At 33.0% G+C, this 62,191-nt stretch overlaps 4 protein-coding genes and 1 long non-coding RNA gene across 5 annotated transcripts; 1 reads left to right on the forward strand and 4 right to left on the reverse strand.

Moving 5' to 3' along the window:
* Window positions 1-24,018: 24,018 nt before the first annotated feature.
* LOC148937721 (uncharacterized) lies at window positions 24,019-42,645 on the forward strand. Its single transcript, XR_016137979.1, has 7 exons — window positions 24,019-24,394; window positions 37,022-37,169; window positions 37,273-37,474; window positions 39,613-40,238; window positions 41,506-41,615; window positions 42,031-42,170; window positions 42,400-42,645. It is a non-coding gene; the product is annotated as an uncharacterized LOC148937721 (long non-coding RNA).
* Window positions 28,795-32,482, reverse strand: LOC105422319 (luciferin 4-monooxygenase-like). Its single transcript, XM_011631656.3, has 8 exons — window positions 32,357-32,482; window positions 31,967-32,104; window positions 31,658-31,865; window positions 30,838-31,331; window positions 30,546-30,723; window positions 29,968-30,189; window positions 29,632-29,861; window positions 28,795-29,385 (listed from the first exon to the last, which is right to left on the reverse strand). Exons 1-8 carry the CDS (start codon window positions 32,390-32,392, stop codon window positions 29,236-29,238), a joined length of 1,656 nt encoding a protein of 551 aa, XP_011629958.2. The 5' UTR covers window positions 32,393-32,482; the 3' UTR covers window positions 28,795-29,235.
* On the reverse strand, window positions 36,602-40,162 carry LOC105422336 (luciferin 4-monooxygenase-like). Its single transcript, XM_011631676.3, has 8 exons — window positions 40,032-40,162; window positions 39,629-39,775; window positions 39,278-39,485; window positions 38,504-38,997; window positions 38,199-38,376; window positions 37,613-37,834; window positions 37,258-37,487; window positions 36,602-37,147 (listed from the first exon to the last, which is right to left on the reverse strand). Exons 1-8 carry the CDS (start codon window positions 40,065-40,067, stop codon window positions 36,998-37,000), a joined length of 1,665 nt encoding a protein of 554 aa, XP_011629978.2. The 5' UTR covers window positions 40,068-40,162; the 3' UTR covers window positions 36,602-36,997.
* LOC148937722 (luciferin 4-monooxygenase-like) lies at window positions 41,202-44,732 on the reverse strand. The gene is made up of 9 exons (XM_089070966.1): window positions 44,468-44,732; window positions 44,239-44,364; window positions 43,716-43,923; window positions 43,070-43,560; window positions 42,669-42,846; window positions 42,304-42,525; window positions 41,954-42,183; window positions 41,432-41,608; window positions 41,202-41,263 (listed from the first exon to the last, which is right to left on the reverse strand). Exons 1-8 carry the CDS (start codon window positions 44,495-44,497, stop codon window positions 41,450-41,452), a joined length of 1,644 nt encoding a protein of 547 aa, XP_088927092.1. The 5' UTR covers window positions 44,498-44,732; the 3' UTR covers window positions 41,202-41,263; window positions 41,432-41,449.
* A 5,205-nt stretch (window positions 44,733-49,937) lies between these two features.
* Window positions 49,938-54,292, reverse strand: LOC105422320 (luciferin 4-monooxygenase-like). Its single transcript, XM_011631657.3, has 8 exons — window positions 54,134-54,292; window positions 53,712-53,840; window positions 53,372-53,579; window positions 52,521-53,008; window positions 51,714-51,891; window positions 51,317-51,538; window positions 50,823-51,052; window positions 49,938-50,332 (listed from the first exon to the last, which is right to left on the reverse strand). The coding sequence occupies exons 1-8, from the start codon at window positions 54,164-54,166 to the stop codon at window positions 50,171-50,173; spliced, it is 1,650 nt and encodes a 549-aa protein (XP_011629959.2). The 5' UTR covers window positions 54,167-54,292; the 3' UTR covers window positions 49,938-50,170.
* Between the last annotated feature and the right edge of the window lie 7,899 nt (window positions 54,293-62,191).

Below are 62,191 nucleotides of genomic sequence, written 5' to 3' on the forward strand. Positions count from 1 at the left end.
AGATGTCAATTTTAGTTATCGTTACGCGCGCTCAAAAAATCAGAAAACGGGCATTAAAAATTAATGTTAACAAAACGCAACAGTTATCATTGTATTTTGACATCAAATATAACTTTCGCAAATTTAATTTCGGTTTCCTCGAAATATTAAATTTAAACACCGAGCGGGACAATCATTTTTGACATCATCTGTATAGATTTAACATACCGTTAACTTGTTACCCACACGAAGCATTGTGTGAGTATAATTAATGCATCGAAAATATCGCAAATGTAATTAGAAATTAATAAATTATATAACTTTGATATTATTTAAACAAAAAATTAAAAAAATTAATAATCCCTTTGTGTCAAAGTCATGAATGTTAACTAGCATAAATCAATCAATTTTAATTAATGCCATAAATGTATGTATTTATTTACAAAGAACAGTCGTTTGTCGCGTTAAAATTAAATATCTAGAGTAAAGTAAATATATACAATACAACTATATAATCAAATCAACGGGATCAAAACTTTCAATATATTGTCAAATTTTATTTACTCAAACGGATAACCTCGTTTTTATTTCAAAAGAATCAACATTTAAGAATTTAGAGTTTTATCATTTAGCTTCAAAAATATCACATCGGAATTTCGATTTATTTTGTCCTCGGGAACGGAAGTGGTAAAGCAAGCGACACGAGCAAAGTTTTCATGTAGCAACGTCAGACAGCCTATTGTAATCTCCATCGATTCCGCGACACGAAACTTGGAAGCTACGCGTCTCGTAAGTCCCGTAACCGGAAAGTTCAAAAGTCGATTGGTTCCGCCACGCATTCGATTGCCGCTCTGGAATCGGGTTTACATAACTTCCTCGATTTCCGGTACGACATCTAACCGTTGAAACTTGATCGGATTCTTAAAAAGAGACGTTGTATATTTATACCAATGTTCCGGGAAAAAAGTATCTACCGTAATTCTCTTTTCGTCGAAAGAAAACAGGTTTTTGCAACGTATAACAATAACAATACAAATAAAATTCTTTATTATTTTTCATGTTGTACACTTGTTAAAAAATGTAAAAATCAGCTATTTGAATTTAAGTGACTTAATAATAATGAGAAATCGAACAAATATTAAATGATTAAATTATTAACGAGTTAAATCGCACAATTTCACATTTATCTTATAATTAATTTGAGCAATTTAAAAAGATTGCTTTCACATAAAAAAACTTCACTTCCCAGATATTACAGAAAGATCAGAAAAACTATTCAAAACGTTTCGAAACTTATTCGAACATTGTGATTTTTCATTTATCCTCGGTAAATTCCATGTCATTACCAATATTTACTTTATCAAACGGTTCTCAATCTCTTTTGTGCCGCAAAACGGCCGCTATACGCTCTAAGGTCTAGCGAGAGAACAATGTACAAAAGGGAAGAATGGCGAACGATTAAAATAGGGGTGGCGGAGTGCGCACAAAAGAGAACGTAGGTTTCCCGATCGAGGAGAGAGAATCCAATATTAAATCAGGATCGTGCCCTGGCCGAAACGCCTCAAACTCGGCTATCGCTCTCCACGTGTTATTGCATAAACATTCCGTTACCGTTTCGCTACTCGAATTTCAATTATCATCGACGCGCCACTACTCGCGTCTCCTTGGTCCCTCACGTCAACCCTCGCGTTTCTCCCTGTGGCCCAGGGGGAGTCGCAATAAATCGATAACCATTCCAATAACGATTGACAACGTGACCACGGCCGCGTGACACGCATCGGCCTCGATTTAAATGACAAAGGGGTTTAATCGTCTGGCTCTCTCTCGTCCAAGTTTTCATCGCATCTCCTCGATAAAACCCGGCCCGTACCCTCGCGTTTGCAGTTTGCTCGACTACCGTCGCTTCGTCAGGCCGACACCTTTTTCATTTTCACCCTTTCGTCCTCTGATTTTCACAGTTCCCTTTCGCAGCGACGCGCTTTCGCGCGTTGTTTTTTCGGACTCTCCTTCGCCGTCCGACAGACGCGCCTTCGTTGTTTTTCGCCGTGTTCCCGCGTTCTTTTTTCGCGTCCCGCTTTTGACGAACCCCTCGTAAACAGCCCGTCATCGTCGGTGCCGTCGTGGCCAATCGATCGCGGCTTCGAGTGACAAACGTGTCCGGCCCTATCGATGTCGGTTCGCTGCTTTTTCGCGATCGATCACTCCCGCTGACTGTCGTGAAGTTTGATGGGAAACAATGTATATACACGATGACCGTGAACGATATTCTCGGATAGGTATCGATGTAGTATTTTTTTTTTTTTAACATTTTTTAACATTTTTCTTTAAACATAACGCTTACGTTTCTTTAGAAAATGATATTATCATATTGCAATACTCGGTACATGATCAAAATATAAAAATTATTTATGAGTACAAGCATTTTCTTTTATTTTTTTATAACAACTTTATACAAAAATAATTAATTTCCGTGGTTATTATTCAATAATCTTTCTTATTTTTGTAATATATTTATGTTAAGAAAGATTGCACAAATTGTGCAGTGTATTTTGAAATCCTTTCAGAATTCTTTGTTTAGATAAATTCGATAAATTTCTTACAATAAAGTTTTCTACAACGGAAATAAATACAACAAACGCATATTATTGTATTACAAATTCTGTTGCTATTATCGGCCAAACATCTGAAACATCGTAGCAATTTGTTAAACTTCGCAAGTACACGTACGCTAGAAATGTTCTCAACTCCACCCTTTCCGTGTATAAGAATTCCATCTCGTTAATTGTTTCTCCGTGATTCCTAATCTTTTCATTGTTGTAGTTACCAAAAAAAAAAAAAAAAAAAAAAACAACAACAAAGTATTAATGTATATGTATACGTATTGTACTATTAGTAGCAGTGCTGTGTCATAATAACGTCAACTTTAGAATTTCGTATACACACAGCGGAACTTCAACTGTATAAGAAACAGTTTCCCGACAAGAAGTATACGTTTGGGATTAAAGAGCGGAATCACAATCGGAAGGCGTTGTCGTATCGCATTCCACTTGGAGATTCGTAGCAGTCTTTGCGGGCGGAAATCTCGAAACATTATCACAGACGTACGTACAAGAGCGAATTTCTCAAACACGGCGATCGACTCGAGTTGCTTCCGCTCGGCAAGTAGTTTTGCTCCGGCGGTTCTCTCTCCGTAAGAGAGGACGAAGTTACTTCCTGGTGTGCGCAGCGGTTCTACCGACGGGCTTCTTCCGCACGAAAAGTTCATTCGAATCGAGTCGGGCGTTATTCAGACGGATAGAGTTTCGTCGAACCGCGAATATTCCGCCGGCGCGCGGAATATTTAGGTCCTCTCTCCTTTGGATTTCATTCTCGCTCGAGCTCGCGGTGCGTCGGGCTTTTATTTTCCTTTCCCATTGACGAATTCCCGACGTGGGCGCGTTTACTTTACCGTGAATTAACGCGGCCGTTATTCGCGGCATTAACACGTTAAGTGAGTCACGGGTATTTTACATAAATGCGAATTTTAAATTCCGCCGTGCAAAAACGAACGGCGGAATGGAGTCCTACCGTAAAATCGTAATACCGTTACGTCATTGATAAAATCGCGGCGAAAGAATAAATAGTAGAAATATTGTTCCTTTTCTTTCTTTTGTCACCTCTTTCCAGGGTGAATAAATGATTTGGAAAAACTTTTTTTTTTATTACACAGCGCGAAGTTAGCTGCAGTAATTAATAAATTCTCTTTCTTCTCTTTTTGCGAATACTATATTATATATTATAAATTAATTACCAAGCAGATATCATAGTCACAAAGTCACACAAAGTTAGTAGGAAATTTACGTTTAAACTGACGTTGCCGCAATTTGGACTGCAAAGTTGAGTCCTTAAAATATATAGTCGGCTTCTCGACTAACGCTCTACGGTCACTTTGAGGCGTTTCGAGGGTCTCTGCGGAGCGGAGCGGAGAAACCTGAAATTCCCGGTGGAACCGCGAACCTCGAGGAGGAAGTGCTGTGGTGTACCACGGGTTCGATCCTGGGATACAGTTCGGCCTCAACGAGCTACTCGTGTTGTAACCAAAACAGTTTGACATTGACCGTCGCGAGCGCGATCAATGAACTATTGTGACGAAATACTTAATCGCGAGGTACGAAGGGCCTTTAGTGTCACTATAACTTGAAGTTATTTTGCAATAGCTTTTATTTAATAATGCAAATTAAATTGCACATTGCAAATTGCAAAGCGAGAAATATTGAATATAATATGAATATATGACTCACTTATTTATTAGTCAATGTTGAATATGTCTCATATTACGTACAGAGAGATATTTTAGAACTTATGAAAAATAAAAGTCTCTTCTTTTGTGCATACATTAAGAGAGTGTGGATTTTAAATAATGGAATTTATACCAACAAAAGCGAGATGAAAGAATATTTCTTTGCCCGAATATATTAATCGTCTCTCGCAAACCGCGGCTTATTAGGCGACCAAGGCGCAAGATGCCGGCATCGCAGCTCATTCCAGACAGAATGAACCGCAATATTACATCGCAGGACGAAGAGTCGGGAAGGATTAAAATTCTAACGCACCGCGACAGCAAATTAGAATCTTATTGTCGGGGACGGGGACGAGTCGGTAGTCCGCAGTTAGAAAAATTCCAGCAAAGCACAACCCTAATCAATCTCTTTACGATCTTAAATTTAAAACATCATGAATAAACTAAAACAAAAAAAAAATTAATTGCCATGATATTTGTTAAGTTGCATACGATTGCGATTGACTTTACTTCTCGCGGTAAGCTGATTTTTCGATTGATCTCGACAAAGAGACGAGGCTCGTTGCCGGGGTGCGTTTTTTTCGCATCGACTTGCAAATTGCATTAGGACGTCGATGCGCTCATGAGGAGAGTAATCCACCGTACTACTTTCCGTGCCGTGCATCCCTTAAACGGTGGCGGGTTACATTGGCCGCGAACGAATCGATTTTCCGCTTCCGCTCGCTATCAGTGTCACCCAGGCCCAGGAGCTGAGTGCATCCATGGACGATATTAACCCTAGCCGCGTTCTATCGGAAAGTATCGACGCCCGCCAGCCGTTCCTGGTAATAGGAACTGATACCGATGTAATTAATCGCCGCCGGTAACTGCTCCACGTACCGAGAAACACCAAAAATCAGTCTCGCATTTCATCGCAGCAATGTCCTCGAAACGTATTGAATATTATCTTGACAGCTTTATTTGTCTTTCTCTTTAGAACATCGTTCTATATCTATTTACATTTCTCGCACCCTAAAACATATTAATTAATCTTTCGCAAAGAGAAAAAGCAAAGATTTGACATTGCTATTCTAAACTTATTTTTTTATATTTAATATTAATAAATGATTTATATTTTATTGTGAAAAATCTTTGTAATAACTGTTTATCGCGATATTTAATTACTTTTTGATTGTTAGTAAATTTCCATTTTCTTGATTAGAAATTGGCATTCTAGCTGGATCACATTCTGCTTTAATTATTCCCTGTTAATTGACGTTTTTCCGTTTTCGCGAGCTCAACGCTCAACTTATTATCAGTCTTATCACAGACAAGATCGACATTATTACTACCGCTTAACGATCGCGTCTTACTGCCGTTGCAACACAACGGCAGCATTAAATCTCATTTGAGCCGTTTGCTCCTCTCTTAGGATTTCATAACTACGTTTCTCTTCTCATCTGAGCGCATCTTGCATCGCGCTCAGATGAGAAGAATTAATAATTTTCAATGTTTAAGTGTTAAATGAGTTTAAGCAGCCCCGCTGTGAGGTCAAGTTGATAAATTCAGATATACAAAATGCTCGGAAGAAAATATGGAAAAATAATAAAGTGCCTATTACAATATTAATTACAAGTAATCCTCCACATATACGTATAATTCCTCGCGAGAGATTTACAACTATTGTTTTCTCTTTCATTACAGCCATTTCCGGTATTATTCTCGCCTATCATCGCTTCGAAGGTATTTATGGGTCTTAATATTGATGCAATAATTCAGTTGCATCCCATGAAAACTGCGGAAATTAAATAACTCGCGTACATACTCCGCGTTTTCTACGAGAGTGTGTGTTATGAATAGCATATCACGCACGTGACTTATCTTATCTTTCTCTTTAAAAAAAGATTATGAAAGAAATGACGCATAAACGCATTCCCTTGACTATGCATTTCTCTTGAAACTTGATAATGTTGCTTACATAATATCTTTTCTTAAGTAATCTTATATTGTTACGGCTAATTATAATAATAAAATTAATTTAAAATTAATTTAGTAAAATTTTATAATTTCTTTATGTTGATTAAAAATTTACAAGAATAGCGTATTACTGTATAATATTCAATCCATGTTTCATCGAATTTCTATGTTTGTATAGTAACATCTCAATTGGCGTGAAATAACAGACTAGTAAATTAACTAGTTATTATGGAAACATATATCTGTAACAAACGGTTTTGTCGAGTCTATCGATTCTAACATTATTAGGTTCGAAGTACATATATATTTGCATCACATTTATGTTGACAACTGTACGTGTAGCATTCCCCGAGGCGCCTGCAGCTATGAAATGCAATATTAAGATTAATTTAACAAAAATGGATTGTGATACGATATCTATCAGTACCATATGGATAAAAATATAAAATATCAATTAATAATTAATCAGTTTATTATTAAATAAATTTATTATAATATGCTTTATAATTAAAAAAAAAATTAATTATTATAATTAAAAAAAAAAATATTTTGTTCTTTTATTTACATTTATAGCATATGCATATGATAAAATATTGAATATTATATTCTCTTATATGATTTTACATTATGTTTAATCGTGAAAATATATAAAATATACATATAGACTTTCAATGCTTTTAAAGTAAAAATAATAATAATTAAAAAAGGGAAAAAATAAAATATATGTGAAACGTTATAGTATATATTTTTATAAATCTAATTATGAGTAATAAATTTTAATATAAAATACGAATGTTGTTAATAATAATTAGGAACATTAATTCTTGTATTTTTTTCACTTTTTGAAATATCTTTATTTAGAGATTTTATGCAATACTAATAGCATCAATTGTAAATTGCAACGTACTGTAAATTATATGAAACCAAAACACAACCAAATATACTAAATTCTCTAGAGTGAAATTAACTTGATAAATATTTATTTTAAAGTTCTTGTTTTAAAATTATTTGGAAAAATAGTTCATTGTTTATATAAAAGATTGTATATAAAAGATACATTTACAAAGTTTTATCGGGTAAAATTTTAGTACAAACATATACAGTTGATAATATAATTCAAAACTAAAAAAATAACTAAAAAAATAACTAAAAAAATAAGGTTAAATTTAGCCTACTTAGTTTAATAGTTTAGAGTTTAGTATATTTCTAAATGCATACTTTAGTTGCAAAATAACTTCAGAATACAAATATTTGAAAATGTAATAGGGCGATATAACGTTATGCCAAGCGTTATGCGGCACGATATCTCACGTGACCTAACATGATGTTATATTAAAATTACGCTGTCGTGATGCAACAATATGCATAAAAGCTATATAATAAATTGAGTCTGCTATGTGAAACATAAATATAGAATGCAAGCTTTTATAAATGTAGCATGTGTAATAATAAGTTTAGTTTTGTTGTCTTGTTTCCGAAATTTAACTATCATTGCTTTTTATTTTTACGTATATCGATTTACTTGTTAAAGACGTTGAAATTACACTCTTTTACTTATTGTTAATTCTTTTTCCACAGCCTGAATTAAATTATTAATTCTCCAATACCAATAAATATTAATTCTTAATTTTATACTGTCAAGTAAACCAACTAACGCTTTTGATCATATTGATTGAATGTGTTTGGCATCGCTGTTGAAATTTCTGATTCGTGAAAGGACTGATATTAATTTGAACTAGCAGAACTTGCCTCAATCAGGCACGTTGAAATTTGCTCCAGCTAAACAGGCCTCCGTTTGCTGCGCTGTTTGAACCACATTATTTATCTTGAGGTCATATTGTAATATTCCCAAACCAATGTAACTGCGCATTTTAGGCCCGTTGTACACACGTGGTAAACACGCGAACGTAAGCCTGCAGGATAGAAATATCAATCATCAATCAGCGACCCGGCATAAGTCGACATTTTATTCTTGCGAAGCTTACACCAGGAGATTCCATTGATCGAGTTGATCACGCTTGCGGTTTATGTAAATTTGTATGCCGTGGTCTCCATCCGTCACACCAGAAACTGGACAGTCAGAACAAGTTTACACGCGTCGGGCCATTGATACGAGCTGCCATATTGCTCTCTACGAAGCTGATACCAGCCCGATATCCATTGGTCCACGCGCCACCCTTTACCTGTGTGTTATGTAAATTCGCGCGCAGTGGACTTTACCCGTCGTCCATGCGCGCTGGATAGCCGAAGCGAGTTTACACGCGTTGCGTTGTATTGCGAGTTAGTATGTAAAGTTAAGGCACGAGATGCATTACGGGGTTAATCCGCGGTCACACGCCGAAGCTCACCGGGGAGTTTCGCTGTCCAATCGCTTTCGAAGCACCGCCACTCCGATTTGAAGTTTTGGAGAGCGGACCCTCTCGCTCGGTAACCCCCGAGGCGATGCATGAGGATTGCTATTTCAGCGCTTCCGCGCTAAAGCGATTGTACATCTTCGAGCCAAACTTTTCGTGCGGTCATGTACAATCCGGTCCAATCCGATCGCATTTGCTTCGAATATGCGCGCGTTATTAAAACAATACGATGCACAACGCCAACCACCGAACAACTAGGGCTCAAATCCGAAAAAAGAATTCTCCCAAAATTTTCCGATTTTTCAAGACAATTTATTAAGGTTCTTAATTAACTTTCCATTTATAAAAGTTTTAAAAAAAATGAGATTAACAATTACTCGAGTTTCAAATAATTGATTTTGAAGAATTTTGAATAAAATTATAAGGACTTTAAAAAAAAAATGAATATTTTTTTTATACTACATATAATTTTCAAAAGCTACAAATAAAAAATTATATAATTTATAACAGGTACAAAGTTCAACTTTTATATTATTATTAAAATAAATATCCGTCTTCGTTAAATAAAACTGCATCTGCACGAAATCGTTATCTTCAATATTGAATATTGAATTGGTTCTAAAATTAGTGTGCTTTGATATTTGAGTCGATAAATCTACTGTTATCATTTCCAATTCAGTCGTTAAATTTTCGATTATAATAAAGAGATAAAACATTAGGAAAAGCATCTTTAAAAAATTTCTTAATTTTCAATAAAATTTCTTTAAAAGCCTAGATTTCTTAAAGCATGAATAAATTCTCTGAGAATTCCAGATTTCCCCCCCCCCCCAGGTTTTTCCAAGTAATGAACACCTTCACAACTTAATACCAACGCTTAATCTCGTCAATTGACTTTTATAACACATAAACATTTTTTTTTATTAAATTTAAATATAAAAGTTAAACTTGAAAACTAAAATTGAAAATAAAAGCTAGCTATTAAATATTAAATATAAATAATTTAAATGTATTACGCACGCGTCAATAATAAATAAAAGAAGTAATATATGTAATCAAATACTGAAGGATATCTGGTATCTTAAAAGACGCTTTTCAATCTCTACATTTTCCTCAGGAAATAACGAGCTTTGCGTAAGACGACTCGAATATCGATACAATCATCCACATTATTCGCACCTCGAACTTATTTGCCTTTTGCCGAGATGGCTGACGTACGAATGCTTCACATTCGAGGCTCCTCCATCCATATTCAACGATCAAACGATACAAACGTGAAAAGACGAAGATATCTCTAAGCCGCGCAAAAACGAATAAAGTCGTCTGAGATTTTGCCAGCATTCTCAAAGCAGACGCGATCTACCTATATCCTTTCGGTTTCACATTCGACGAAGTTTTCCTCTGCGTCCCTCCTTGTCCCTTCCGCATATCACAGATTTTTCTTTTTTATCCGTGTATTATCGGCACGCTTCTATACAAGTCTCGCTATTATTGGAAAATGATGCTCATTGACGGACTTCAAGTTGGAGCTTTTCAAGCGCACAAATTTAAAGGAGCTGAATTGTGCGATCAGATATTTGCGATATCAGCAATTAAAAGTTTAGGAAATTAGAAAAAAAATAACGCGGTTCACAATGTTGTAAATTAGAGGTTCCATATGAGCATTTAAAATCAGTAAACGTAACATAATGAATTAATCTCTCATATATTATGAAAAAGAAATAAACTATAGTGAATATGCGAGGAACGCATATTTCAGAAACAAATATTTGCCTCCGGCTTGTTCGTTTTAATTTCAGACTACCGGCTGCAAGCTTGTACTACAGAATAATTATACTCGGAATTGTCTGATACAGTCTTCCTCTTATTATTACAATTTCGAGAATAATCGTGAAATAAACCTTTAGCAACAATAAAGGCTATTAATAGCAGCAATTAAAGCAAAACGTGTGAGCACTATAAAAATATCGAATAAGAAAGGAAGAAATTTTGCGTCGAAAGAAAAGCCAGGAATGGAAAATAGATCGCATTCATTCCGGGGATACTTGAGATGTCCATTTCTGTCGTCTGAAGACAAATCTGAGTTATAATAGCCCATAAATTCCCGATCGGCTCGGAGTTTTCTTGCTGCAACAATCTCGAGTGTTAAATTGTTTTCTCCCAAAGATATTTTGACGTGAAAATTTGAAAAATTGACATCACTTTTTCTCGCGAATATTACACATTACAACATTTATTACGTATATATGATATAGTTTCATGCGTAAGCACATTGTTTTAATATCTCTCCGAGAAAGATATATCTGTATGACGAATCGAAATTTATATTAATTATTATATTTATATTAATCGAATAACGATCGAATAACGATCGAATTTTAATTCTTCGACCGTTCGCTTAACAAATGACAATATAAGGACAGCAGTTGCAAATTAAGGTATATGTAATAGCCCTCGTCTTTGCGTGGTTTACCGGAAAAAAGAAATCTCTGGTCGGCTACGTAGAAATATGTGCATTGAAAGAAATCGAGAGAAAAGAGAGAGAGAGAGAGAGAGAGAGAGAGAGAGAGAGAGAGAGATTCGGTGAGTAGAGACGAATAAGAGGAAAAGGAAAGAGAACGCAGACGGCATTTCGAATGGGTCGCGGAATGGAATATAGATCATACGCGCTTTGAGGAGCATATCGCGAACGAGTAGTTCGTCTCCTCCACTCTTCTCCGCCATAGCATCCGTTCTCTACATTCGTTTCCTCAGCGATCACTGAATATGGATGAAGCAGAGTCGCACTCGTCGGCGGGTGGATGCGAGCTTAAAGTATATCTCGCGACGCGGATACTCTTCCTGCCTCTTTTTCCTTCTCTCTCTCTCTCTCTCTCTCTCTCTCTCTCTCTCTCTCTCTCTCTCTCTCTCTCTCTCTCTCTCTCTCTCTCGCGCGCGCACGCACACACACACACACACACACACACACACACACACACACACACACACACACACACACACACACACACACACACACACACACACACACCCTCTCACTCTCTCTTTCTCTTTTTTTCTATCTCACTGAAGTCGCGGTTCTACATTTTGTCATTCGTTTTTGTGGAAGAAGGACTTGAAAAAAGTTGAATTACAAAAAAGGTTAAAAATTCTTAGAATTATGAATATTAAAATGGAGCACCACTGAAATGTTGTTATATATCTTTATCTCTCTAGGATATAGAGTAATCTCCATAGAATATATTTGTATTAATATTTTTATTTGCACATCATGAATAAGCTATGAAATCTGTAACTTTTCTCTTACCGGACAGTGTGGCAAATTAGAAATTTACAATAATAAATTGGTAAGCTATCATGATATCAAAAAGATTTCTCTTGAAGAAAAACAGGCTGGTTATCAATGCTATTAATTATTAGCAACTATTTCACACTGCTTTTCAATATGTTTTTAATATTTCGTTGAAAAATCAGTTCTCAATTCAAGAAGCAACAGGTGTTTGGAGTCCTAAAGGTTCCCGTTGAATGTATTATTTGTTAAAACAGATAATTTTCGTTGTGCTCAAGCGTTCTTTTACTAATCTCTTATTTTTCGTATGGTTTCATCGTGACACGCGGAATTATGTAAAAAATACGGAAATTGCTTAGAATTTAATATAAGACATGGATAATTTTATGTTTTGTATTTTGAACAATTGTTTCCCTTAATATTCTAATCAGGAGAATCATCGAATCATCAGAATCAGACATTCCATATCGTTCAGAACGAATATGCGACGTGACGCTTGTGACGTTCGACACCGAACAAAGTTACAGCGTCGATACTCTATTAAATTTAATCATTTTTATTCGGAATTGATCCTCACCGCGTTGTCGTGACAATTCCAATCGGACCGCCATAACGTACGAGTCTCTCGTCGATCATGTTTGACGTTCACGTTCATGTCCACGGCGTCATTCTCATTTCGGAGCGATGTCCAACGAGACCAGGAAATTTTTATCGGCAGTCCGAGCAGTTCGTTTCTGGTCTTCGCGACGCGGTATTCATTTCGAAGCTGTGTTGTAAACAAGGGAATATTTATCCGCGATCGTTTATTTTGTGATGGAATTCGAGAGCAAAAAGTTCGCAACGAATTCATGGCGAATATCGAATCGATTCGACGTAACTGGAAACATCAATCATCCAATGATGTCACAGGACGTCTGCGCAATCACGCAATTTCCTACAAAGGAGTAAAATATCTTTATAACAAACGCGAGATTAGAAATATTATCTTAATGACAAGCGTCTAGGATTTAAATTTCCATTTAATGTTAGTTCATATAATATTCTTTTGATTTTGTGTATTGCAAAAACAATATCAATAAATAAGAGAAACTCATAGAATATTTGACTGCAAGAATTTATTAATTTAACAATAAATTTCAAATTGGCATTCTGTGATTAAACTGAAAATTCATTATTAGACATATTCACAATTTTTTATAAAAAAATATCAAGATACAAAACATAATTTTTCAATATAGATTTTTTAGTTTATTTTTATTTTTTTTAATTTTATTTAAGTGTAGACATATTCTTTCAAAATTAATGCAACAATTCAACAACGTTTATTATTAATCATCTTGAACAATGAACAATTACTGAAAATCATGAAGATAAAAGTATTTAAATTTTAATGCTTTTAATAAAAAAGAAACTACAAATAATACATACATACATTTAGAATACATTTCAACAGAACTAATGAAGTTAAAAGTAAAATATATATTAATTCTTCATAATCACTAAGTAGATTATTTTGAAAATATTCCTGAAAATCATACGCGTTGTTGAAAGTTCTTTTTCGCATATTCTAATGTAACTTAAAGTATAATATATCATATTACTAAGTTTTTGTGTTCACAAACACAGCTAGTGATCGAATTGGATATCATGGGATTTCGGGACTAGAGTAACTCAATCGGGAGCTAGGCATTAGAATCCAAAATGGAACATTCAGTAAATCGAGAGTAATCGAAATCTCGCGAAAGAGATATGTTTCTCTGTAAAGCACGTCATGCTCTTCAAATTGCATTCTCTTTACCTTTGCTATTCGATTACTTGATAATGAATCGTCATACAAAATGAATTGCGATGCTAACAGCTTCATTTTTATTAAAAAAATTCAATTTATATGTATTTGCAAATGTAACAGAGTTTTTAATTTGACAAATCTTAGAAAATGTTGAATTTTTAATATTTCATTTAATATTTCATTATATTACGTCGAATTTATTACGTGGGAGAATTGCAAAAAGATTAAAACTGTTTCTTTTTCGATTTTGCTCGAAGAAAAAAGAGATAGAAAATGAACGAATAATGTTTATTAGCTTTTTTAGCTATTTGTAATTCAAAATATATCTTATAAGCTAGTTACATCAATACATACTCTTCCGTTATTCTTTTAAACGACTTACTTCTTTTACACCGTTTTATCTCTAACCGGCAAAGCGTTATATATTCTTACTTCTCTTTGCAAAACATGCTTTTTTGTGCACTTTTAGGTCTACGAAATAGGATTAGAAGATTCTGAACCTGTCTCGTCTCAGTTTTACCTACATGTCCTGCTATCTCTGTTCTGTTTTTTAATTATTCAGGTAACATATCGTTTATTATTTTAAAAGTTTTAAAGAAACAAGAAGAGAGAGAGAGAGAGAGAGAGAGAGAGAGAGAGAGAGAGAGAGTCCAATCCGAACCGAGCAGTATATTCGAGCACAAGCTCGCAGTTAAGCTCGCTGTTGGATATACATGTGTCTCTGCGCGAAACGCGCTGTTCTGCCCGATTAAGCCGAATGTATTGTTGCAAAGTCGCTTCACGTTAGCGAGTTGCCGCTCCGCTGTTTGCCGGAAGTGCTGTCTAGATCCTCTACTAACGTTCCACGTAAGCGTGCGCACGTTTCCGCCGGCGTTCCTATTAATGACGTTGAAATTGATATCATCCGTGCGACTTTCCGTAAAAAAAGAATCATCAGCTAAATATCGAGACTAATTGTAAAAAAAAGTAAACATTTGTCGATTATCTTGACTTCATTGTCAATTTTTATATTTACGAAGGTCTTCCAAGATGCCCCGTTGTTTTACAATACTTGCTCAGTTTGATTTCCATCGATAAAACAAGAATTCAAAGAAGTTAATAACATTTACTGAGTATCATCTGTATCACATGTATTGTTAAATATAATAATGACTATTATAATAAATTATCGTAAATGTATTAATTTAAAAAAAGAAACCGTGGAAGGCTCAAAAGTAAAATACGAATTATTCCCCGTTTTGTTGTGTAAACGTATGATCGCCTAAACGGTGATTTATCGAGATTTATTACGAGTCCGTGACAGTTAATTTATATAGGATAGATGGGTTGATGAGGGACGGTATTGATAACCGCAAGTGACATGATCCAAGCCGGCATGTGAGCTTGGTTACGTCGTGTACCAATGAAGTGCTCTACAACATATGCCTAGTTTCCATTAGGCTGTCCAATGGATGGCTTTGACAGCTGTCGAATGATGCGCATTGCTAGTATCAATCTGACACAACAGTGTTTCGAGATTTTCCTAAAATTTATATTACCTTTACAGAGAGAGAGAGAGAACTTTTTCAAGTTTACATAAATCAAATCACTCTAATATACATATACATATATATGTATATATATATGTATATATATATATATATATATATATATATATATATATAATTTATATATATTATAAGTAAAGTTAATTTGGAAAAGATTCACATAAAATTTATTCATAAAAAAAGGGCCTTGTAAGATTTCAATTATTGAAAGTCTTTTCTACGATATTGATTAGTTTGGAAAAAGCAATTTTAATTTGTAAAATAATTATTTAATAATCCAAAACATTTTATACAATTTTACTTCTGGTATGCTTATTTAACGAAGATATACATCTCGGTATTTTAAAAGAAGAGAAAGCCTTACCCTTATCACATATGACGCTCTATTCATTCTATTCGTACAATGATTTTGTTTCGTGAGAAAATAAAGGAACGCAATTAACACGGGCGACAATGCCGTCATCATCAACTTGCCCGCTATTACGTAAAGAGCAGCCGCGATATGGAAGCGTCAGGAGATAATCACGAAGACGCGGACGCGACAAAAGGAGCGAGAAAGAGAGAACGAAGTGCGATTGCCGTGAGTTGTCGGGGATGATTTTTTTGCTGCAGAATGCGATTTTTGGTCGTATCGCCGCTGCGGGCGTTCCGGGACCTCTCGGAAAAGTGCCGTTCCGTGTTTTCCGGAGCACATTTTAACGGCGAAATTCTGAGCGCCAGTAATTCGCTGTAGAGGTACTAATTAGAACCGCTAGCGGCCGGCATTGCTGGTCGTTTCGACGGGTCTCCGTGGTTAATAAAGGCGTAATTGTTACGAGCAGTGAACGCTGGAGACCTTCGACTGTATGGGAACGCAAACGCAAGTCGCATGTATCTCGAAATCGGCTTCATTGGGAAACTCCGCGAACAGATGATCTCGACAATCACGTTGCACTTATTTCTTCCTGAGAAAGAGAGTGGAAGTTGCAGTTTTGTCCGATTAAAAATTTTTGTTGAAACATTAAGTAGAAAAAAAATATATTCATATATATGTAATAAGTAGACTAATATGTATGTAATAAGTAGAAATAAGATATGTTAATTAATATTTTTTTCTTATTTATTTGATAATAGTTCCAAATTTAAATCATCATTATAGGTTTTTGTAATTTAAAAAATTAGATATTTTAAATATATAACAAATTTTTATATTGGATATATACATAAATACTTTTCTAATAATAATAATATCTCATTGAAATTGGAATGGAGTTGATTGAAATGTCTAATAAATTGCATTCGTAGGAAGCGAAACACGTAGATGACAGTTGACATTTCTGCGAATAAGCTTGTCGATATTTGAAGCAACCTTGATGCTTATGAATGTAACGTGATACAATGATAGTGTCTTCATTATCGTGGCTTCTCGTTAGAGATCCAGAACCATGGCACGGAGAGTCATAAATCCCGTTTAACGTAATACACGTAGACGATAATTTCTCCTCGGGTCGAAATTTGAATCACGAGAGGCGCTCGAGAATCGATCGCCGATGCTTTTCTCCAGACACGCGATACGACGATATCTTTATCCAAGATGCTTGTTCTTCCTTTTCTTTACCTCATCTTTCTTCATCTTTCTTTTTTAGTATTCACAATCGACCAAGGATTTCCGACATTCGTGCAGTTAAAAGCGAATCAAATAAATATATTATTATATTGACTTTAAATGAGAATGCGCAATTAAATCAAATTAATCAAATGTTGAATATAATTTATTTTTAATTACATTTTATGGCATAAAGAACTAAAAAACTTTTAAATCTTGTAGATAAAATAACATACTCCGTTGTTTAGAAAAATTCAAAAAGATAAGACGAAACGAATGATCGGCTTTTTAAGATTGATTTAGAAATAACATCGAAAATAATATATACGCAATCTTTATCGTAAAATGTTTAACAATCTTATCTAAATTTATGAGGTTTCATGGAGATTTGATCATAAATTTTACAGAATTTTACAGAAGATAAATTTTGAGGTGTTATTTATTGATGAGAAATTAACCATAAAATTTATATTTATAATATTTGAAAGGGCTATTATTCATGAGCTGCTTTTCTTTATCGTGTCTCTGTTTAATGAAGAAAATTATACCATTTAATTAACGATTATAGTATCCAGAAAATGAGATCACTTGATAGTCTTCTATGTAAGTCAGAACGATGAGATCTCGTTCGTTAATCGACTTGCGCGGCTTTCCGCCAATATCAAATATCTATGGGATAATTTCCATTTAGTTTCTATATCTGAACTATTTCGTAGTTGAGAGAAGTAGACAGGCAATAAATAATGGTTACTGTATATAGTTTATTTGCGGACTATTGGTATTTCTATTAAATATAATGCCGTGATATTTGTTAACATAATAAATTATTTATTAAATATATATAATCAATATTTTGTAATAGCTACAATATTAATAATAATTTTGAAAGATAATAAATATTGGACATAATTTATCAAACTTACGTTGTTTCTTTTACTTAATTTTTAAGCATATTACTTAATTTGTGTGGATCAAAAATGCTGTGAAATTACTTAGTTCTTCCTAATCTGTATTTTATTTTTAAATTCAGAATATTTATGATTATAATTTATTTCTTTATTTTTTTTAATTATAATTTTAGTATTTTTGTTTAACATATTCTTTCTCTAGCTAAAAGACTTTTGAAGACATATACATGCACACATATTGACATAACTTTTACGACGAAAATATGACAGAAATATATGTCGGAATGATTTCTCGTTCGAGATACGACGATCGTTTCTCAGCCTCAGTTAAAATCGAGAAACTTCGTGATTACATGTACGATGCGCGCATACATACATGCATACATATATACGTACATGCGACTTACACAGCGAACTTATTACGGACTGTTAGGCGCTTTAACGTTTCACTACCCCACCGCCGAATTAACGTCGCCACCATTTTTACGGGGTCGTAGTCTATGTGTCGTAAAATTTATCTTCTGTCACAAATGACGTTTCTCTACGTCTCTCCACACTCCATCCATGTTCTTGTTCCATCATCAACGCCGGCCCTTCGTCTTTTAGAGGCTCACCGAAAACCTTCACGTCGCTGTCGTTATTGCCTGACACTTTTATCGGGTCCTATCAAGGACCTCTCTCCGACTCTTGTCCTCATTCCTCGTTGCATTCTTTCGTTCATGGTTTCCCTATGTGCGCTTGATTACAAAAAGCACTCGAGAGAGATTTATACTGTAAATTAGATTGTTCGAAACGTTCTAAAAAGAATTAAGGTCGTGTTCTTACTTTTGCTTTCACTTAAGTATTTTATGGTTGTCTAAATACTCTTTTATTCTTTTTTTTTTTTCTCATTTAATAAAAAATTATGATTTTTCAAATTTGAATGTTAAAAATTTATATGATTTCAAATACACTTCCGTTACTGAAAACGCTTTCAAGTTTGCAACTACAAAACCTTGGTGACATTAAAACAACTATGTTTTCAATTGCTCATGACGCGGGCTTCTTTCCGCGTTTCTGTTTATTCCAGGCCAAGAGAGTACGGAAGTTCAAAAACCGCAAGATCGTGTTTCTTGTTCTCGAATGTCGTGCGTCTCTGATTTTGATGAAAGCGTCGCTTCTGCGGAGTTTCCGCTTCGCTTGACGACATTTTAGTGGGATTTTAGCTTAACGGAGCAATGTCTCCGCCATGTAAAATCAACCAAAAGTGTCGGCGACTTTGCCCGTGAGGTCGACTTATGAGAAAACTGATTTTCGTAACAAAATTTTCATATAATTGGGTTGTCCGAACTTACACTGATGGCTGTCGTTTGTTTTCGCGGTGGCGCATTGCTGCTAACTTTCGATGTTCGGAAAACATACAGTGACATAGTGAAACTGTCTGACTCGAGTTACTTACATCGATATTTCTCTCGGTAATTACTCACTCGCGCTAATTAACAATGTAAGAACATATTCTAATTCAAGTCTCTAAAATTATTTTGCAAGAATACGCATAAAGCCAATCAAAGCAAATCCATGAATTTGATTTCAATATAAAAATATATGTTACATATTTTTACACATTATTTTCATGTTCATACACATTTTTTTTTATTTGTAATTAAAAGAGAAAGTAATTTCAAAATAGGAAAAGATTAACGTGAAATAATCGTAAATAAATTCTTGTAAAGAATTTTATATTTCATTATTTCTTTTTTTTTCCGAGATTGCCACCATATCTAATGACTCTTAATGGACTTTTAAACCGGACTATGTGGCCAGAACCAGTTAAAACAGTACAAAGGCTTTTCGTGGAATTTATGGAAATTGGCCTTTGTAATGCGATTTGAATTGCAACGATAATTGTCGGGGCTTTCTTCCGAGGTTTACATGTGATCCGAATTTTAATTGTCTATTTATCTAACAATAAACTTTTCGCATACAAGTTAATAAATTTTATGATAAAAAAATTTCGATTATATGAAATATTGTAACATTAACTCAATATTTATATTTATTAAAATTTTTAAAATTTATAAAATTTTTTATTTTTTATAAAAGATATTTTTGTATCTTGTTTAACTTAAGAGTTGAATATCAATAATTTCTTAATGTAATGTAGCGATCAATGCGTTGCTCTCATATGCAAAACATTTTTGCAAATAAGTTCTTATTGCGCAAAACAATCCGTTAACCACATCGGGTAAGTTTATTTCCATGTTCTGTATAGCGAGCGGCTTGTAATTAATTTTACCAGGACCGCTGCCCCTGACGTAACATCCACGTATCCTTTTCGAAGAAGCGAAATAAAAAGTTACCGCCCAGCAACTCCGGTTAATGCAGTTACAAACGATAACGGCCTGGGGCATCGTTGCAAGAGATTAAAATTTGCAGACTTTTAGGTTTATCAATATTAACTTCTGTGTATCTTAAATTTTTATGATCTTTCCGTTGTTTATCTCTAAGAGATGTGAAAGCACACCCGTACACTTTCTCACCTTCGTGAGCTTATATAAAATGTTCACCCATCCTCTCGCCTCTCGTTCTGATTACGAGGCGAAGCAATTATCGCGAGAATGGGAACGCAATTATGGGAAAAATCGGTCCATCCGGGTGTTTCGGGCAGCCGAAGTTTACGCCGCAATTTACATCACGCGGTCGGGACAGAGACAGAGACGCACGGCGGAAAATGCGTGCGGAGAAAAAGCCGCGAGGAAGTCTACCAGCCGTGCGAGTGATTTATTTGATTGGTGCAACGAGCGCTTTTTCCTCGCCCGGTCCGGCGCATTTTCTCGCCCTGTTTTCTCCTTCGGCTACACGGCTCGTTGACCCATTCGTCCATTCGCCATATATACCTTCGGCCCTTTTACACTCCATTAGACTTACCAGCGTCCGCGGCGGATAAACATGCGCTACGTTCTCCGGTGCTACTTCGGGAGTGCGATCCAATCATAAATTTCGCTCCCCGACAAGGACGCTCGCGGGAACGTCCATTACCTTGTTACATGAGGAATCAAGGAAGAAAATACCGAGAGAAATATATTACGATTACAACCGCGCACAGCTTTCCAAAGTATTGCGCGCTGTATGGTTGAAATAAAATATAATTTATAGTTTTTCCAATTACATGTATCAGATTTTCCGTGCAGCGTACCTCGACAGTTGATATTTCAGAGAATTGCGATTTCTCGTCGCGACGCCAAATTTTTTCTTAGAGTTTATATTGGAAAATGTATTATTTGTCCATCATCTATTAATATAATATAATATATAATATATCATATAATTTTAAGATTTTCGGAAAGTGAGACAATTATAATACAGAAATTAGGTTTTTAAAAAAAACATTAAAATATATAAAATAATATAATAATGGTCGACATTAATAATGTTGAATATCAGAACTTTAAAACAAATGACATAAATTTATAAATTATATTTGTTTCATGTAATTTTTTGTCATCCTATATATATATATATATATATATATATATATATATATATATATATATATTTCGTATCGCGTTATTTCTACCGTGCAAACTCGATGATGCATTCGCCGGTCGCTTCAACTCTCCGTAGCGGAGAAACGAGATTTATTAGTAGAGGCCGTTAAACGGCGATGTAGCACGAGACGCGCCTTGTGATGCTGAACGGAAGCACGTATTTCCGATTAATATTCCGTTTGTCTGGCACGTCTAACGAAATCCACCTGTGCGGCATGGTAATATATCTGGCCCTGTAAAATCGTAATTAGCCACAATTCCATGAAACTGAATTGGCTACCGGCATTAGTCACAAGAGGCGCGAATTCGCAATGAGAGATTAGGCAATCCGTGATGCGCAAGTGCTTCGTGTACCAAAGGACCAGGATGTAATACAGTCATCGATCAAGGTTATAGCGTAGGCTGTACCACTCGTATTGCCTCATTTCCTTCCTAGCTTCGTGACGTCGAATCGGTTCCACTTGCGCCGAGACATTTACATAATTATCTCTTGCTATTGAATCATCTGCTAATACGATATAAACTACACATTACCTACATTTCTTCGACGTCTTGCGCGTTTATTACTTCTATGACGTATAATTGTAGATTTGAACGACTTATGTGACCATTTCTATCAACGTAGATTAACTTCGATCTCGAGTTCTTCTTTTTCTGATTTGAAAAATAGATTTAAACCGAGATTAAAATTAATCTATATTGATAGAAATAAATATTAGTGAGGAAACTTTATTCTTTAGTTAATTTTACTCGGCGGTTTTATTCTCGTGGAAATAGAGAAGTATCAAAATATTTATTACCGCGAATTAACAATTCAACGATGAATTACGAATTTCTAGTACAGTTCTTGCTATGGAAACATCAGCTTTAAACTTCGGATCGAGAATGTCTAGGTTACAAACTACAAATCGGGTAGGTCTGGCATAACCTATATAAACGCCCCCTAAAGTACTGTAAATGCGAGAGTTTGATCCTGATCATAGTCGAGGCTTAACCGTGCAAAGGGATACGAGTTAACATTCATAATCCGTTGGAGTTGCATTCAGCCAGTTTCATTAGCCCAAATGCATCAGCGATGCAGAGAGCCGCTCTTCGTAGAGCTCGTGCGGCCCTTTGCGAACTTTGCGTGGCTCGTTCTTTGTCTTTAATACAGTGCTTTAAATCTAATTAAACGTTCGCATTACATGCGATAGCGCATACGAACCTTGTGAGACGGTTATTTTTCAGAACGCGTTTTTCATCCGCGATTCTAAGCCGCTTATCAAAGCTATACTTAGCTGCGACCTTATTAATGATGCACAGCTGGTAATAGGTCAGTTGCAATATAGATTACCAGTCATCGAGTTCTCAGCGATCTTTGTAAAATTTACGTAAATTAAATTTGCAATTTTGAACATAGATATTATGAAGAGAAGCTATATCAAATTATGTAAAGATAACTTAATATGAGAAAGAAAGAAGAAAGAGCAAATAAAATAGAAAGAATTTAGCAAAGAATTTATTGATTGCAATGTAATATAACAAACAAAAAAAAAACAATAAAAAATTTAAGAGTTATTAACAATTTTTATGATTAATATCATAATTTTACAATTGAAATCTTATATCTTAGAGCAATAAATTTTTCATCATTATTATTATCTTTTTTTATATCAAGAATTTGAGAATTCTTTGGAAAAGAAGATTTTTATCAATTATCGAATTAAAGATAAGGTACTCTCTTTATATAAGTTATATAAACGTAAGATTAAATCTACATATATATATGTCAGATAATCACGGGCGGAAATTTTGCTTCGTAATTTCACAGTGTCACCAAAATATACTTCCACGTTATTACGAGAGTCTCATCGAAGATTTAAGTCCGTAATATCACCAGGCCAAGAGTACTTTCGTAACTTTGGCTGACGTCGTGCTTGTTAATTTCACATGGGCGAGTTGCGACGAGCGAGATGGATTAATTAAAACAACAAAATATTCGGATTATATGCCCGCGATTAAGCGTTTGTTCCTCTTTTTTTTTTCCAATTTGCCGATGTAGATGCGATAGAAACGTCTCGCGTCTCTCCCAGTCTTTGGAGTTGTAATAGTCGGCGAAGTCATCTTGGTTCGTTGAGCCGGAATTACTTCGAACTGGTTCCTGGCGATAACGAGCTGAATTAGCTAAGGCTATATTATAATGGCATCGTAGACGGGGTCCGTATGAATATTTAACAGCCAACGCTTAGTTTGTTGGCGACCTATACGTATACTTTGAAACCAAGAACCTCGCAGTTGCGACGTTTGTTACGATATGTATAATCTGGTTTATATCTCAAGTAACCGTAAGCGACATTTGATAAATATCTTATCGACAATTAGATGGATAAAAAATTGACAAATTAAGACATTCGTACAATAATGTAGATGAAGCAGTTTTGATATAAGATTCAATTGTTTCGATAAGATATAAATAAAATTAATATCTATTAATTAATAAAATATTCTTTAATAAGAGCATTTTGGGAAAATTCTTTCAGTATTAATTATTAATAAAATTGCGTCACTGCGTTACTATTAATTGCAAATATAAAACTATGACTGAACAATTGTATAGATAACAATCTATACAAATCTATTTTTACTGAAACTTTTGACGTTATATAATCAAATTTTTTTATTTATTTATTTTGTATTTGTTTTTTGATTGTTTAATTACAATTGATTTTTATTAATTATTTTATCTAGCCGTGTAACTATCATGTATGTATATATGTGAATGTGTGTGAATGTGTGTGTGTGTGTGTGTGTGTGTGTGTGTGTGTGCATATATGTTGAAAATTGCATATATGTTGAAGTTGGAAAATTCATATGCATGTAATTTCAAATCAGGTGTAATTTCAAAGGGCAGTTAAATTTAAATAAATCAGCGCACTACTATTTGCACTGACTGACTTTCAGCTTTTTTTTGTATTTATTATAAAAATTGATTTGTATAATTTTATCACCGAGAAAAACGACGGTATGGTTCCAGATAAAACTTACATGGCAGTCACGAGCGTGGAAAGTACTAAAGCGTTTATAGGCTGAGACTATGGGAAGTGATATCACGGATTTTTTTATAGCACTGCCTTACGTACCTTTTCGGTCTTGTGTACTGTGGAATACGGATACCGCCGGGAAGTAGTTTACGGCTCCAGAGATTTTGGTAAGCGAATAATCCAATTTAATGCCGCGAGGGTTTCCGCCCAAGTTCGATGGAATTGCCGTTTTGGCGCGTGCGAATGGAAGACTAGCAACCAAGCTCAACTTTGATTTATTGCACATACACTTGTGGATTTTCTATAAGAGCCCTAACAATAATGTGGTGTTTTACGATTTCTATATTCCAATATTTATATATATATTTTTAGTTTTCCCAACTTTTTTATCTGCTTATCTGTAATGAAATTTGTAATGAAACGGGCTTTGTACAAGCATAAATTAATAGAAAATTGTAATTTATATGGGATATATCAAAGAAAATTTTTTCTTTTTATTATAGATTATAAATAGATTTTTCTGTATGGAATTTTTATTGAATATACTACTTGTATTTTTTAATACATTATAAATAGATTAATCATAAACAAGTTTTTCTGCATTGAATAAACTTTATTGAAACATATTGCTCGTGTAACATATATAAATATATATTCTAGGTAAAATCTATCTAAAATATAATCTATTTAGATTACCTAAATATTGTTGATTACAGATTTTGTATATTTAATATTATAATTCTTGAAGGACAGTTTATTGTTATGCTCATAATATTTTTAAAACGGACAAAAATATAAAATTACACTTTTAATTAACATGTCACTTCATATTTTTTCTGTTTTATTATGAAACCTAGAAGCTTTTTTTAATTTCATTTTCAAAGCAGCTATTGTTCGACATTGAAAGTAATCTAAAAGCTTTAACAGTTGAAAAACCGGAAATTAAACATTGAATGTCGAGATTTTTTATGAAGTATATCGAAAGTATTATGTATTTTTATGAAATCATGCGTGAAACAAAGCATTTATTCTCGAGCTTTATTTTCATTCATTGCATCATTCAACTCGATATACTATTCGAATTACCTGTGAATATATCTGTTAAAAAAGAAGGCATATTTGAAAATAATGTATAGATTTTATTTGTACATCGAATGTCTTATAAAATATATAATATAATAAATTTTTTTATATACTTTTTATAACAGTCAAAGAATAAAATTTGTTAAAATTTTTAAAATTTTTAACTATCAATTATAAAAAATGTAAGGAAGAACTAAAGTAAAATATATTTAATATAAAATATATAATATAAAAATGTTCTGTTGATTTAACTTATAAAATATAAAATATTTCGTGCAACTTATAAACAATTATTAACAATTCAAACCCAATGTGAGTTCAAAATGCGGTTGTATGCGTGCAACAAATTTAATATTTGTTTGAAAAACTCTGAAAAAATTATTTCAACGGATTTTAAAAAAAAGATTTGTATTTGCTTTCAATTATTAATTATACTTATCTATTAACGAAACAAAAAAGTATTGATTTATTTATTCTGTCGCATTTGCAGTATGCTTGCTTCGAAATATGCTACATGTATGTTTGAGCAAAAGAAAAATAGAAAAGAGAAACAGAAATTGAAGCTCGTGGTTGATTCGTTTGCGTATCAATAAAAGAGCGAAAATGTGCTTTGGGATGTGCGGCAAAGATACGCTGGGTACATGCTAACATGTGCAGATTTACTGGAAAACATTTTACGCATGCAATTGTTGGCTCTCTTCTAATCCCTTTCTTCCTCCCTTTTTCTGTCCCTTTTTTTATTTCTCTCCGCCTCTTTCGTTCTGTTTAGTAATTGCACATGCATATAAAAATTTACATTAAAACGCTTGAAAAGCCTTGGGATAAACTGCAAATCGTTGAATTTTGAATAAATATTTTCTTATGGTATACCAAAATGATATACGTGGCTTTTCTATGATTTAATTTTTGTTCGACGTGATGCTAAATTTACTTTTGATTAAACTTGCAATTAAATAGCAATAAATTTCTCGAGTAGACAGTATTAAAAATATACCCGCAAAATTAAATTAAGACACTGAACGCATTGTTATCTTCCATTTCCTATTTCTTGAAATATTGATTTCTTGCCCCGGCCATTCTCCACGGGCTTGCAGCTGTACAGGATCTTAATGGCTCGATTTTATGGAAATCGCTGTAAGCTTCTGCCAGCTGTTTCCATTACGTCTCCGTTATGTTCTGTAAAACCTTCGCGCCTTCAACTCACAGTTCTTACAACGCGCTCACTCGCGCTGCAAGAATGTCATAAAAGAATTTAATCGAAAAAGATAATTCAACAGAGAGCAAGGGCCCACCTTGATATCTATAATACGTGTGTATGTGTGTGTCAGATAAAAACTATATTAAACAAACGATAATTCAGTTTGTCTGGAAATGAGCTCTCCTCTCTTTTTCTTTCGTCACAGATACGAAAGATATTGCCTCTCTCTGCGTATTTGTAAAAGGAACACCTGCGAATTAAAAATCAATCGCGGCTGCTCCCATTCGAATTACATCCGGTCCATATATGAAACTCGCTGCGAGCGAGTCTTTTCATAAAAGATCGAATGCGTCATGTAAGTTTAATATAAATCTTCGATACGCTAAAAGTTAAGTGAAAAGGGATATAATTGCGTACGCTATATCGAACGGGAGAAAGGCTAAAATTTGAGATACGGCGAATCTTCATCTCTTGGGTTCTCGAATAATAAATGTGTATGCCGCCGAGGGGCATTAGCGGGAAGTAACTCTTTCCTTCGGAAAAATGCAAAAACACGCGCGGCGCATTTAACCGGGAAAGTATTGTTGCTCCGCTTTTATATTCGCTCTTGTAAGATGCCCCGTTTAGACTCTTAAGATAAATGGAAAAAGGTACATGCTTTTAACGATAATGAATGATATGAGGAAAGCCATTTGGAGTGATATTATATATCGATTTTAACAGTTCGCTGATAATTTAATCTTAACGGCAATGCTTGCGACATGATTTGGGGTATTTCCCAGAGAGATACCACTATTGATACATAAAAATTTTCGAATTTTGTACTTTTATGCAAAGTAATACGAGACAAAAATATGATCTTGCGAAAATATATCGCTACATCAATCCCATTTAACAATATGGATAATCCGGTCGCATTATATATTGTGAAGAAAAATAAAAGGAATAAGTAAACGAAATAAGAAAAGATAAAAAAAATAAGATAGTGAGAGAAGAGAATAGATAAAAAGAAATTGTGTTAAATGAAATATCACAGGTTAGATATTTTCAATCTTGATTATTATGGATTATGAAATACGTATCATGATCTTAAATATTGATCTTGCAAATGACTGGTAAATGAAATATAAATGAAATATAAAAGATATATATATATATATATATATATAAGATAAAAAAATAGTAGATAAATAAAAGTTTTTTAATATTCAATTTAAAAAAGTTTTTCAGTATTCAATTTTTTAGAATTATTTTCCTGATTAATTTAGTTATTTAAACAAATTACATCAGAATAATGTATAATTTAATAAACAATTATATCAGAAAATAAATTATTATTTAAACAAACGCAACTAAAAACTTACATATTTTATTATACAATGGCATTAAAATCTGTATCAATAGAAATAGATAATAATAAGTATCAAGATAAGTATCAAGATAATAATAAGTATCTGTATCAATAGAAATAGATAATAATCTTGTTGTTTTGCGATGTGATCTTATTGTTTCATTCAATGTGATCATGAAACAACTTGTTAGACTTTGTTTCACAGATTTATGTTTTTCTCTTGAAATTATTTTCTTTAAAAATATATTATGATGTCGCGACATAAAAAAAAATTTAAATCAATGATTTAGTTTTAAATGAAACTATAAATAAAACTACTTCTAATAATAATATCTAATAATTAATTCTAGGTGCATAATCGTAAAAAAGATGAAACAAATTCTATTTATATGGATATTGAATTTTAATTTAAGGTAATAACATTTCAAATAAATGTGTATCACTAAACATACGCTTATCTAGTTTCAAAATTATTGCGACTAGATAATACAATGTGACAACAATTTTAGTACGATAACAATTGAATGAAATTGTAAATTTTAGTTATATAAAGTGATTTATAATGATTCTAAAAATAAAATTTCAAATTCATAATTATTTGCGGATTTATATATTAAAAAAATGTATATGAAGATGAAAAATTATTATTCTTTGTTTAAGTATAAAATCTCAAAGGATTAAAACAATTTTTTGGTTTCTTTTTCGGTAGAAACGCAAAATAAGTCTTAGAGTTGAAAAAAGAAAACTACATAGAGTATTACTTTTAATAGACAAGAAAAAAAGGGTCAGGATTAACAAATTTTGGCTAGCTTTATGGGTTATGTTCAATGAAACTTCACAAAAAATTACAAGAAAGCGACCAACAAAAATAAAATATTATATCACATAAGGATTTTCAGGGTTGTAAATTTTTTTTATATAAAACTTATATAATGTAATGTGCATAATGTAATCACTGAATTTTATTCATTTCATAAATATTTTGATGTAATTCACAATTATTCTCACTGTACATTGGAATTATTTAAATTGTCGGATTGTTATATCAAGCTTTATGGATTGAACATAACAAAAATTTAATAATTAAATTCGCTATTTAACTAAATTAATTTTTACAACAATCCAGATATAAAGAATTAATACACTTATCAATATTTAAAACAATTAAAATTTATTGCTAATTTTTGATTGAATTAATTTTTATTATTAATAATTTTTATTGAAAACTTTATTTATATTAATTTGTATTTTTAATAATTCTGAATATTTATTTCATGCGTATTAAAATTATTATGTTAAGAATTTTTCGATAAAAAAATAATATATGTATATTTACGTTTACGATTTTCTATAATTCCTTTATAGTTTAGCATAATTTAACTTGCAAATCTATTTCGTAACTCTTTCTTCGAGACTTTGCCTGTAACTGTATGCGGGAGTTCGTCAATAAACTTAACACCACCTCGAAGTCGACAATAATCCGGCAAATTCTTTTCCACTAAGGTGATAATTTCTTGTTCCGTTACCTATAAACAGTATACTTTCTTTATCAATGCTGTGTGTGTGTGTGTGTGTGTGTGTGTGTGTGTGTGTGTGTGTGTGTGTGTGTGTGTGTGTGTGTGTGTGTGTGTGTGTGTGTGTGTGTGTGTGTGTGTGTGTGTGTATTTGAACTCTCTATTGGAGCGAACTCTACTATTTAGCGTAAATTTTAAAAAACATTATTTTTTCTCTTTCTGATTTGATATAATTGAGAATGCAAGCGAGATATTTACCGTTTTTCCCGGTATTACAGAGACGATAGCCATTGGATGCTGTTCATCGATTTCGTGAGGCTTTCCTATCACCGCCACTTCGAATACCGCAGGATGAGTCAGTATAACAGTTTCGATTTCCGCGGGTGAAACATTAATTGCTCTGAAAAGAATAAAATCCGATATTCTACCAACGATGAAGAGTTCTCCATCATCGTCGTAATATCCTAAATCGCCAGTGCGTAACCAACCTGAAACGTTTTATGTTTTGCTTATTTTTGTATTTTATCATAAGACAGTGGTCTGAAAATTTCTATAAAATATAAAATTTCTATGTGGGAACATAGAAATACATACCATCAGAATCAAAAGCTTTTTTGGTTGCTTCAGGATTTTTATGATATCCAGTCATTACAAACGGCACCTTTACACGTACTTCTCCCACTTTATTAGCCCCCAGAATTTCTTCAGTTTCTGTATTTGTTATTTTTATTTGAACATTAGGTATCAAGAAACCAACCGATCCCGCCTTACTGTCTTTAGTTTGCGCAGTGAGTTCACCTGCTGCATCGGTAGAGCCTGAGACAAAGCATTAACATTTACATTGTAGTAGTTAGAAAATAACGCAACAGTGATATTTTACATCTTCTTAGAAAGAAGAAAGAAGAAATTAACGAATATTTATTTAAATTTTTATTAAAATTTTAATTTTTTTTTCTTAAATTATTAAAATGAATAGTATTTTTTAAGAATTTAACATTTTGTTATTGTTCTTTATGACAGTTTTAAATTTGTATAATGAAGATAATTAAGGAATATAAGCGAAATCGGTGATAAACAATTTTTAACTCAATAAAAAAATCAATTAAATATAATAATTAGTCAGAAACAAACTAATTTTAGAAGAAAAATTTTAAATGAATTTAGTAACTTACCGTAGCCATTATTTATCAAAACATGTGGTAATTTTTTTGCCAATGCTTCTTGATGTTGCTTTGGCAAAATAGAACCACTAGTAATAATAAATTTCAATGTCGATAATCGATATTTATCCAACGTATCCGTTTTAACAAAATAAATTATCATAAATGGATCTGTAGCAAACCATGTTATCTGAAAGTTACGTTAAAATATTATGCTATTAAAAGATCATTCTAGAACTGCTCTTTTATGTCTTAAGTAAGCGTTAAATTTGATTCGAATTTTAAAAGTCACTTTTATACTCACTCGATATTTTTCGATATATTCGCAAATCGTAGTTGCTGCTACATCATCTGCCACGACGTCTGGAGCAACAATTCTGGTTGCACCTGCCAAGATAGCTTTGAACGCTAGCATGACGCCGTACTGCCAACGTATTGTCGGCGTGAACATGCACACGTGACCTTTCAGTCCGGTGATTAAGACATGATTTAGACGATTGTGCATAGAAGAGTGCGAGATCTCAGTAGCCTTTGGCATACCCGTAGTACCCGAAGAAAGAACAATGAGACCAACCTCGTCCGGATTGCTGATCGGAGTGCATTTGAATTCGGCAATCTCACGACTATCATGGCCCTTCAAAATATCATCTACTGATTCGTATCCATCTAATTTGCCAAGGACCACTATTTTCACATTCATATTTAATTCCTTTGCTGCTTCTGTTAAACTCGCGGCCGATTGCGGTACCGTGAAGATAATGGTTGGCGATGTCAATGAAAGGAAGTATCGTGCCGTCACTGAAATAGAAATAAATAATTAAGGATCATTAAATAATATTAAAATGATTATATTATATTAATCTATCTTTAATAATACTTTAATCTTAATTTTTAATAATACTTCATATCAATTAAACTTTTTATAAAGTATCAATTTTTACTGCAGTTATTTCCTGAACCTAAGCGATTTTTATAAACTTATATTTAATTTTTAATTATACCTATAGTGTATAAAATATACACCAAATGTATACATTTTTAACATATAATATGGTATTTTATTAAGAAGAATATAATAAGAAGTTGTAATAAGAAGAATAATAATAGCAAGCACAATTACATACTTAAAGTGAGCTCATGATCCCATGTATTACATTTAGCATTTAAATATATAATCCCCAACAACACTATCATTGCATCTAGATTATTATCAGTACAAAGACCAATTATATCACCCGGCTTTACCCCTTGTTTCTTTAGCCAAAGTGAACATTTAATACTGCGCTCACTCATTTCGGCATAAGTATTTTGTTTGTCAGTAAGGACGTCTATCTGTATAATAATAGAACACATATTGATTATTTTTAACAAGAAATTATTAAATTTAATTAAACGATACTAAATTAAGTAGAAGACATTGTTTATTGACCTACCTGACCGATACAATTAGGGTTGCTTTTCAAAGCTTTTAGTATAGTTTCAGCGATATTGACAGATTCTCTATGTATTGGAATTTCTGGTCCCATTAAAATGTTATCTTTGATTCTGCCTTTAAATTTTGAATTTTGCACCTTTAAAATACATTTTGTTAGAAAATTGTTATAATCAAAATGTATTGTCATAATTGATAAAAATATAAGATAGAAAATACACGTAAAAGGTAAATATTAAAATTAAAAGATGTTTACAAATTTACAAGTTCAAAAGATAATAGATCTCCAACTAATAAATATTATAATAATAAAATAAAGCAAAGCAAGATATATGTATATTATGATAAGAGAAAACATTTTTAAATACAAGATTATAAGAGAATTTCATACCTCATTTTCATTAATTGTCGCGTTTTGGTCACACATTTTTATAAATTTTTATAAATTTTTATTGTGTCCTTTATTGTTGTGTATAACCACAACAGCTAGAAGTGAACGTTTAAGATGCACGTTCGAGACTGTAAGATTTAAATCGGAATCATCGTTTTATACTCCCCACTTCAAATGTATGGAATGTAAACAATTTTAGATTATACTCATAAGCTTCGGAATATTTTGAATAGAAAAGCAAGATTGTAATTTATCATTTCAGTTTATCATCACGAAGTGAGAGATAGCATAGAGCCGGAAAAGAAAAAAATGTTATATACAGTATTATCGAGTATCTTTGTGCAAAGAAAGATTACGGTGAAATTCGTGGAGAGGGGATATCTTTCTCGGTGGAAATAAGTTTCTAGGGGGAGTAAAGTGTATTTGAATGCTTTATAGTACTTGAAATATGGGAATGAAGAGGAATTATATTATCAATATTTTTTTGTTTCTACAGTTCTCGTATTAATTGTTTTTAGAAATATTTCTCTAAGATATTTCTTAACTTTATATTTTTACTCTATTCATCTTATCAACGAGAGTTAATTTGCAAATTATGAGATACCTTTACATTGCATAAAGTTATTCAAAAAACCGAAGATAAATCAATCAGGGAAAGTCAACGATCCAATGATCTTAGTTTTGATATATATATATATATATATATATATATATATATATATATATATGTATAAATGTATTACATATTTAAAAACGAAAGAGAGCTTCTTCCCCACTTAATATTTATGACTGTTTAGTGTAAAAAAATAATAAATTTTAGATTTATAGATATGTTTTATTCAACGTAATATTATTAATAATAAGGTAATTGCCTCGTAAGCGGAGGGCGGTGTAGGGTGGATCGCATTTCGCATGAGAAATCAAAACCTATGCGAAACAGTACAATATATATATATATATATATATATATATATATATATATATATATATTATTGCGAAAGTAACCCCGATCTCGCAGCATCGCCAAACTAGTCAGAATCCCAAGAATGCTGACTAACCCGAGAATTATGAAATTAAAATATAGAATAAAAAATGATAAAGAATAATGCGCGAACGCGCCGATTGCAACCGATGTGCAAGGATGCTGATTCCGATAACACGTGTCAAAACGTTGACGCACCAAACGGAGGACGCGCCGAGATCGCGTAACAGAGGACCGATAAAAGAGCGACGAGAATATCAGGTGCGAGCTTAGAATCAGAGGCACGGACGTACGAGTATCGACGCGTAGGATCGTAAGGAAGTGTGATACGATAGTGGTGGGTGACTCGAAATTAGCGAACACCCAAGTCGGTTAAATAAAGTGTTTTATTTAATAATCAACGTGCAGTTGTGGCCTCCTTCCCTTCTTCCGACACGCACTCCCGAGTTGCGCCCGGAGCGGCACAGCAAATTGGTGGCAGCGTGGGATTGCTGAGTATCGAAAATTGGAAGAAGACGCTGCCACCAATTATTTAAATAGGAGTAACTTTAAAAATACATTTTAGAAAATGGACCTCAAGAGGATGGCATCAGAAAAAGGAAACATATATATATATATATATATATATATATATATATTGATTTTAACATACGAGTCATTCAAAGAACGAAATTAAAAGTATTTCGGTTCAATTTACAAATAACTTTCGCTCTTTCTAAAGATAGCCTTGGTAAAAGATGATAAGTTTTAAAGCAATATTTATATTATATAGTGACATAAAAATAACAAAAAAATATTTAACTGTAAGATTAAAATAAAAATTAAGTTAATTACACACTTTATTATTTAGTTTTAGTATTTTGTTTACATATTTTTATAAATTATACAATAATTTTCTTGTTTGTATTTCTTCCGCGTCATTTGAATTTTTCTTCCACATTTTTCTGTGTAGATCGATGAGTACTCCCAATTTATACTGCATTTATTTTTTTTTTGGAACATATAGAAAGGTAGTGATTTTAAATTACCACTAATTTGTATTATAATTAATAATGTATAAATAGAAGCAAATTTTTATAAAGGAAAATTATCGAAGTATTCGTAAAAAAATAACATTGTTTATTGAGAAAATAATCTTCTAAAGAGAATTACAATGCAATACTTAAATATTCAAATACTACAGATAGAGTTGCGATATTGATATTTTATTTTGCTATTTTATTTTGTTATTTTCTTTATTATTATTTTTCGTAAATACGTTTTTAAATATTTTTGAGAATTTTTAATAAAAGTTTTGTAGGACATAATTGCGAAAGAGTAAATATACTTTATACCACAAGATCTTATAAGCTGAATGATATCAAAATATATGTAAAAAAATAGCGTGTTCGAATAGAAACAGGTAATTATTGTTACAGATAATTATTGTTTAAACAGAACTTTTAGTCACTATTTTTCTTTTAATTTTTTTTAAATTTATTTAATAAATTATTATGAAATTTATGGAATTCTATGATAAATTATTATGGAATTTATTATGGAATTTATATTTAATAAATTCCAAAAAGAAATTAAAAAGAATGAACGTTAAAAATCCTGCTTGATCGAATAATGCCTGAATTATCTGAATACATATTTCCTATAAGAAATATATATTGTTGTTAATATGAATTATTTGTAGAAAAAGATTGTATTAAGGAGATATTCTGTTGAAATATGGATAAAAACAAAAAATAGCAAATTTTATAAAAGTGTTGAAGTAGTTGGTATAAATTTTGAAGAAATTGATTATTAGCAAAAATAATTATTAAAATTGTTTTGTAGAAAAATCATATTCGTGTGTTTTATATTTTAATTTACAATAAGTTTTAGGAGGGAGATGGGAGCAATATAAAAGCAAGCTAATTTTCCGACGATTCCTGTTGCTTATGACATTGCAAATAAAGGATCATGGTGAAGCATGAGACTTGCCGAGTTTGATCGCTATATTCCACAACCATGAAACGCATTCCTTTCTGGATTCTTGCTCTTTCGTGCAATCAGTGTCCGAGCGAAAATCCAAAGAATTTAGGGCACAAGTTTTTAAATCTGAGTAGAAATAGAACAAATCTGCAGCTTTGTATGAAGATGCCTGCGTGTCAGTGAGATTATTCTTTTAAATTTTGTGAAAATGGATCTTTAGTAAATCTATTTTGTAATTTTTAACGAAAAAATTGTTAAAAATTATTATTTTTTAAACGTTACAAAATAGTCCCTTGAGATCATGTTCCTCTGGAATTGGAAACGTCATGCATTGTGTTACGGTATATCTTGTTATAATATGTGAGCGGTGGTTTAATAATGAAATGATAAAATTATTCTTACTTTAATCCTTTTTAGTATTTTGATGGTTGACCAATCATTTTTATTAATATTGTTTATTATTTTACCAGATTTGATAATTTTATACATTAAATTTTGTAAATATGCTGACATAATTTACTTTGTTTTATATATTTCATGTTTGATTAATTTCTAATTTTTATTATCTATATGTATAGTTATTAATTAAAACAAGTATTAGATGCATTTTTCTTGATAAAGAATGAAGGAGATAACAGCGCTATTTACTTTCTATTTTTACTTTATATTTTAAAAAATTTATTAGTCAATCCAATATATTATCTTTTGATTAGAAGTTTTAATTTTGAGAAAGTTTTGGAAATTTGTGTTTTGTAGTTAAATTATAATTGCATTTATCAGTTTGATATGGCTAGTTTCTGATAAATTGCTAATTAGTTTTGTTATCAAGATTTTCTGGCTATTCAGTAAATCTCAAATAACAAACACTAGCTTGTTTTTAACTATGTTTTTCATATATTTTTTTACTTGAAATAATGAATATTAGAATGCAGCCTCAATTATTAGATAGACACTAGATAGATTTTTATGAAATAACAATATGGATTTCCTGACCAGTTCCTGAAGCTAGTTCAAATTTGCTAATGGCTGGATAGTAGCTAGATTATATATTTTAGATAAAGTAACACTCTCTGCTACTATATTTTTAATGCAGTCACTGGACAGCAATTACACTTCAAAATTTGATTATGAATATGCAACCAATAATCCGATAACGAGTTAGAAAATTTATTTAATGATTACTACCGAACTACTAAGTTCTGAATCAGATTAATTAGATTCATTTCTACTCGAGTACATCTCAAAAGCTGAATTTATGAATATGCAGCCAGTAACTACTCAGTGACACATTAGAAAATTTGTCTAATCAATACTACTCCGCTACTAAGTTTTGAATTAAATCAACAAGATTTATTTCTACTCTGATAAATGACATATGTTTACATTTATATCCATTTTAATTTTTAACAATTTTTAACAAAGCGGGAAACATTTTTAATTGTGTACACATTTTTATATGTTTTATTATTTTTATTTATTTTTATAATATATCTTTGTGATTTTTATTTCATCATTTGTATCTTTAATTCCTGCAATTTTATTTATTTGAAAAGATTTAGTGTTTTCATGTACGTAACAAAAATTTCTACGGTTTTGTTTATTTTGATATATTTTGCATCGCATTATAGTTATAATAATCTGAATATGTTTTTTTAGAAAATTACATTTTTGATAATCTGCTACAATATATAATATTTTTAATTTGCAAACATTTCTTTCAGTTGTTTCTTCGCAATTTTGCCGGTTGGTGTGCGCGGAAGTTGGTCAAGGAATTTAATTCCACCGCGAAGTGCACAGTACCCTGGTAAATTTTCCGCTATCAAATCATGGAGTTCTTTCTCTGTTACCTGTAATTAAAGCATTTTTGTGGTGAGTACAACGTAACATATGAATTTCGAATAATACAATTGTCACTCTTTTCGAACTCAATGCAACTGGAAATGCTTGTGACATTTACCGTTTTATTCGGCAGTCGAGAAATGACAGCCATTGGACGTTGTCCTTCAGTTTCGTGAGGTATTCCTATTACCGCCACTTGGAATACCGCGGGATGAGACCCTAAAACGTATTCGATTTCTGCGGTCGAAATATTGATGCCATAGAAAAGGATGAATTCGGATATCCTATCGGTGATGAAAACGTTCCCATCATCATCATAATACCCTACGTCGCCGGTGAGTAACCAACCTGAAATGTTTTACATTTTTGTATTTTATTATCTTTTCATCGTTACATTTTAATAATTAATTTATTAGAGACAAAGTTATTATACTTTCCCGATTAATCGTTTGATATTTTGATCAATTGCATACCTTCAGAATCGAAAGCTCGTTTAGTCTCTTCAGGCTTTTTATGATAACCATTCATTACGCAAGGCAGTTTTATACTAAATTCTCCCCTTTGATTAGGTCCCAAAGCTTTGCCTGTTTCCAAATCTGTCACTTTTATTCGGACATTGGGTGCCACGAGTCCAATAGATCCTGGCTTGCAGCCTCTGATTACAACCGTTACGTCACCTCCCGAGTCCGTAGAGCCTAAAAAGATCATGATAATTATTACAATATGATATGACACAATACTGACAAGAAAAGTTGCATAAAGATATTATGAATATTATCTTAAATAATTTTAAACATATTCAAACAAAATTTTTTTATCATGAAATTTTAATCTGTGTTTCATATTCAAGAATTAATTTAAATTATTCAAATTATTAGAGCATTATCACTTATTAAAACTTTATATTCGATATATTACTTACTTTTAAACAATATTTTTATTTACCGCTTTGATAAAAAATATTAAAAAATATTGATATTAACATTTTTATGAGTTAATGTTAACGATAATAGATCTAAGAAATAATATAACATAAGATCTTAAAAATTAAATTGTTACCATAGGCATCTGTAATAAAAACGTGAGGTAATTTCTTAGCCAGAGATAATTTATGTTCCTTTTTAAAATGAGACCCGGCATTCATTACTTCCTTCAAGGTTGGCAATTTATATTTCTCCAATACGTCGGATTTATAAAATCGCGTTAGCATGCCGGGTTCAGTACAAAACCATGTTACCTACTCAAAGCAATATTAATTATTATAATATTACTTATTAATATTATATTTTTCCATTTAATCGTCATTTAAAAATCCAAATCCTTTATAACAGACTTTGGAATGCTTAATACGAATTAGAGCTTACTCCGTATTTTTCGATGAAACTACACATTGCTGCATCATCGTTGTTATACATGACGCTGCAAGGTGAAAGAACTTTTGTTGCATACGCCAAAATAGCGTGAAATGCTAACTGGACACCATAATGCCAGCGTAATGTGGGCGACCACAGACAAATATGACCTTCCAATTCCGTGACTTTCTCGGGCAGTAAGCAATTATACAGGGATGAATGTGATATTTCGGTGCCCTTCGGCATGCCCGTAGTGCCTGACGAGAGTGAGATGAGAGCAACATCGTCCGGACTGCTGATCTTGGCACATTTAAATTCGGCGATCTCGCGAGTATCGTGACCTTTCGTGATATCGTCCACAGACTCATATCCATCCAGTTTGTGGAATACCACTATTTTCAAATTCATATTTAACTTCTTCGCTGCTTTTTGTAAACTCGGGACCGACGTTGGCATGGCGAACACTATTTTTGGTGATGTCAATGAGAGAAAGTATTCCGCAGTTACTGAACAAATACAAATAAATAATTAAATTTTATATATATATATATATATATATATATATTATTTATATAATATTTTGCTTAGATGTTAATCATGCAGTCTTAAGTAGATTAGTAACAAATCTAATGTTATTGATGTTAAAAAAGTCTTTTATAAATATTGCGTTTAACGTAAAATAAGTTCATTAATATTTACGTATTTTTACAATATAATTTTATGACACAATTACACTATGATTTGACTACACAAGAAAAGTGATAATAATAATTGAAATATACGTACTTGGGGACAGTTCGTAATCCCACGGATTAGATATTGCACCTATATACATGGTTCCTAACAGTGCTATGATCCCATCCATGTCGTTATCGCAGCAAAGACCGATTATATCACCGGATTTAATACCCTGCTTCTTTAGCCAAAGGGCACATTTAATACTGCGCTCACTCATGTCGGCGTAAGTGTGCTGCTTTCCCGTAACTGCATCTATCTGTGTAGAGTATAAGGCTAAATGCTTAAATTTTTCTCATGAGGTTTTATATGCATTCAGATGAAAATTAGCATCGATATAATTTTTTTATATTAGTAATACAGATTTAAAAAAAAAATCTTGATAGATCTTTGTCGAAATACCTGACCAATGCAGTCTGGCTTGCTCTTCAATGTCGTAAGTAATACTTCGGATATGTTAATAGGATCTCTATTAATCGGTATCTCTTTTCCTATTAGAATATTGTCTTCAATTCTGAATTCACGAATAACATCGTGATAATGAGGTACCTGCGTTTTTAATACAAAATTATATTACAAATTTAAATCAAATTTTAAATTTATATTGTTCTCATAAATAATTGTTAGAATTTTTACAAAGATTATCGAATTGTTAAAATTATCTTGTCGTAGTTTGTGCAAAGAGATTTATGAATATTTTAATAATTTTAATAAGACTATTAGTTGATTTTAATAATACAACATTAATGGATATAGAGATAAAATATATTTTTTATGAAGCTAGTATTTTAAATATTTCTTTTACCTTCCTGTTATTAGCTGCTGTCATTTGTTCAGACATCTTTATAAATCTTCTAATAACTTTTATTTTTCGTTTATCTAGTAGTAATTGGATCACATTAATAGACTGCACATGAATCAAAGCGGAATTAACAGCTCAAGCCTTTTATTGGCAGAAGTAAAAGCTACTCTATTATCACTCCCACCCGAAATATCACTCGAAAAGTACATTGTATATACATCATTGAATCATCTCTATTAATGATTATGAAAGCGAGAGGAAATAAATATTTGTACAATTAGTATCACAGAAATAACAAAAAATGAAAACCAGGAGACATAACAAGGAAAAGAGGATGTAGCATAATATCACAATATCATAATATTTATGTTATTACACAATATTTCACAATACGTCACAATATTCATATATTTATACGTTATTTATATGTTTTTAGTAAAAGAAAAAATGTAGTAAAAACAATAATGCTTGAGAACTTTAAATTTTTTGAAATGTGACAATTATCATATGGTCTATTTTGTATTATTATTCTTTTTACTTTATTTTTTATAAAGAAATTTTCAATTTGATTTTGTGATTAGCACCATACACGTTTTTAATCAAAGTAAATAAAGATTATAAAAAAATTTATATACGGTTTATCTGCAAAAAGCTTAACAACTTATATTAATAATCTATATTAATAACTTATTTAATAAATGTAACTTGTACATAATAATTTATATGTAATAAATGTAACTCATTCTTTAAATTTTGATATAATTTATTATAACTAATCATAATAGTATTTGGTATGCAAAATTTTTATTATAACTAATCATAATAGTATTTGGTATGCAAAATTAATATAATACAATATAATACAATAATACAATATATAATACAATATTTTTTAACGAATTTGGAAATTAAAAACGATACAAAGAAAAATTAATGCATTCTATAAATTTTATAGCATAGTACATAATTCAATTATAATCTATGTACATATTTATTATACATACAATTATATATTTTTTATTTTGTCATTGGTATAAATTCATATCCACACATATCGATCTTTTTACTTAAGAAATCTTTATATTTCTGTAAGTACATCAAAGTATATTGAATCCTACTACGTTACAAATGATAAGTAGATAAATATGATATACATTGAATTTAGAACGATTTCATCAAATTTAATCATGATATGACTGAAGATAATCTTTGAGTACAAGAGTGGAAAAAATAATCTGTAACAAAATTTTATATGACATATTTCGATAATGAAACTCGTATTTATCTGTCTTATTGCTTTTATTTTGTAAGTATTCTTTATTATCGCATTTTTTAAATACGATTAATTACGTTATATAATTTATCGCGATACAATGCTATATCTTAATCATTTTGAAACATACGATATTTTTTTCAACGATTTAACTGGCGTAACTTTTTGCTAATAGTTTTAATTGTTTTCTATCAATCTTTCCAGTAGTGAGACGCGGAAGTTTGTCCATAAATTTGATTCCTCCTATAAGTTTGCAGTACCACGGTAAATTCTTGTCTACTAGATCATGCAACTCTTTCTCTGTTATCTAAAAAGTGAGTTAATATTCTTGATTTGAGTTTTTAGCCTTTTATATTTGTTCTAAATTAATTATAATATTGTGTAAAATAATATCTAAATATATAAATTTTTGCTTAAATAGATTTGACGAAAAATTAAAGATTTCAATTATAAATAGAAATATTATATACTATATATGATTATTAATATAAAAAAAATTTTTTGAAAAATGTCTTTTATAAAAAAATGTCTTTTTTAAAGAGTAGATAATTTTATTTTTTCAAAGGAAAATATACTTAAAAAAAAATATATATAAGAAAATATGGAGATATGTACTAATTAATTATTGATACAGTTATGATGCATAATGTACCTCTTTTCCGATTACTTTTTGAATAAATGCCATCGGATATTCGACATCCATTTCATGTGGTATTGGAACTACCACAGCATGAAGAACTGAAGGATGAATTTCAAGTACACCCTCTACTTCTGCGGGTGACAACTTAATACTTCTGTAGTTAATAAAATCCGAAATCCTACTAATGAAGTAAATCTCGCCTTCCTCATCATAATATCCTATATCTTTGGTATGTAGCCAGCCTATAAATATGTGAATAAAATTTATTTTACTTAAATTACTTTATATTTACGTAAATTTATTGTTTTCAAAATATTAAAATTTTTTTAAATTAAATTATTTTTGAGTTATGATCAAAATACCGTCTGAGTCGATGGCGGCTTTAGTTTCTTCTGGATTTTTGTAATAAGATTTTATTATAAATTCCGATTTTATACAAAGTTCACCCCTCTTGTTAGGTCCTAAAGCTTCACCAGTTTTTTCGTCTACCATCTTTATCCGTATTCCTTTGGTCACAAAGCCACAAGAACCTGGCTTGCTAGTTATGGTTTGACTCGCACACAATCCACCAGCATCTGTTAAACCTGAAGAAATATTTTGAGATGGTTGAAAATCTTTCAGAAAATAATTGAATGATTTCATTATAATATTATCGTATATTATCTTGCTGTGTTTTTAAATTATTAAATAATGCATTCAGCAGATTCAACAATTTTATTTATTTTACCGTAACAATTTAATATTTGTGTATGTGGTAGTATTTTCGCAACAGCTTCTTGCATGTTTTTTGTAAATGGCCCACCAGTAATGACAAGCTTCTTTAGACATGTCACAGGATGTTCTTGTAAAATATTATATTTGACTAAACGATGCGGAAAGGAAATATCGCATCCAAACCATGTTATCTAACGATAATACAATTAGAAAATTACAATTAATAGAAATAATGTTTTTTTAACTAGAAAAATTTTAAAAATATTTTTTTTCACTTAAAGTTATTTTTCTCAATACTAATGGCAAACAAATTGCATATATGGAATTAGAGACAAAATTGTCGCTTATTTAAAAAAAATTAATATTAGTCATTAATTCATTTTTGGAATTTTTATATTTATTTCCCAAACTCACTCCGTATTTCTCGATAGCATCGCATATTTTAGCTTCGTCCTTGGTTAGATGTTCGGGCAAAATGATCCATTTCGCATTCGACAGGACCAATTCAAACATCACAGTTAATCCATAGTGCCATCGTATCGTAGGCAACGTTAATGTTACCTCATTGATCATATGAACCTCTTCGATAGGGGTGATGCTATTATAGAGGGACACATAAGACAGCTCAGTTCCTTTCGGCATACCCGTTGTACCGGAAGAACCGCAGATCATCGCTGTGTCATAAGGATTATCAACATTGGTGCAACGGAACTCATCGATCTCCGAAGGGGTGACTTTATCCTGAAGAATGTCCGTTAGGGACACGAATCCTGGCAGGCTACCGATAACTATAACTTTAACTTCCAGATTTTCTTCCTTTGCGGCTTCCACCAGATTCTCGGCGGATTCCGCATTAACGAAAACCACTTTTGGAGATGTTAACGACAGGCAGTATTGTGCGGATACTGAAAAAAATTTGTATATTTTTGAAATTACTCAACAGTCATGTTACTAACAATTATTTAGAAACTAATTTATCGCTATGAACTTATATTTTTTGTTACAAATTGCGATATTTTACGTTATTGCATAAATATACTTATATAAAAAAATGACATACTCTTCGATACTTTGTCATCCCATGGGCATATTATTGCGGCGACATACAGACTTGCGTATACCGGTATATAAGTATTTATATGATTTTCAGTCCATATGCCAATCCTGTCGCCTTTTTGGATGCCATTCTTTCTTAACCAAAGGGCACATTTAATACTTTGTTCTTTCATTTCCGCATAGGTACTTTCTTTCCCCGAAGCAATCTCCACCTAAATATTTCACAGAAATTGGATCAGTTTTACATTTCATATAAATTTTACATCAATCATATCTATTTTACATTTGACGTCACATCTATAAATTATTCTTTTTTCTTAATTTTTTTTTTACAGATTAGCGATCAATACTGAAAACGATATTAACAAACGCCAATGCTAGAAATTTGAGAAAAATCTTATTATCTTTTAATTTATTATTCTGTGGTCATTTCTAAGTTCACTTAGTTCGGCCAAGCTAATTGAAACTTATAAAGCTACGAGAGCGATGGAGCCTAATCAATCAATAAGATTTTCATGTGACAGTACCTGTCCGACAAAATCCGGCTTATTCCTCAACCTATCGAGAATCAGTTCTCCGATGTTCGTGCATTCCGGATGAGTTGCCTCCGCGCCAATCAATACGTTATCCTCAATTTTGAACGACGGCACATACTGAAGGAAAGTAAGGATATGTCATGACAATAATTTAATAACAATAATAATTTTATCGACACAAATATCCACTCCAATTATTTTCTATCAATCACGTTCTTACCTGTTTGTTGATTTCTTCTTTGCTTGTCATTATGTGAGAAGCAAAAAAGTTCAGAGTTGTAATCACGTCGACAATCGCGTAGTATTGATGAGAGAATGCTTTAATATCAAGCTTTTATCGATATCCCACCACCTTTTAGCTACAATCAAACGTCTAATCGAATTCTCAGTCAGTCAAATTAATTAGGATGTTTGGTACTAGCAGAGCATAACTAAATAAAAATCGCGGCAACTATAATAGTTTGAATCTTTTCGATAATAATTTAAAAAAAAAAATCGCAAAAATACAATGTGTAATAATAAAAGAAATTATAAATAAATTCTAATGGAAGTAAATGGGCTTTAATGGAACGACATATAAAAAAGAATAAAGTTTTTAAATATGTTAGGTAAAATAAGAAAAACTAAAATTTTTAAAAATATGAATAAATTTGAAAGCATTATAGCTGACATCAAAACTTTGTATAATGATATATATATATATATATATATATATATATATATATATATATTTTTTTTAATGTTACGTATGTACAAGCATGAATACATTTGAAAAAGTCTCATTTATATGCTGTTTAACATTATGCTAAAATGATCTTATCTATTTTACTTAAATTTAATGTCAATTATCCTTTACAAATATTTAACTTCGAAACGCGTCTGTTCGGAAAAGATATGAACTACGCCGAATTATTCGAGAATTTTTGTTCGGCGGCATAATAAATTTATGAGGTCGCAAGAATTTCTATTCGGCGGTTTGCAAAATGCATTTGCACCGAGCGATAAAAATACGCTTATCGAAACGGAGTTGCATTTGGGCGTTGCTGTATGCATCGCACCGATTCGACGTTACGGTAATTTATCGCAACCGTGCGCAACGGTTGTGAAATTTTTCTGCTACATTCACGAACTGCTACTGTCCGTCCTGACAACGTTGACAAATGTCGTTCCGAATGCTTCACAGAACCGCACGATGTCTATTCTCGAATGACATTCCATCCGACACTGCTAAAATATAAATGTGAAATTTGTAGATATTTTTTTGTAACGCTAGATTATAACAAATGTTAATCTATCCAGACAATTAATGCATGTGCTCCAAAAAATATATATATTTTATTGCTTGAAACATCTATAAATAATACGAATTACCAATTTGTAACTAACTTAAAAAACTGAAAATTAATGAAATATAATTATTTTCTTTTCGAGCAAACAGTAAAGAAATACAATGCTAGCGTTGTAAAAACGTTGTAAAAATTTGTAATATGAGCATGAACATAATATTAAAATAATCATAAAATTTAATACGACTAATGACTAATCAATAATGAATGAGATAAAAATTTAGTTTTATTATTATATAATCTATTAATTATAATCTTTTTCATTTTTATTAATTAAGGAATATTTTGCAGATATAATATTATAATAAGTTATAATAATATTATGCAAAATATTATTTTATATTAGAAATACACTTTACTTATTAATTAGAAAATCCATTTAAACAAATTAGTCTTTTAATTAGTATGCATTTAACTGAAGAATTCATTGATACCATTACTTGTACAAGTGTTTATTGAAATTGTGATAATGTTTTAAATCATTTTAAAATACCGATTGTCAATATAGTTATCATCTTCTTTGCGTTGAGAAATTACGTCTTATCCACTTTCCATTGTTTATTTTCATTAATACTGCGTATTCATAAATTACTTCGCAATATATTCGCGTTGTTTGCTAAAGATCAATAATGATATCGAAATGTTACATGCAATTTCTCCGGGATCGTATTATCATGTTGTGTTGATATTATATTCTTGTTAATTGTATTAGCAATTATTGAAACAGTAATAAAATCTATTATACGTTTATTCTGTTACAGGTTACTCTTTACAGATAGTTTTATAAATTTAATAAATAAGAAATGAATATTTATTATTAAAATGTTTTTTCTTTTGTTAACTTTAGCAATTTGATTATATCGTGATACAAAGTAACTTATAATAATATATATTATATCAAACGATCATACAATTATATACAAAGTGTATCAAAATTGTGGAAACGGTCGAATATCTTGAAAACAAAACATTTTTGATAAAAATGTTTCAGATTCAAATTCTTTATCATTTTGCGATCTTTCGCAAATAAAGATCGTTAGAATGAGTGCGTATCCGCCCGGCTCATCAGTCCAATACATACATACAAGCGCGACGAAGTGCTATTGTCCAACACAGTGTCCATGATAAGAGCGCGATGAAAGTGGAATTTTGAAGATGTGCACAATAAGCAGATGTTCTGTTATTTTGTAGACATTATTATAGACTGTTATTTGTTCACATCTAAATATCTCGCCCTATCAACTGCGAACACGTTGGACGATTGCACCTCGCCGCGCGTTTGCATTGGTCCGGACAGATACGCGCTCTATCTTTAATAATTAACAACTTGTTACTAATTATGAAAATCGCAAAATGATAGAAGACTTTTCTGCTCAGTTTGACTCTACACAAGTGGTGTGCGATTAGGAATCAAACACTCTGTATATTATTATAATTAATTTTGTATAATCGTATGATCAATCTGCTAAAGTTATCAAAAAAACATCTAAATAATATATATATATATATTATATATTATTATTATTATTATTATTATTATTAAGAGAGAAAATACTGTCTTATTCGTCTTACCTTCTTACCTTAACGTGTTACGATACTACGACGATATAACACTACGCAATTGTCTGACCAACCTCTTCTTTTTCTCCTTTTATATTGGCCTTGGCTCAAAATGGAATAAACTTGATAAAAATACAGATCAAACAGGTGGAACAAAGTTGATAATAAAAGAGAACACAAACGCAAATAGTGCAGAACAAAATTAAGGAAGAACAAATTATGCCTGCTTTATTCAACAGTTCAAATGGGACTTGCCTAATCAACTAAATGTGGATGTATGTTGACGCCAAAGACTAATATGATAGTGTTAGTATTATTATTCTTTACGCCAGCGACAGAGAAAAAAATTTCAATTTGCATGACAAAATTTTGTCATGCAATATTTCAATACAGCCCTCTTATACTAATTTTGTATTGACATGGCATGAAATTATAATAGTTAATTTAGGAATGAATAAATTAGATGTAGAAATTTCAATTAAGAGTTATTAATATGCGCTATTAATCTTTCTATTTATAAAATACTTATGATGTATGAATAGTCTATTTCTTGAAAGGTATTTTTTCATTATCTCTATTCTTCACTATCTCTCATTTTATCGCTGATACTGTTACTTTTGTCATCGTCGACAGAGATTCGCTGTGCATACTCACGATAATTATTCACGATAACGTCAGTAAATTTCCAATGAGGATTTCCTTTATAAAAACTGTACTCTTTATAAAGAGTTAATTTCGTAATAGTCCCCTATACGAATAAACGTAATCTCTTCTGGAAACGTTGTGAAATGTCATATTTGTTACACTTGAGATTGCTTTCTCTTTTGATTCTCCATCGATTTTTTTATCGATTTCTTCACTTTTAATTGTTGCATTTCTTTTTTTTTCCCCCGAATAAGACATCTCCGATAATAATAAAAGGGATAATTTTAATTAGACTGAATGTCACACGTATTTGCCATTGCACATGTTAATCATAAATATTAATGTTAACTAACATACGAACAAATTAAACATTTTGCATAGTGTTAAATATAATAATATAGTCTCATAAAAAATTAATAGTAATAGTCTTTACACGATCGTTGCATTCGTCAGTGAATTTTCAGCAAGCTGTTTCAATCTTATCAATTTTTTTTTTATACGTGATAGTTTTTTTATACGTGTTAGTAGTTCGCGACAGTGTCTCAAAGAATTTAATGTTCTCGCGAAGTTTGCAAAAGCCCTTCCGATTTCCCTGCGTCGGCTCCATCAATTCTTTAGCCGTCACTTGCAAACGATAAATTTATCTTAAAGAAGATCGACCATAGTGCGATTTCTTCACGTGAAAAAACGTTGCATTTCTTCGACAACCGATATTTGTAATTAACCTGCTTTCAATCACTGGTGACGTAAAGCTTATTTTATGGTCGTTTTAGTTCGTCTCAATAACTTAATTAAATCCAATTTATTTAATCTAGACACGTCACGGTGTACTAAATCACTTTGATTTTAAGGCTAGCTGACTGCGCGAGAGAACGAAATTATCTCGACGCGCTTCTTTGCTTGAGTCTTGCATGTTTGCTACTTACAAACACTTAATTGAGTTTTTTCTTATCGAGCGGAAAGAGTGTGGCCGGACTAAACACGCTGCGAAGCCAATATTAAAATTTTGCTACAGTTTTGCGCACTTTACATTTGAAGGCGATTACCGGAAGTATAATCGGGACAACCGCTATTTTACGTTCTTCAAGTGCACTTCTCTTTTGATTATTTTCGACACGAGAGTTAAAGGCGTTTGCATATTGCTTTTGGTTTTGATTGTATTGCAACTGATATTAATTTAACAAATACGAAAATGAATTATCGAGAACAACTTTAACATAAGTTTTAACTACCAATGTTTATAAATCTGTAAAATATAATAATAAATATCATTTCCTTAACTTTTGTGCCTTGTAGCTTTATATTATGTATCTTGCAAGTAATTGTTGATATAATCAAGCTGTATTATCAAGCTGTATGCTGTATATGTTTACACTATTACGTCATGTTATGTTTACACCATTACGTCTTTGTCGAATAAGGAAATTTACCTTTTATTTTATTTTATTCTTCTCTCTACATTCGAAGCAATCGGAACGAACGTATTTTACTGCGCACGGAACTATTCTTGATTCGCTTGAATTTCTCTTTTTAATGCATGTACCGAGCTACATCGTGGTACTCAGACGTACGCAATAGGGATGACATAACATGAATGTCCTGCGACGGAAAAATCCGCTTCCAACAATGACAAGCGAAATAGACGAGCAAGACGTTCGGAAAAATCTCTTGGGTTTCGTTCTAACATTTCCACAAAGATTTCCATTACTTCGAACTGTGTAAGATCGTAACGATATTTTATCCGACGGTATTTCCTACACGCTTTATGGTGTTCAGTTGTGCTTTGCGATAACGAACAGAAGAAGAACGAGCGGCAGAAATTTTTCAAGTTTTATTCTATTTTAATTATCCTTATTTGTCGATAGCGTTTTATATGCTTACAATATATGATGAATAGCAGTCAATTTATATCTCCTATAGGCAATCGTTTATTTCTATTGAAATCGTTTATCCGATATTGCTTTATTAATTGGTTTATCATAAATCTATGTGTAGCGATCCTAAAGTATCAGAACACTAACTCGTAATATCATATTTCATCGATAATCACCTAACAAATACGCATGAGCCACGAGTACGCGATAAAACGATACTTCGCTCTATAAATTTGATAAAGTGTGATTCTCTATAACACATTGGTGCCATTAAATTAATTTATTAAAAACAAGAGATGTACATAGAGAGAATTTTTACATTATGCACTACATTGCATATTATTATGTTATATACTGTAGAACGTTGTGTAGAAAGATTAAGAATTTTTAAATAAATGGAATACTGAAGAAGCATAACTACTACTACTACGAAACGATTAATAGAACAATATATATATGTTACATAAATATGTGAAATAAACAATTGAAATAAACATTTTAATTCGTCGCGTAGCTTTTAGCGATCTGCTTGAGCTCCTTCTTAGCGATCTTCCCCGTGGCCGTGCGAGGAAGCCTTTGCATGAATTTAACTCCCGCATGCAATCTGCAGTACCACGGCATGTTCCGCTTCACCAAGTCGGTTATGTCGAGCTCCGTCGTCTGAAATTTACGTGAGGAATTGTAATGTAACGTATGTAGGACAAGACAGTGAAACTTAGGGCCTGCAGTAAATTGAAGCTGCGCGCGCAGAAGCAAATCAATCCTCTTTTTGATAAAATAAACATGCAAGATTTGTATAAGACTAATCTCTGTAAAAAGAAAAATGAACTGAATGGCCGAAAGTAAAGTGTATGAATTATTCTAAATATTATACTTAAAATATCCGACGACCTTGTGAAAATCAAACAAAAAGATATATTTTCTGAAACTATCAGAATATTTAACATATCACTTTAGCGAGTAGCTTGATGCAGAATAATTTAGGAGAATAGAAATAATTTTTTTAACATTGAAAAATGCAAACATTCCTGCAAATGTTAAAGATCTCACATGGAAAGATCTCACATTAATATCCCAAATTTATTTAATAAAAATAATTGACAAATATTTAAATATTTAATATCCAATATTGATATTAGGATATAATTACTTCTTTGCCAGGCACTTTGGCGATAAAAGCCATAGCGTGTTCCTCTTCGACGGCATGTGGCACTGCCACCACCGCGACTTCGAGGACTGCGGGATGTTGTTGAATCAAGGCTTCGATTTCCGCAGGCGATATCTTGATGGCTCTGTAGTTGATGAATTCTGATATTCTATCAACGAGAAAGATTTCACCGTCGTCGTCGTAATAACCAAGATCGCCAGTATGCAACCATCCTAAAATTAGCGTCACGTCCATATTGAAACTTCACGAGTCTTTTTGATATTTTGATTAATTTTTCAAACAACATCTACTATATTGATAATAATGAAAATAACTATTATTAATTGATTTTAGAATATAATGGTTTAAAAAAAAACTATAATAACTCTGAAATTTTATAGATTTTTTTATTATACACATTAATTGCAGATCTTAATTAAAATATCTATATTTCCTCTGCAAACGCAATGGCCCCTGTCGAAATATTTTATATTTACCGTCCGAATCGAGAGCGTTCTTTGTAGCCTCGGGATTGTTGTAATATCCATTCATCATGTATGACGATTTGGCCCATATTTCTCCGGTTTTGTTGACCCCCAAGATCTTTCCCGTGTCGGGATCGACCACTTTCAACCGTCCTGTTTCACACACAAATCCACAACTGCCTGGTTTACTGCGTCTCGTCTGACGGGCGCATAATCCACCGTAATCTGTCATTCCTGCAGGTTTGTGCAAAAATTAATCCATCTTGCGTTACACGTTCAATACGTATTATTTCAAATAGAAGCATCTTGCATTTTATATATATATATATAAATTATCAATCGATATTTTCAAAACGAGATGGCGAGGACAGAAGCGATAACGATATTCTTGTCCTCTCTCGCGACCCACCGTAGCTCAGTATGACACTGGTATGCGGCAAAAGTTTCACCAGAGTCTGCTGCAACTCTCCCCGGAAATGCGCGCCGCCAAACAAAAGGATTTTCAATGTTGGTAGTCGGTACTTGCTTAATATGTCGAACTTTACCAGTCGAATGGGGAAGCAGGAATCGCATCTAAACCAGGATACCTGAATGCAAAACGACGCCGTTAAACTCGCGAACGCTCTCGCGGTATTATACCTGCACGAGGCGATAAATCACGCGGTACAACTATCACGCCCGTTTGTAGATGCGCCTCAATTCAAGCTCCGTGTTATCCTTTAGCAAATTCGCCACGCGACATAAATTAACATAAATTAATGCAACCGCACGTGGATGATATCGCGCGAAATATCCGCAAGAATCCGCAAGCCCTGCATGAAAACAGCGATGAAAGTGCGTGTAAAAACAAATCCGTATAAAAATGCGCGTGTAAAAAGCGCATAATAAAATCAGGTGGTATTGCCAGATATTAAATTTTATCTCTATCGCACATAAACGTGTGATTAATTTCCGCGCCGATTCGCGCAACGGCGTCGTCGAAAGGATGCTTTGTAAAATGTTTTAAATAACAGATATACGCTATTGAACGGTGACTCGCTGAAAGTACGCGCGAAATCGCTGTTATTCACGAATATATAATATCTAATGATTATTTATTAACTTGTTGCGACTGTCTGTACGCGTTATTAGAGAGATAAAATTTCTCTTCTTTATTATTGACGTGCGTTTATTTAACGAACGAAAGTAAAATATTTATCGGCCTGTCGTCACTCGCCTCGTACTTCTCGATGAAGCGACACATCTCCTCGTCGTTGTCGCAGTCCGGAATTATGACTCTCTTCGAGCAATCAAGAATAGCCTTGATAATGATGAATAGACCGCAGTACCAGCGCATGGAAGGTGTCCACATGGACACGTGTCCTTTAAGGTCATGGATCTTGACGTGAGCCATGTAATTGATCATGGACGCGTGGCTGATCTCGGTGCCCTTCGGAAGGCCGCTCGTGCCCGACGAGCAAACGATCGTCGCGACCTGATCGGGGCTGGTCAGCCTCGCGCATTCGAATCTATCGATCCCCGCGGCGTCCTGAGAACGCAGCACACTCATCAGAGACGCGCCCTCGAATCCCGCCAGTTCACCAAACACCACCAGCCTGGTGTTTAGATCGTCTTCTTTGACGACCTGCGCCAAGCACTCGGCCGAGGGGGCGTCCACAAATACTATTCTCGGTCTCGTCAGCGAGAGGAAGTAACGCGCGGTTGCTAAAAGAGAGGAAATATTCATGATTCATTATCCTCCGCGTGCAAGAAACTCAACGATGCTGCCGAATTTCCGTGAATTAATTGCATTTGATTGCAACGATTTTAGTTTTGTTTGCAGATAAAGGCAGATCCGAGCACTCCGCGATGAATTTCTTCTTTCACGATGCAATAATGTGTCGATTAAAAGAAGAGAAGAAGAGACGAGGAAAAAAAAAGAAGATGGAGAAACGAAATGTCGTGCAAGGACAGGTTTTACTCTCGACGCGCGGAAATCAGATTTCGTTTCGGCGGTTTTTTTCCAATGCTCGCGGCATAGGAAAAAAGCGGAAACAAGCTGGGAAAGCAAGTACGAGAGTAACGTACTTGGGGAAAGTTCGTTGTCCCACGGATTGCTAATGGCGCCGACGTAGAGTGCCGCCAGCAGCGGTACGTATGATTCCAAGTGATTGTGAGTGCAAATGCCGATTATGTCGCCCGGTTGAACGGCCTGCTCTCTCAACCAAAGCGCGCATTTCACGCTTTTCTCCGTCATTTCTGCAAAAGTGGTCTCCGCGCCGGTAACCGCCTCCACCTACGCGCACGGATTCATGATCAAACGAAGGAGAGTTAAGTGATAAATCGTGGCGAAATTTACGTTGAAATCGATTTGGCAATGCCTCCTCCACCGACATCTTCCCGCGGAAGTCGACTGTGCCTTACTTACTTGCGCGACGAATTCCGGTCGGCTTCGCATCTTCTCCAACACCAACGCACCGACATTCGTGCAATCCTTGTGAATCGCTACTTCCTTTCCGATCAAAATGTCGTTCTCTATTCTGAACGTTAGATCGTCCTAAAAATACCAGCTTAGTGTATAAAAAAAAAAACCGACGACTACAAATAAAAAGTTTAAACTTAGCAATTAATGTATTGCGTAATATGAAAGGAGGTAAAAGAGGTGATAAAATCTTGCTTTCTTTATTATTTAAATTGAAACGATAATCTTTACTAAACTCGAGCGTGACATTTAAAAATGTCTTTTCGTATATATTAAATCTAAATCAAATATCACGAACGATATTAACGATAATTTCTTAACACTTTTAATAAGATTTATTAAAAATTGTTTATTATAGCTATATATACCTCCTCGATGGTATCCCTATCTTTTAAGCTCATCGTGAAATCTACTAATTACGGACGTAGAGATGCACTTAATATTTTGTAATTACGCAAAAAATTGAAGCTCATAAAACCGACTAAGTTGAGGCTGTTCTTCATACTATCGCTGTATTATCTAGCAAGCTACTGACATTACGATGGTTCGTAATAATGAATTATGATAACGTATCAATCAGATATGCTTCCGCGTATTGGATAGCTGGAAAGGAAGTAAATATGAATGTCCATGTGAAAATCTATAATTCTATCTGTATTTTTCAGAGAAAATCTGCAAAACAGATTCTGCAAATAATTCTGCGAAACAGATTCTGCAAATAATTCTGCGAAATAAATTGCGAAAAAATTCCCCGTTTGTGAACATATTGCGAAACAGCGCTGTCGGGTTGTCCACTGAGGAAAGATAAATATCTGTACGCAAACTGAGATATGCAAGTGTCATCCGTCAAATATTTACCCTCTTCATGTTCAAGTTAAAGTTTTATAATCTTGAATCTCTGAATATTTATTTAATATAATGACGTAGTTTTATATTTTTAATAAAATATTTAAAAAATTTAAAAAAAAAGTATTTCTATAATTTAAATATATTTTCTATATTTAAAAAAAAAATCAAGACAAGGTAAAGAAAAGAAACGTAAGATGAAAAGAAAAAGTTTATTTCGTCAAAGAACAGCATCAATTGATTGTAATAATAAATGTTCCTAAGTTGAAACCATGTGGATTTAGATCACGTCACATCGCAAGATATTAACACGCAAGACATTAACGATATTTTTAAAAAATTGCTAGATTATATTTTCCCATGTCAATGTTTAATTTTTTACTTAGTTACAAAATTATTATAAAAGTTTTATGATTTATATCTAAATAATTGAAACGTTAACAATAATTGTATGATTGTAATTTCTAGTATATTTTTAATGATTGTGTATCTCTTACATTATTGTTTGCGTCTCGCGTTAACTTAGCATAGTTTATCATTGAGTTGAAGGACTAATTGGATAGCGCTTCTCATTGGTCCCACTAAGTTCTAACCAATTTATGAATGCGGCAGCTTGACATGAGAGTGCACTATTCGGCCACCGGCTCAAGGTGGTGAGAATGTTCCTGTTTCTCGAACTTTCCTTTGGTATCGACGATCTCGATGTCCTCGCTTCATCCTGTCATTGTCCTTCCGCCGGTTTTCGTCCATTTATTTGCGATGTTATCGTTAATCTTTAACTATTTGCATCTTGACAATCTCGAAACTCGCTGGAAATATTCTCGCTTACGTGTTACATGTAATATTAATTTTATACATAATAATGAAATTAGGGACATGTCCATACGACAGAAATTCCTCCGTAAATTTAATTGTTTCAATAGAATCTATTAATACGTATTAAAATTATGAACACGAGAGAGAGAGAGATAGAGAGAGAGAGAGTGAGTTATGGAACAATTATTTCCATGAATTTAATTGTCCCAATACAGATATTTATTTATCGATTTGTCAAACAAATATATTGCAATATATTTCTGTTTAACAACGAATATAACAAATGTGTACAATGATTTAAAGTTACAGATTTTTGTGTCATACATATTTGCGCCTTTCTGCTTTATCACCAATCTAATTTTTTATCTCGATGTAAATCAGTTCATTTATCTCATAAATATGAGATATATAGATATATAATATCTATATTATCTCTATAAAAGAAAATTTAAAATTTTGTAGTGCTTAGTCAATGCTTAGATAGAAAAATCAAACTAGCTTTAAAAAATTCTACTGTCGTAAAAGTTTATAAGTTTTCCGGCTCGAAACGAATCGTGATTCGTATTCGGTGAAAAAATCGAAAGTCTCACTTGACTATTGTCTTCCTTTTATTGTTCAATTACGTACATATAGATTGCTGATTCGTATTCTTGAACAATAGATAACATATAATTCGATTTATCACGATATAACAGTACGATAATGTGTAATGTATAATAATAATGATATTTGTTACAGATAATTTTTCTATGTAGATATAAAATCAATCTTCAAATCTTTCATGATACCGCAATCTAATAATAAGTTGTTTTGCAATCTCTTAAAAATTTTAAAACAAAAAATTACTAGAGTGTGAAAATGAATATTATGATACAAAGCAGTCATTACGCTTGTTTAATTATTCAGCTTTATTCTGTGTGCTTTTATGTTATTTAGATATTGAAAAATGATTTTGGAAATAAACTATTCCTGTGCTTTAACGCAAAACAGTCTCTCTATAAATATATACTATATTTTATACTTAAGTGATACACGATTGCTATCATCCGCCAACTCTAAATAAATTTAAAAGCATACTGTATTAAATAATTCAACAAATTATCTAAAGAGAACAAAAACATTTATAATAATTAATTAAATTAACATTGATGCGCAATGTTTAATAATACAGCGCATAATATTTTTTCGCAATTAAATATTATTACAAAACATTATATTATTATTATATTACAAAATATCATTAGGTCGGTTTACAATGTAATATTTACAATGGTGGACAAGACTGTACAATAAGTGTATTCATATCGCATATACATTTAATTTGCACGCGGTACACTTTCCGACATACGCAAATGTACAGAAGTCATGTAATAGACAAACGGACTGTAGTTCCTGATATACGTTGTGTCTGCGGTTCAGAATATATTGCATGATACGCCATAAGTATGCCATGATAGCTGCCCGGCTACGGAACAACATCGCATTTGACAATTTCCCGTGAGCATTTCCAAACAGTTCTCCACGAAAGGGTAAGAGCTCCAATCCTTCAATATTGAGGCAACGCAAGCACATAGGACGGCGCGAATTTACTGTATTTACTGAAAACTCTGGTAACGTTGATTTTCAGTACTCACTCAAGCTTTGATGTATCACGTAATTCAAACTGACGAGTAGAAATTTAACGAGCGGCAAATAAGTTCGCAGATCTACTCTTTTTCTTCTCGCGCTGCATGGTCATATCATTTTCTCAGGTACGTTCAATTTTGAACGAAATAATAAACGCGCCCGATTTACGTTCCCTCTTCGTGCTTCGAAAATTGTGATTAGAATCAAATTCTCAATAAATAACATCTAATATCTTTTTGCATGGATCTATGGATCGGTAAAACAAAAATCTCGCTATTTCATATCGCAAACTAAAAACGCGTCGAATACATTTATCATGATTATCATTATTCCTTGCTACGGGCGTTTATCGACTTTAAATATCTGCTTTGAAAACAAGTCATTCCCAAGCGGCAAAGCAAACTATCGGGTTCAAATTGAATTCGCGTATTGGAATGCGATATGTGGTGCGACATGAAAGCAGCGGAGGTGAAGATACTCGCGAGGCACCGGTCAGTCCGACTATCGGCGCTTCTCGAAGAAGTCCTCGAGGGAAATCTAGGATTTCCCTTCGATCAGATGCATTTCCGCCCGATAGTTGACCCGCCTTAGGACTACAGCTTGCTGACGGCCGTGAAATTGCTTTCGTGCCTCCCGTTATCGATACGCGGCCCCTTTCGGTATTGCTTACGCGATCCATAATTATGGCCCTTGCCGTATCCCGCGGCTATCCAAGGTTGGTTCGTGTCCTTTCCGAGAATCCCTGTGAACAGGGCGGAATTCAATCCGAGGCCGTTAATCGTCGCAACACGCTTCGTTCGACACAAGCGTGTTCGGATGTTTACACGACAACGCGACGCGCGCAACGACAGCTAATTAGACGAGGATGTACTTAGGCCGGACTGTTAATTCGGTAATTCATGCTGCCGAAAATAGACGTCCCATCGCACTACCTAATCAACATCTACAGGCTCTCCTTTGCGGCAAATGGGCGGCGATCATTCGAGAAATTCGATCATTCGGAGAAATAACAGATTACAGATATATATTTTGCCCTTATTATTATCCGATTATTCAAAATATGAAATGTGTTGAAGATGTGCTGAAATAGACACACTTTTCACAATATAAAGTTTTTTAAACCGATATGTATTAATTTGTTAATAGGTATATTTTTATTTTCCTTCCTATTTGCTGCAGTAACAAGTTGATATAACAAGATTTGCGCAAGTAAATAAAATAAGTCCGGTGGATTTACGAGAGATTCGAGATAAGACTAGACGTTTTGTGCGGACTGCACTTGGCTATAAATTCAGCGTGACATGATGATTTAGGCAATCGATCCAAGTCCCATACGATCATTCACTTTTAAGTGGACGTCGAGCAGCGTTGCCTTGCCTTATTTCTGTCTTGCGTTGTGTTTTTCGTGTACGCGCCGTTCCGGAACAATCATGTCGCGTATCGGGGCGAACGGAAAAGGAAATGCTTAATTACGAGTGCCAATTAAAGGTCCGAGCCGCCGAACGAAGAAAGGGTAATTTCCCCGCGGGCGAGCAATCAGCCTTTCGCAAGCAGCTATAATTTGATCGTTTCCTTGATTACACGAGCACCTCGTCGAGGCTGCCGTTTCGTTTCTCACTCTTTTCGCAGCTGCACCGCGGCGCGTCCGCTTTGTCGGCGAACAAGTAATGCTCTCGGACAGCATAAATCGAATTACAGGTTGCGACGAGCAATCGATATGACGGAAACATTGTCAACTGTGGAAAACACACGACACGTTCTGGATATCATCGGGCGCTTTTGATTATGAGGATGAAATACGGGCGGTATCGTTCGTTTGAAATATTCATAAATTCTTTTGCACATTATTAATTTCGCATGTAATTTATTAATTAAAGAGCTCTTTCATATATACATAAAAACTTTGAAATTATAGAATTATAAATGAAATTATCTGAAATTAATTTTATTAAAATAAATAATATTAATTATGAAGAAGAATTATATTTATACATTGCTAAGATGGAACCGATTTCGAATTAATCAAAAATTTATGTAATCACAAATCAATCCATTCAAACAGTTCATTTTATTATATTTTAGAATCTTGTTCTTCACATGGAATTGTTTCTAATTGGAACTGTAAGAGGATTTTTCCTTTTGTCGAAAAATAATGATACATTTATTCGAAGACTGTTCTCGTACAGCATGTACGAGTACACTACATGTCCTCGAGGAAAAGAATATTGTACCTCCTTCGAAATAACTCTGTAAGAAGTAATAAAATAGTTTCCTGATTCTGACGAAATGAAGTAAATGAATTAAATAATGAGGAATGTCTGCGCCTCTCGATTTATCTTAATTCATTACTCTTAATTTTACTTCAGCTCGATTTGAATAATTCGCAGCATGCTAAGTGACTTTTATCGATTCCGTCATCATCCGTCGGACGGATAAAGATGTTACGAGTTAGTTAACAGGGCCGACTTAATGACGGTCGGTGGTGGGCCAACTTTTCTAGTTCATCTGGGGAAATCCGGCTCGTTTCGATGTATATCAACCGGGACGTTACGTTTATGAGCGAGCCGCCGGGGGAGTGGCAAGTCGTTAAGTCTCTCGTCCCGTTCCGAAATCATGTAATTTCATTTAAACTGCCGGGTGGAGTCAGTTAAGCCAACTAAATTTAAAAGTTCTTTTTCCGTCGCGCCGGACTTTCGTATATTATATAGCGAGAACGGATGCGCTCGTGCCCCGGGGCGCCGAATTTCTTAATGAAGTTTACGGGACTTTTAAAGACCTCGGAGGCATTTCCAACTCGGAGATACGACGCGGCCGACCGCTTAACTTTCCTCATTCGCAACGACACGTTATAAATTACGCGAAGACGGCCGTTCCGCCGAATTCCTCGGATAGATCGCGCACTCGGAATAAACGAATCGCCGACACGACCCACGTTAAATATTATTATCGCGCTTATTCCACTCGTGCCGCAGCAAACAGTAATGGTAACAATCGTATCGGTGCTTTTAAGCGATTTAAGCGACTCGGCTGCTCAAATCGATAAATTATATTAAAATTTCAGAGAAGTCTAAACGCGCTGATAAATGTATGCATTTCCTGTAAAGTATCTTGTTACTTTTGCATTAAAATAATATCTTTTTTAGATACGCTGTTCTTAAAGATTAAAAGGAATTGATTATATATATATATATATATCCCCTTTCTTGTTTAAAAGGAAAATATCGATAACGAATTTATAAAGGGATTTCATAAAACTTAAGATATGAGAAGAATACCTCGTGGGAATTTCTAAAATTAAAATTTATAACGTACTGTGAACGAGCAAGAAGGATATTATTTCGTACTTTAATACAATATAATAAAAAACGAGAAATCGAAATCAAGTCGCTAAATATTTTCGATCCGAAGGTTTCACGAGCAATAACGCTTTATTAATCCTGCCTCATCATAACATTAATTACTGTATCGCCGTCTCCCGACGTCTTCGTTCCTTCCCTCTCTCCGTCGGCGAGACGAGCCTCGATAAAGAAAGGCGGAATCTCTCCGAAAGGGAGGATGAAACGGTGCCTCTTACGTTCCACCGGGGAAAACTTTTTCACTTTGTCTCTCCAGTTCGATATAAAGCGGAATATTAACATTGCGCTCTATTTCGAGTAATATTCCGCGAATGTCACCGTGCGACTCGCTTTTCTATCCTCGTCCCTCGAGTTGCACCAACGTATCTTTTCCACTTTTTCACCGGTTTTTCATTCCCCTCGTCGCGACTCCATTTAAACGCGAGAGGATATTCCTTCTCGTTCGGAAGGCTCTCTCTCTCTCTCTCTCTCTCTCTCTCTCTCTCTCTCTCTCTCTCTCTCTCTTTTTCTCTGTTTAAAACCGAGGATCCGAGCTCCCCTGATCGTGAAACGATGATGAAGTTCGAGGCGATAAACTTCATTTCTCGCCATATCCTCGCAACGGCCACAGTGGATATCTGATTACATATCGAATGAAATTTTACTCATCTTCTATCATCTTTGTTTCTCGTATTTTACGCGGCGATTTTCCGCGTGTTTGGTCTTCAATTCCGCTCTGCGAGAACCGTCGTTTCCGATCCGAATTCCTGAAGCGATGGCGTCTTTTCTGAGTAATAACATTTATCTTTTCTTCTATGAATTTTCCCTACTACCGCGAACATAAAATTTATGAGAAAAAAAAAAAAACGAGTCGAATAAAACAAAAAGGAGCGGGTAAAACGTAAAATGCGGATACTGAAGGATTATATAACGTACTTTTATCTTCAATTTTCTATTTATCTCATACTTTTTATACACTTTAGATATTTTACATGTAGCATAGAGGAACAAAGTTTGTCGTCTGTTCACGGCATTATTGTAGCATGCTTATTCACTGAATAAAAGTTTATGTTACATTTTATATTTAACTTTACAATGAATCGTGGAAAAACGTATTGTCTCTACGTAACAAATGAACTAAATTAATCCTTTTACACAAATACGGTAAAAGTTAGCTTGAAATATTAAAAAAAAAAAAAAAAAAAAAAAAGGACAACGGTAAAGCGAAAGCGGAGTTTAGCAAGTTTGTTTTTATGTAACTCGTCCTTTTGTATACCAGTTCGCTTTTCCCTGCGCATATTTCTTCTGAGCGCAAGCAGGGAGGAGGAAGAGCAGCGGTATAGAAAGTCATTAATCTGACGGAGCGTAATCATCGAGTATGCGAATGAATTCCTCCCCCTCTCACAGTCACGTTTCGCAATAAACGACAATGCAAACAAACAGCGTTTTACATGGCACATGCTGCAGGTATCAAATTCTCGCTCGACAAGCAATTTACAGAGCACACGAGCCTTTCGCTCGACAGACGAGACCGCCGCACGGTTATTATTCTACCCTCGTGCTGTGCTCCCTCGCAGTAATAGCGGTGCCAAAAGTCCGACTATCTAACGCAATCCCCGTATGATAACACGATCGATGGACGAAACGGTCCTTGTCCTCCGTCCGTATACGCGACGTAGCGGCAGAAAAAAAGGGATGATACGAGACGAAAAAGTAAAAAATCGATGGGAAAAGAGGAGAATTCAATCTCCTGCCCGCTTCATTCCGCTCGACCGTTCCCATCGAATGATCTTTTTCTCTCTC

Source organism: Pogonomyrmex barbatus, unplaced genomic scaffold (assembly GCF_055798465.1).
Source record: "Pogonomyrmex barbatus isolate J1 unplaced genomic scaffold, ASM5579846v1 scaffold11, whole genome shotgun sequence".
Taxonomy (NCBI): Eukaryota; Metazoa; Arthropoda; class Insecta; order Hymenoptera; family Formicidae; genus Pogonomyrmex; species Pogonomyrmex barbatus.

Coding starts and splice junctions, on each gene's coding strand:
- LOC105422319 (XM_011631656.3), bottom strand. CDS start 32,392: ATGTGTGACCAAAACGCGACAATTAATGAAAATGAG. Junction 32,105..32,356: donor CGACAATTAATGAAAATGAG/GTATGAAATTCT, acceptor TGTATTTTAAAG/GTGCAAAATTCAAAATTTAA. Junction 30,724..30,837: donor AATATATCGAAAAATATCGA/GTGAGTATAAAA, acceptor CGTAACTTTCAG/ATAACATGGTTTGCTACAGA.
- LOC105422336 (XM_011631676.3), bottom strand. CDS start 40,067: ATGTCTGAACAAATGACAGCAGCTAATAACAGGAAG. Junction 39,776..40,031: donor CAGCAGCTAATAACAGGAAG/GTAAAAGAAATA, acceptor TTAAAAACGCAG/GTACCTCATTATCACGATGT. Junction 37,148..37,257: donor CTCGACTGCCGAATAAAACG/GTAAATGTCACA, acceptor CTTTAATTACAG/GTAACAGAGAAAGAACTCCA.
- LOC148937722 (XM_089070966.1), bottom strand. CDS start 44,497: ATGACAAGCAAAGAAGAAATCAACAAACAG. Junction 42,526..42,668: donor ACAAATATTAAATTGTTACG/GTAAAATAAATA, acceptor ATATTTCTTCAG/GTTTAACAGATGCTGGTGGA. Junction 42,184..42,303: donor AGCCGCCATCGACTCAGACG/GTATTTTGATCA, acceptor ACATATTTATAG/GCTGGCTACATACCAAAGAT.
- LOC105422320 (XM_011631657.3), bottom strand. CDS start 54,166: ATGAGCTTAAAAGATAGGGATACCATCGAGGAG. Junction 53,009..53,371: donor GGACAACGAACTTTCCCCAA/GTACGTTACTCT, acceptor CCTCTCTTTTAG/CAACCGCGCGTTACTTCCTC. Junction 50,333..50,822: donor CCAAAGTGCCTGGCAAAGAA/GTAATTATATCC, acceptor CGTAAATTTCAG/ACGACGGAGCTCGACATAAC.